This window comes from Barbus barbus (assembly GCF_936440315.1).
Source record: "Barbus barbus genome assembly, chromosome: 12".
NCBI lineage: Eukaryota > Metazoa > Chordata > Actinopteri > Cypriniformes > Cyprinidae > Barbus > Barbus barbus.
The window spans coordinates 27,583,023-27,655,111 of NC_136740.1; the positions used below are offsets into that span (position 1 = coordinate 27,583,023).

The window sequence follows — 72,089 nt, forward strand, 5'->3', positions numbered from 1 at the left end:
ATGCATTTACCTATTATCATTATTATTGATATCAGCTGTGTATCAACAATAAACAGTTGTATTTGCTTGATTAGTATGGTGTACGGACCTTTTATTGGCACCTACTCTAGCTGATTAGCACTAAACTTGTCTCACATCAGTTTTGAAAACATAAACCATACTAAAACAGTGATGTTATTTGCAATAAATGTGACAGGATTGCTGTAATATTGTGAGATATAGCGACGGGTTGTACTGTAGTTGTGGCAGGCCTATTTGGGAGAAAATCCGCTTTTCACTACCAGTCCATCTCTGGCCGGTACTGTAGGTAATAACTCAAATCATATCATATAATTTATTTGTTTATTAATTTATCCTCACATTAAATAGTTTGGGTGTTTCTTTCAAGATATTCAATCTTGAAGACACATTTCACTTGTACTGTATATATGGTTTGAACAATCCTCTCAGATTAACTGCCAGACTCACCAGTTCCTGCATTATAAATGTGGTGGTAATAAACAACAACAAAGATAGATAGACAGACAGATTTATTTACATATGTATATATATATATATATATATGTATGTATAAAAGTATAAAATTACCACAGCTGCACTCAAGATATTTAACATAAGCAAAACATCTGAACATTACAGAAGTAAAGAGAACATAAAACTGTGTGGTAGCTTTCATTGGTTTAATATGGATGATAATATCTAGTCCGAATCACAATCTGGACGATAATGATCACTACGATGAGAACGAGGCCAATACCAAGGCCGATGAGATTCAGGGTGCGTGCCATTTTGGATTTCTTCTCTGCTAATTCTCGCTGTCCTGAGTGGTTGGCATCTCGAGTCTGTGAAAACAATTGTGAAACATATGTCAACCATTTTTGTTCTCAGAAATTGCTAATAAATTTTGCAAGATAAAAGAATTGTGAGAAATAAACTTGTCAGAATTTTAAGATACAAACTTACACTTATTTATTTTATATATTATATTTTTTTATCACATGGCGGAAACAGGCTTCCATAAGTAACACATTGAATTAAATGTGAAATTTTTAACAAATTTATTTTGATGGTGGACTGTAATCCATAAAAAATTGTGTTTATTAAACAAGAGACTGAAATTACACTATATTCCAGTTTTAAATGTGCATCTGATTACAGATCGCCTGGGATTACACAAGATTTGTATTTTAAAGAGAACCCGTTCAAAGGAAGAATAATTAGCTTTTTTGATTAAAATAAATTCTTTATATGAAATTCGAATGGTATGACAATTAGAGATTAGACTGTACAGAAATTGAAATCTACATGTAACGCTAATACACACTACATACACACAATGCTGATGTTGTTAACATTCAATTTGAGAACAAAGTGTAACAGTAATAATAATTTGCACAGTTTTATGTGATATCAGCTAACCAATCTAAATCACCATTAGTAGCGCGATTTATTATGCTTTATTCCTCAGTTGGTCAGAACAAAATTGGCAGACTTTGTGGAAGATAATTTTTTTATTTGGGTCATACTTCCAAGATGTAGGCTAGAATCTGTGATTCTGAAGTACTGTGAATATCCACACCGTGCAGTGACTGACAGTCACACATACTCAAAACATTAGATGTGCTCTGTGCTGGTGTACAATCCACGTTAAGAAAATAATTCTGCAAATAACTGCAATTACAGGTTTCAAACAGAGATGGCGACAAAGCAGCAAAACTTACAGACCGTAGTTTTAAAAACTGCATTATGTTCAATTTACACGTTTACATACATTTTTCGGTTGAGTGTTGATTATATTTAAAAATAAATAGTAATTAAATTTAAGTTTGAGCTCTTTTGTTAATTGTAACCTTATAGTAATGTAAAAGAGCTCCCTATTGTTTAGAGCATAAGCTGAGGTAGATTTTTATCCCTAAGAAAATGTTCATTATAATTGAATTTGTTTAAAGAAAAAGCAATTTATTCAGTAAATCACCGTTTAATAAAGCAATTAGTTGTTTTGTCCCCGCTGTACAGAAAACATACCGAACAGTGACGTCAAAACCAAGGTACGTACCGAACTACATGTTTGTGTACCATTACACCCCTATACCTGTATGACTAAATACCTTCTCTATAATAATATTTCCCCAAGAAACAGGCAAGAATATAATCATGAATGGGCTGTTGTCACACACGATGGAGAGGCACATGAGGATGAGTAAGGTAAGAGCTTCTTTATTTCACAAACTGAAGGCAACGTCAAAAGGTTAGTGCAAAACTCAAAGTTCAATGAAGCTCAATAAACTGAGGAAATAAACAGTCCTTATCTTCCCCTTTTTGGAGGATCAACGGATGGAAGACATCTACGGAGTCACAGGGATTCAGCAGGTGAGTGATGAGACAGACAAAGAGCTTATAACCTCGAGACCAGACAATGAATGTATGGATTGAGTGTTTTATAGGGAGCTTGATTGGCAGCAATAGGTGAGGAGGGATGCAGGGAAATGCAGTGCAGTTCAACTGGTGACTGTGACAGCTGTACACTATAATTTCCGTTCTTTCCAACAACAAAGCACTGGAGTTACTGACAAAAAATGTGTAATTAATTTACAGGTACTTATGAAAAGTACACATCAGAAGGTTTTACATCTGAATCACACACACACACACACACACACACACACATTTAATTGACTTCCTTAATAAATTTGACTTCTTTCATAAATGTGTGTGTGTGTGTGTGCGCATAGAGCCAAGGCTTAGATGCCAGTGTTTCCTGTCATAGCTTTGCAAAGATTTGATTTCAAAAACAATATAGCTATTAAAACTATTTATTTTGATTTTAAATCAGTATTTAATCTCTGAATGATCTCAAAGTAAAAAGAGGTGCTAAAGTCTTATTTTGTGGTGGCTGTGCTTTAAATTAAATATTATAATCTTAATTCAAGTGATGAAGGCTTAAAGTCTGACATCAATCAGTGTTGAGTATTACCATAAGGTTAAGGCCTGGGGCACGTTCAGGCACACACGTTTTGATACGGTTTCCGGGTTGAACGACATGTTTCCTGGAAACGGTGTGCAACGGGGTTTGAGATATGTTTTCTCTTGTTTGGTGGGTGTGTCAAAAATGTCAGCCCAGTCAGCAGCAACGTGTATATAAACCACGCGATATTAAAGAGACAGATCACACAATGGATCCAAGTGAAGTCATTTAATATGTGTCCGCTGCAGCTCGGTATACGCAACAATTGAAGATATTAGAAGACATGTTTGTCGTAAGAGTTTTATAGTAACATAGCATATCAACATGATGATGATGAATTTTTAAGTAAATGTAATTAACATCAAAATAAATTCACAAGAACAAGTATATTGTATGCACATATTTATTTACATTAAAGGCAAAATAACTGAAATAATAAGAGCACAAGTATAGATCTGGAACTTCTTTAAGTCTGTCTAAATATCATGTAGTAATTGCAATGTCTTCTGGTCCATATCCTTTCCTTAGGAAGATGTGCTAGACGCTAATTAATGTAACATAAAATACTATACATATTTACAGTGGTGTGAAAAAGTGTTGGCCCCCTTCCTGATTTTTAATTTTTTTGCATGTTTGTCACACTTTAATGTTTCAGATCATCAAACAAATTTAAATATTAATCAAAGATAACACAAGTAAACACAACGTGCAGTTTTTAAATTAAGTTTTTTTTTATGAAGGGAAAACAAAATCCAAACCCACATGGCCCTGTGTGAAAAAGTGTTTGCCACCCCCCTGTTAAAACAACTGTGGTTTATCACACCTGAGTTCAGTTTCTCTAGCCACGCCCAGGCCTGATTACTGCCACACCTGTTCGCAATCAAGAAATCACTTAAATAGGACCTGCCTGACAAAGTGAAGTAGACCAAAAGATCCTCAAAAGCTACACATCATGTTGAGATCCAAAGAAATTCAGGAACAAATGAGAAAGAAAGTAATTGAGATCTATCAGTCTGGAAAAGGTTATAAAGCCATTTCTAAAGCTTTGGGACTCCAGCGAACCACAGTGAGAGCCATTATCCACAAATGACGAAAACATGGAACAGTGGTGAACCTTCCCAAGAGGGTCCAGCCAACCAAAATTACCCCAAGAGCGCAGCGACGACTCATCCAAGAGGTCACAAAAGACCCCACAACAACATATAAAGAACTGCAGGCCTCACTTGCCTCAGTTAAGGTCCACCATATGACTCCACCATAAGAAAGAGACTGGGCTAAAATGGCCTGCATGGCAGAGTTCCAAGACGAAAACTGCTGCTGAGCAAAAAACATAAAGGCTCGTCTCAGTTTTGCCAGAAAACATCTTGATGATCCCCAAGACTTTTGGGAAAATACTCTGTGGACTGACGAGACAAAAGTTGAACTTTTTGGAAGGTGTGTGTCCCATTACATCTGGCGTAAAAGTAACAGCATTTCAGAAAAAGAACATCATACCAACAGTAAAATATGGTGGTGGTAGTGTGATGGTCTGGGGCTGTTTTGCTGCTTCAGGACCTGGAAGACTTGCTGTGATAAATGGAACCATGAATTCAGCTGTCTACCAAAAAATCCTGAAGGAAAATGTCCGGCCATCTGTTCGTGACCTCAAGCTGAAGCAAACTTGGGTTCTGCAGCAGGACAATGATCCAAAACACACCAGCAAATCCACCTCTGTATGGCTGAAGAAAAACAAAATGAAGACTTTGGAGTGGCCTAGTCAAAGTCCTGACCTGAATCCTATTGAGATGCTGTGGCATGACCTTAAAAAGGCGGTTCATGCTCAAAAGCCCTCCAATGTGGCTGAATTACAACAATTCTGCCAAGATGAGATGAGCCAAAATTCCTCCACAGCGCTGTAAAAATAATAAGGTCATATAGATCATAACACAGTCTCGGAGGTAAGAAGTGGATTATCCTTCACCTGACATTTCTTTTCATCCTGAAATGCGAGACAAATGTTGGATCACAATAATTAGGAACCACAGTTTCCACAAATCCCTTCACTCAATAGGGATGTTCTCTTTTATTCTGGACGGCAAGGGCAGTGACTGTAACATCGAGCGTATTTTGCAGTATTAAAAATGTATTTATACCGATTTCATCAGGCTCTGAAAATTCTTCAAAAAGAACAAACAGAGTGGCCTTCTCAGCTGCCATAGTTGCAACACTTGCGTCATCAGAACAGGGTGTTCAACGCATCACCGTTTCTGTTTAAGAAACGTTTTGCACCATTTTTTTTGGGGGGGGGCTGAACGCAGCCCTGGTTTGAATGTTTGAAAATAATTAACATTTGAAAACATTTGTTAAAATTTAGAAAAGTGATCAAAAAGTAATCAAATGTAATCTGTTACATTAATTTAATAAAGCTTGTAATAAAACTTTAATAAAACTTGTAATCTGTAACCTATTACATTTCCAGATAATTATTTACACTTCCCAACACTGGCCCCAATCTACTGGCCTGACCAGTAATTCTTGTTAAAAAATGATATAATGACATTTTTCTGTTAGTCAAACAATAGTCTTCTGATTTTTTAACTGTAGCCTGCAGAAAGACTATCATATAATAAGATTAAGTATATATATTTAATTTTTGTATTGAATTGGTACCAATTTAATTGGTAGGCTACCTTTGACTTATTAGTAATACAGTGTTGCTGATTTACAAAGAGGCACCGCTTAGTCAATGGTTTTTCTAAATATTCTCACCGAGAGCTGAGGATGAAATACTATAACCTCCCCTGTGTGTAGCCTTGACTTGAAAATATGTTGTTAAATTTGCTAGCAAGTTTTGAGTAAAAATGGTTTTCCTAGTTTTTACTTTCAGTGAAATTATTTATACTGCTGTGCAACAGTAATAATAACAATAATAAGGTTTTTTTTTCCTTTAAAACTCAAAACTCTTGTTGATTGTCTCCAGTGCCACACTTTTATCTATACAACTGGCAGTCATTTTTACAGGAAACAGGAAAACTGCAACAATGCCTGCCGTACACATACTTGTTCAGTTCTTGGGAAGTTACAGGAAATATCTTGTTATTTTTATAATGCCTAAATATTTGTGTGACCACAAATACAGCTTAAGCTTTAACAAGCTTCTTACCTATTTGGCAGTCAATTGTATCTCCTTTTATCTACAGAAGTTATTACAATTATATTTTTTTTTAAGTACATGTTCACTACAATTATTTAGAATTATTTGTACACACACACGATACAATGAAATATATCAAATATCAAATAAAAGATTGTTCCCATCATAAAACGTATTTTGATGATATTTAGATTTTATGTTTGTTTTGTTTAAAACGACATATATTTCCATATAGAAATAAATGTAAAGAAGTGCAAAATTATCCATTTATTCATTCTCCAAACCACAATGCAAAATCTTTTTAATTTTTGACCAACCATTGATAGAGGCTCATAATAGAAATCTTTAAAAAACATACAATACTCAACACAAAAACTGTTGTGGCAAAAAACTGATTGATAAAAAAAATAAAGTAAAAAATAATAAGGAATCATTTTTTATGTTTTTTTTTTTTTTTTCTGTGCCCATTATATTAAAAAAACCATCTGGAATCATTAACTTTTGATGATTACCATATTAAATTCTACAAACATGTTATGAAATTTTATGTTTAATGCTTATATAAGTGTTAAAGAAATTAAATAAAATTGAATGAAACTAATATACTTACAGAGATGGAGAAAATCAGCGCAGCAATGCCCAGAGGTAAACAGCAGCACAGCATGATGAAGATCGAGTAGCCCAGGTAATCTGGCACTGGATTGGTCAGTGGAGCGGCGGCCACGAAAGCTGCAGGCTGCACAGTGACTATAGGCTGTCCTGGATACGGCCCCTGGATGTAGGGGCCCTGCGGGACTGGATGGATTGGAAAGGAAGGAGGATTCATTCTTCTGTTTATTGGATTTTGATTGTAATTTACTTTGCCTTGTGATCTGCAGCAACGTATGTAATACTGTACTCTGGTTCAGTCTTTTATGTGCTGATGAAAGTAGCCAGCAAATTGGGAGCTGAGTTGTAGGCTGTAGGGGAGGAGTGACAAGAACTTTACTACTGTTTCTATTATACAGTGTGACTGCAAGCACCAACTTGTACAGTAGATTTTCTCTGATGAAATACCTGAAACATCAGGTGGGTCAAGAGGATTATTTCACCACACCCGAGCATAGATTTGGAAATCTTCCTCTGGGAATCTTTTTTCTTATTCCTCCTACCACCATTGCATTTACTTATTACATGTTATAAACGTAACCTTCCTGTATTTTAGAGGAAAAAGTGCTTAATTAATTTAAAAACAACTGTTTAAAGAATGAATGGTTTTGGTGTTTTGAATTCATTATACATCAAATTACATCATATTCCTGCATGCATAATTACATGAAAACAGAGATGAGCCAGATTAAACAGCAAATCATTCCTCAGTAGGCTTACAGATATACTCATATTAATTGATCATTAAAATCATAACACTAAATGTGTTTGTTAAATTATATTTCATGCTGTATTAAAGAACACCTTAATATCGCTCACGATTGAATGAACAAGAATTAGAATCAGGGTTCAAGCACTTTAAGGCATTTAAGAATGAAAAGATATTACGTATTTTTTAGCAAGCCTGTAACCACCGAAATCAATGATTTAAAAAAGCATTTTTGAAAATGTAATACAGAAATATGATGATTTTTAACATTTATGACTGTTATAGCAGTGGCGGTGGCTTTGTCCGTTTGTACTTCTGACACTACATTACTCATGGTATATTTATGTTGTTAATAAGTGTTACGGTTATGGGTAAGTCCTGCCTCTCATTTATTTCCTTCCTCTTGAGGTCTTACCTACATTTTTGATATATTTGTCATGGTAGTAGTCCATTTTGACAGGTTTTTCTCTGCCTTACGCAATGTGCCATGTTGTATCTGACTATGAAGGTGATCCTGAGGAAGGTGCTATTTTCAGGACAGTGGCATTCCTCTAAGTTTTAATAAATAAAGTAAGTTGTTTTTTGAATTATAAAGAAAGAAAGTGGGTAAGGAGATTCTAGGTCTAATTCTAGTTCAGAAACATTTTCTGGCCCTTCTTCTAACCCTCTATCTTTAAAGGGTTAGTTCACTCAAAAAATGAAAATTAGCCCATGATTTACTCACCCTCAAGGCATCCTAGGTGTATATGACTTTCTTCTTTCAGACAAATTTATATTAAATATTTATATTAAAAAAATGTCCTCGCTCTTCCAAGCTTTATAATGGCACTGGGCAGGTGTTTTCGTTCAGCAGGCCAAAAGAAGTCCAATAAAGCACATTCATCCATAAACAGTGCTACACAATGCTCTGGTGGGTGAATAAAGGCTTCTATAGCGAATCAATGCGTCTTTTGTAAGAAAAATATCCATATTTAAAATGTTATTCTCTAACTTCCGTTAACTGTTGTATGATCAAGCAGTTCCGGGCGGATGACAGGATGTATGCTTGATAATATGCTACTCTCGAGAGAACCGTTTGTTTATGAAGCACAGCGTAAGATATCAGAGACTGAATCAGACAAAGTTAAGATTCCATCAGAACATCGAAACAGAGAAGCTGAGATTCCACAAAGAGAGGCTCCAAGAAACAGGATGTCTTAAATCTGTCCAGATCCTAGCACTAGCTAGTCTGAAGAAAGCCTAACCAGCAAGCCTCTTTCCCAAAACAGCTTGCGACATTGAGACAAAAGAACACTTATTGATAATTCCAATTCAGGAAAAGACTGTCAAATTTGTTGCAAGTAATCAAGACTGATGGTCACATGTAAACCTGTGATAGAAAATCACGAGCTACAGACTCTCTTGGGTGGGTCTCCACACACATAAGACAAAGAACCAGACTGAAAGTCCTTCGTTCATAGAGACAATCTGTTCACATGTACTAAAAAGCATCTTAAAATGACATACGAGTTATTTCTCTGCAAAGAAATAACCTATATTATGTTTGTAAACTACACATTAGATTATCATGCTTTAATCAAATATTATGTATGTTTTTTTAATCACTATTGAATAGCTGAAGGATTCAGATGCGTGTTTGGTATGTATGAGTGTGAAAAATCATGCTTTAAATGTTTCTTCCAATCAATTCTTTGTCAAATGTATCATAGTCTTGTTATAGAAATCATGTTCAAAAGTATATTTTGCAAGAGCCTGTAAAGTTCGGACCTCTGACTGAACAGATAACGTTGATTTATTGACCTGGTGGAGGAACAAAGCAATACCCCAAGCAAGGACAGTATCTAATTGGTCAAGACGTCCAGATAGGACGGTCTTAAAGTTGAGTTTAAAAACTCAGGACACCATCAAACTCTCTCTTACTCTTCTTCATAAAAATGCTCTCTTAGTCACTCTTACTCTCTTTGTCACCCTTCTTCTCTTTTGCCACCGCGTGCTGCTCTTTGAGTGTGCTCTGGCCCACGTGCCAGCTGCTACCGCGATGGAAAGAAAGCCACCTAGTCTCGTTACATCCTTTTATTTTTATTCTTTTACTTCAGTTTCTTTTCTTTCCGTGGAGTTTTGTGTTCTAATGTAAGTTTGCTACAAAGTCCAGCTCCGACTGCACTCGCTTCAAACTTCAACCAGACCAACTCCGCATCCTCAGCCAACGCCCAAGACGTCACTTCAAAGACTACTTAACTCACAACCAATCAGACACTTCGGGGAACCCCCTGTCTGCAAGGAGACACCAAGGAAACCTCTTAACACAGGCAAAGCAAGCAAGTACACCTCCAGGTTCTAACTGAATCAGGTGCATTTAATCTAAATGTTAGCCTCATTGAGAAACTCAAAGTGAGGGTTAAATAAGTGATTGATGGTTGTTCAGGTCTATGCAATTGAACATAATGCTGTAAACTTGGAATATCACATTTCCATTCTCTTAAACTCATCCTTTCCTCACTTTCTCTCTTTCTACAACGTGTGAATGTGTGAATGCTTGTGTTCATGTGTTAGATTAGTTTATGTCTTAGGTTTATATAAATAAAATCTGATTTATCTTGTGCTTTCTGCTCACAAGTTAATGCCTTAATCTGATGATTTCGTTACTGTGCTATTTAATAGTGTTTTCACTATATTTTGGATTTTAATATCCAGTGCAGAGTTTGTTATACGGCTCATTCAGTGAATCGCCTTAACACTGATTCTGTTCAAATCCCTATACAATCATAAATGATTCCCTTTGAGCTAAATTAAACTATTTCTTTAAATTTCATATGAATATTACTTTTATTACGTTACAACAGCAAGCAAATTTTCCTTACTTTAGCAAGGAATGTAATCCTCTTTATATCGAAAACCTCTGACATTTTTCTTTTCATATTCTCGTTTTGTACTTTTAATTTGTGACAAAAAAAAATTCTCAGATCTTTGTAAGGGTTGGATCCATATAACAGTGTGTTAGTCTAATAAAAATTGGGCTGATATTTATATTAAGTTTGAGTTTAATTATATTATATTGGGGATTAGTGGTACACAATGTCATATAATTAAATTGTTTGGCGGTGGCTTAGTCCGTTTGTACTTCTGACACTTCTGACACATTACTCATGGTATATTTATGTTGTTAATAAATGTTACGGTTATGGGTAAGCCCTGCCTCTCATTTATTTCCTTCCTCTAGAGGTCTTACCAACATTTTTTATATATTTGTCATGGTAGTAGTCCATTTTGACAGGTTTTTCTCTGCCTTACGCAATGTGCCATGTTGTATCTGACTATGAAGGTGATCCTGAGGAAGGTGCTATTTTCAGGACAGTGGCATTCCTCTAAGTTTTAATAAATAAAGTAAGTTGTTATTTGAATTATAAAGAAAGAAAGTGGATAAGGAGATTCTAGGTCTAATTCTAGTTGAGAAGCATTTTCTGGCGCTTCTATTTGTATGCCTAATATGTTGAAAACGTGTATTGTTTCTTCACATTCAGTTAGGAATTACATGAATCACGTAGATGATATCATATTTTCAATTCAAAATGGCAACATTTGAGAAAAAGTCATAGTTTGCCTCATTTTATATTACTGTAGTTCGTTTAACATTTATCTCCTAAAACAGTTAATAAACATTTTGCTGCTTCAATCTTAACCCTCTATCTTTAAAGGGTTAGTTCACTCAAAAATTAGCCCATGATTTACTCACCCTCAAGGCATCCTAGGTGTATATGACTTCCTTCTGGGGAAGTCATGGCCTAATGGTTAGAGAGTCAGACTCGTAATCCAAAGTTTGCGAGTTTGAGTCTCGGGCCGGCAGGAATTGTAGGTGGGGGGAGTGAATGTCCAGCGCTCTCTCCACCCTCAGTACCACGACTGAGGTGCCCTTGAGCAAGACACCGAACCCCCAACTGCTCCCCGGGTGCCGCAGCATAAATGGCTGCCCACTGCTCCGGGTGTGTGTTCACTGCTCCGGGTGTGTGTTCACGGTGTGTGTGTGTTCACTGCTGTGTGTGTGCACTTTGGATGGGTTAAATGCAGAGCATGAATTCCGAGTATGGGTCACCATACTTGGCTGTATGTCACTTCACTTCTTTCAGGCAAATTTATATTAAATATTTATATTAAAAAAATGTCCTCGCTCTTCCAAGCTTTATAATGGCACAAAAAACTCCAATAAAGCACATTCATCCATAAACAGTGCTACACAATGCTCTGGTGGGTGAATAAAGGCTTCTATAGCGAATCAATGTGTCTTTTGTAAGAAAAATATCCATATTTAAGATGTTATTCTCTAACTTCCGTTAACTGTTGTATGATCAAGCAGTTCCGGGCAGATGACAGGATGCATGTTTGATAATATGCTACTCTCGAGAGAACCGTTTGTTTATGAAGCAAAGGAAGCAAATTTTCCTTACTTTAGCAAGGAATGTAATCTTCTTTATATCGAAAACCTCTGACATTTTTCTTTTCATATTCTCGTTTTGTACTTCTAATTTGTGACTATTTTTTTTCTCTCTCTCTTCTGCATTTGTTACTTCTAATCGGCGCTTAACTGAAACCAACTGGCTATGATTTCCAAGCTGTGTTATTTTAGAATCACTGAGTGACTATTTTCATTTTAATTTTTGGCGGTTTTGTTTTTGTTTATTTATTTTAATATACAAAGTTAATAAAATTAAAATGAGAAATATTGCCTTAGAAACTACAGATGAAATTTAGTTTTTTAGATCTCATTTTATTTCAGTTAATGTTTATTTGATTTCAAATGAAAAAGTAATATCCATAATATTAAAAGCTATAATATCCCTGGTTCTGAGTGATCGGTAAATTAAATATTTTTACCAATGTGGCTAATATTTGTACACTTTGGTTTACAGTATTTCCTCTGTATCAGTGGGAGTTTGTTGAGAGATTTGGCAGCTGTGGGTTATTGTATGGAAGACCGGCATTGCCACTTAAAAATAAAAATGAAGAATCAATTTATTGATTTAATTTTAAACATCCATATCGGTCTACTCGGCTAGTTGATCTAAACAATATAAAAATGTATACTGTTGATAATCAATATAAAAACAGACTTCACATAGGGCTAAATGCGTAGCAGTTTAATAAACCTGCTAACGTTAAAGCAGTGGGGAATATAAACGTGCATGAGTTATTTTATTTAATCTGTGTTATTGTTTCATTTTTGACCTAAAACATAGAGACACTGACATTGATCTGTCTGCATTCAAGCATTTCAGTGTGCTTAAATGGAGCAGATTTAGTTCACAAACAACTGACAGTTTTAAACTAAATATGATTTAGTTAAAATAATCAATCCTAAAATTTGACATTAGTAAGTACTTTTCGCAGTTCTTGTGAGTTCAGTTCACTGGAGACTCGCTCTAAACGGATCGTTTGAATCAGTGAGTTGTCGACTAGAGAACAGCTGCAATCGGATCATTCCAATTCGTGAATGAATCGTTTGTTGTGATTTGCGAACCGATTTAACAGGTTCATTCAAAATAATCAGTTTGTTCATAAATCAGATACCGCTTCTGCATCTCGGAGCACATGATGTATTATAAAGAGTAACGATATGTTTTATGAAATGTAGTAAAGTAAAAAGTACGATCTTATTGGATCTTAGTGGAGGTTGGTAAAGACTTTTAAAGAATTGGTGTAAATAAAAAGGGTATATTTATTAACTGACTGGAGGATCTTATAGTGAGTGTTTGTACCCACATTACAGTACCATTGTGACTGGCTGCACAAGTGGTGTAATAATTTAGGAGGTGGATCGATATACTGTGAAATTACATAGTCTACATACATAGCCTACAGGTGCTGGTCATAAAATTAGAATATCATGAAAAAGTTTATATATTTCAGTAATACCATTCAAAAAATGAAACTTGTATATTAGATTCATTCATTACACACAGACTGATATATTTCAAATGTTTATTTCCTTTAATTTTGATGATTATAACTGACAACTAATGAAAGTCCCAAATTCAGTATTCCAGAAAATTTGAATATTGTGAAAATGTTCAATATTGAAGACCCCTGGTGCCACACTCTAATCAGCTAATTAACTCAAAACACCTGCAAAAGCCTTTAAATGGTCTCTCAGTCTAGTTCTGTAGGCTGTACAATCATGGGGAAGACTGCTGACTTGACAGTTGTCCAAAAGACGACCATTGACACCTTGCACAAGGAGGGCAAGACACAAAAGGTCATTGCTAAAGAGGCTGGCTGTTCACAGAGCTCTGTGTCCAAGCACATTAATAGAGAGGCGAAGGGAAGGACAAGATGTGGTTGAAAAAAGTGTACAAGCAATAGGGATAACCACACCCTGGAGAGGATTGTGAAACAAAACCCATTCAAAAATGTGGGGGAGATTCACAAAGAGTGGACTGCAGCTGGAGTCAGTGCTTCAAGAACCACCACGCACAGACGTATGCAAAACATGGGTTTCAGCTGTCGCATTCCTTGTGTCAAGCCACTCTTGAACAAGAGACAGCGTCAGAAACGTCTTGCCTGGGCTAAAGACAAAAAGGACTGGACTGCTGCTGAGTGGTCCAAAGTTATGTTCTCTGATGAAAGTAAATTTTGCATTTCCTTTAGAAATCAAGGTCCCAGAGTCTGGAGGAAGCGAGGAGAGGTACATAATCCACGTTGCTTGAGGTCCAGTGTAACGTTTCCACAGTCATTGATGGTTTGGTACCTGGTTTAAGGACCAAGTATGGGTCACCATACTTGGCTGAATGTCACTTCACTTCACACTTCATGGTATCCCTGTTCTTGATTGGCCAGAAAACTCGCCTGACCTTTACCCCATAGAAAACCTATAGGGTATTGTGAAAGTGACGTGACATACGACCAAGTATGGTGACCCATACTCAGAATTTGTGCTCTGCATTTAACCCATCCAACGTGCACACACACAGCAGTGAACACACACCCGGAGCAGTGGGCAGCCATTTATGCTGCGGCGCCCGGGGAGCAGTTGGGGATACGGTGCCTTGCTCAAGGGCACCTCAGTCGTGGTATTAAGGGTGGAGAGATCGCTGTACACTCACTCCCCCCACCTACAATTCCTGCCGGCCCGAGACTCGAACCCGCAACCTTTGGATTACGAGTCTGACTCTCTAACCATTAGGCCACGTCTTCCCTTGTGAAGAGGAAGATGCAATACGCCAGACCCAACAATTCAGAAGAGCTGAAGGCCACTATCAGAGCAACATGGGCTCTTATAACACCTGAGCAGTGCCACAGACTGATCGACTCCATGCCATGCCGCATTGCTGCAGTAATCCAGGCCAAAGGAGCCCCAACTAAATATTGAGTGCTGTACATGCTCATACTTTTCATGTTCATACTTTTCAGTTGGCCAACATTTCTAAAAATATTTTTTTTTTGCATTGGTCTTAATTGATATTCTTATTTTCTGAGATACTGAATTTGGGACTTTCATTAGTTGTCAGTTATAATCATCAAAATTAAAGGAAATAAACATTTGAAATATATCAGTCTGTGTGTAATGAATTAATCTAATATGCAAGTTTCACTTTTTGAATGGTATTACTGAAATAAATCAACTTTTTCATGATATTCTAATTTCATGACCAGCACCTGTATTTATGGAATCAAATTTCAGAGCATATCAACTGAAGGTCTGAAACATCAGTCAGTAAAGCATTTTTTTTTTTAAACAATGGAAATTTTTAACTAAAGTTATTGCAGCCATATTGCCTATGAATGAATGAAAATGCATATTTAATATTTTCTACACTTGATGAGGAGGATGAACTAATCCTTTGCCACCCAATTATGTTTATGACAAAGCTGAAGATGTCAAATGCTCAAATTATGATAGTATTAAATTATTTAACATTTCAAAGTCAGAGTATTTCTTATTCCTTCTTAAAGAGGCTGTTTGATTTAGTTTACCCATAAATGTTAATTAATGCATTAACTAGGCCTATCAAACGTACTAACATGTAAAGGCTGCCATATGACTTCATTCGTAGTTAAGGATAGCTCTTCGTTAGTTCATAATTAGTTAACTCCCTTAAAGTGATTAATTAAGTGCTAATTTAGACATTACATGATTATTCATGTAGGCCTACTCTTATTGTAAAGTGTTACCTATTTTATTATATGATATGATTAATATCATGTTTTTAAATATGATGGTTTCATTTTAAACACAGTGATTATCTCTATGGACACCCAACCCAGCCAGCAATGACATGTGGGGCCCAGATGAGGGCTTCATGGGCGGCAAATGTGGGCCCCATTATGGGCTTGCACCCGGGATCCACATTGGGGCCAGCCGTGGAAGCCCAGACGTACTAAAAGTGGGACCTGTAAGGGTACTGCATGGGTCTTAACTGGGTAATTCATGTCAGACCCATTTGGGCCCCACCTGCCTAAAGGGGTTTAACGTGGGCTTGCACCAGGATTCAACCGTGAATGCCCATATGGGCTTAAAGTGGGCTCTGTAAGGATCTTATGTTGGTCCTAACTGGGCAATTCATGCAAGGCCTATCTAAGCCCAACCATGCCAAATGGTTTAAGGAAACAATCTAAGAAAAATTAAAAACGAAGAATGAATACAAGTACAAGATAAATACAAGACACTTGATGCTTTGAACTGCAAGAAATATATTAAATTGAACAACAAAAATTATCTTTAAAAAACAATGTCACAACATACAGGTAAACTAAAAAATATATTTAAAAAAAAATCTCTGAAAAAAAAACCTCAAAAAAATTGAACAACAAACATAATCTTTAACTATTTAAATTTTACAACATACCGGTAAATAAATCAAAAATATATATTTTTTTAAAATCTCTGCGAAAAAAGAAAACAAAACATCTCTCCAAAAAATACATCCAAATACACTCATGGCGTTTGTGTTGTCGACGCTCTTGCTGCCCTCTCCCCGCCACGGTCACGTGCTCCTGTGAACCATTTCCCCACCAGGACCTGCAGATCGAGGTCCCTACACTTGTGTTCCTAGTTCAACCCAAACTTAGCGCATAAATATGCCATGCAGGACCCATATATGCATTCCCAGATCAAACCCATGCCCACTTGACCCATGCCTGTCCCTTATGGGGCCCATGTAATCAGCTCATATGGGCTTCCTATGTGGGACTCATACTACAAAACCTACATGGGACCCGCTGATTTCACCCAGCCAAAGTTCATGCCCACACAGTTCCCATGGAACCCGTAGTTAACCCATCTGGGCCCCACATGTCATTGCTGGCTGGGAACATAATAGGCTATATGATATTTACCATCTGAATCTAACCATGTCATGTCAACAAATGGAAAAGTCAGCCATCTATTAATTATCATGTTAATTAGGCCTACTGTGCGCCTTTAGCCCCAACAGCAGGAGCGATTTTTACCCCAAATACCATACTACTACATATGTTATTTAAAAACGGTTGCTTTATTTAATTTTAGCGATTCTCATTTGCTACTTAAACCTACAATATATATATTTTTAAAAACCCATAAAATGTTATATCAAGTAAGCACAGAATCAACTTTGCACTGCACCTGCATCTTGAAAAGCTAATGTTTTGGAAAGTGCTACGCCACGTTTTTGTTCCATCTAGTGGTTTAGATGAAAATAATATCAAAGGCGCCTTTAGCCCCGTTGTACCCTATATATATAATTTGCACAGCTGTACACAAGATATTTAACATAAGCAAAAGATCTGAACAACACATTTAAACCTATTTTATTTAAGTTTATTTAAACATGCAATAGTCAGCCTTAATGCATATAAGAATGATGATAAATTGAGCAAGTAACATTTAAAATACAGAAAAACATCTGTTTGTAATCTGCATCCAGCCTTGTCAGCTCTAACAGCTTTTATCTAGCAGTCAAAGCCACAACCTGGATGATAATGATTACTACAATGATAACGAGGCCAATACCAAGGCCGATGTGATTCAGGATGAGCGCCGTTTTGGAGTTCTTCTCTGCTAATTCTCGCCGTCCTGAGTAGTTGGCATCTCGAGTCTGTGAAAACAATTGTGAAACATAATGTCAACCATTTCTGTTCTCATTTCTTTGAGCCAGTGGCAGATGGGGAAGTTCTGAAATGAGGGGGTAAATTCCACTCTTTGTGAATGGATTTTCTTAGTTCTACATTTAATGCTCTATTTACATTTAATCGAAGTGGTACACTGAAGGAAAATCTGGTGTATAGAAACTTTTTTTTTTTTTTTTTTCAAAAATTGCGAGTAAATTTTACAACATAAAAGTAAGAATTGTGAAAAATAAACTTGAAAATGCCAGAAAAAAATTAAGATAAGTATTTTCTTTTATTTTACACACACTGTATTAAACATGAAATTTTGAAGTACAAAGACTGAAATTGTATTCACTTGTATAAATGTACTATACATATTCATTTATTAAGCCAATTATTTATGTTTGCAGTGAACTGCAAGTTAATTTAGCTTTGTGAAGATACTACTGGTTACTTGTTATCGTTCTCTTGAATGTAAACAAGTTTTTGGGTAAGTTTGCTGTAGTTCTGTTTTATTATGCACATTGATAACCAAGTTAACATGATACAAAGTTAAGCTATTATTTATTAGTATCAGCCTAGCAAATCCAGTCGACCAAATTCACAGTTGTTAGTGAACTACGTCTATGTTCAAAAATAACGGCTTGTATGTTTTCACATGTTAAAATATAGGCAGGCTTAACTCTCCAGTACTGTATGGCCCGGTTTCACAGACAGGGCTTAGCTTAAGTCAGGACTAGGCCATAGTTCAATTCAATTACAATTTTAAAGTAATTTTTATAGACATGCCTTAGAAAAAAAAAACATTACTGGTGTGCATCTTGAGACAAAACATTTTTTTACAATTTGATCTCTGTTGTAACAAGTTGGAAAAAATAATGGGCATGTCAGTCTTAATTTTAGGACTCTTACATTTTTGCTCAAGAATATTTCACAAAGCATTTTAGCTCTTAAACCAGCTCACAAATCTCGGAAAAGTTAGGGGTAGTAAAGAGGAATACAAGACCAAATCACAAACAATCCTAAAATAACTGTTTAAAAATACATGTTTAGAAACTTTTGCATTTATTGTATTTAACACATTGTATATTGTATGTATTTAACACAATGAAAATAGCATTTGACCTAAATTTAAGAATCATCAGCAGCTGAATATCTAGATAGCCCTGTGAATGTTTGTATCGTGGTTGTGGTTACCAATGAATGGGACATTGCAGTGCATTGCATGCACCTGTTGGATATTGACTAAATATCTACTTTATCTTTTGGCTTTAATAAGACTTCCCAAAGAAACAGGCAAGAATGAGCTCGTATGGGCCGTCCACAATGATTCCAGTTCTTTCCAACAACAAACCACTTGAATGTGACAAACTTGTAATTACAACTTCAGAAGTGGGAAGTAGGACGTTTCCAATATGTGAAGGCAGAATTAATGGTAAGAAAAAATTATTTGTGAATACAGCCCCGATCTACTGGTCTAATCAATAATACTTGTTCATATAATGACAGTTTTCAGTTAATCAAAGAGTAGCCTACATGTGTACTGATTTTTGTACCAATTTAAGTTGTAGGCTATTCTTTAGACGTACTATAGTAATGTTGGCGATTTACAGAGAGGCACCGCTTAGTCAGTGGTCTCTTGCTACACATTCTCACTGAGGGCTGAGGATGAAATCTTATAACCGCCCCTGTGTGTAGCCTTAACTTGAAAACATGCTGTTGAATGTTCAAGCAACTTTTAGTGAAATACTACAGTGCAGTACAACAGTAAAAATAACCTATAAAATAAGCCCCCCCCCCCCCCCCCAAAAAAAACTGTAGCTGTTCACACCTTTATTTATAAAACTGTCATTTACAGGAAGCAAAAAAAAAACAACAACCTGTAACTATGCCCTCATTACACATACTGGATCAGTTATAGGGAAGCTGCATGAAAGATCTAGTCATTTTTATTTGGCAATAAGTGCAAATAGCAATGGATTCTATTTACAGCAAGTGAAAATAGGAGTATTTTGTAATGATATGCTATTTACACTAAATGCAAATAGCTATAGATTCTGTTTACACTGTTAAAATAGCAAGATTTTCTGCTATTTATACTACTTGTTGCAAATAGTGGCAATCATCTGCAGTATTGTAGTACATTATAAAACAGTACGCAATTATACCGTATTGAGTGTAAATTATAATTTTAATTCAAATTATTAAATGGATGCCATCTTATTGGGACAATAAATCCCTCCCTACACCTACCCCTACCCCAATACTTTTATTTTCAACTTTTTGATTATTTCGTTCATTTTTATTGAAAATAAATGCCTTTCTGATGCGGCATGAGAGTTGAAAAGGGAGAGAAAAGTTTGGCAAAAGGCGGGGTCAAACTTGGGTCGATCACGTCAAGTCTTGATGACCAGTTCCGATTTTGTGACAATATCCGATTTTTTGGGACGACGTGCTTACATTTCTTTTAAAAGTGACCCGTATCCGATGTGTGCATTTTACACTGCACTTGGTGAAACAAGCCAAAAACAGCATATGATATGACAAATCAATTTGAATAGTACATTGAGTTTAATTTATTGGCATGGAATTCATATGGAAACGTTTTTAATGCAATATTTACATCTATACATCAAAATAGTTATATAGCCTAGAACAAATTCTTTAGAACAGTGATCTTCAGCTCCACTGAAAACTTGCGAGTGGAATAATACTCAGGTGGTAGCTATAAGCATGTCACATCGTCTGTGTTTTTTTAGTAATTAAAACCAAATGCGTTCATCAGTGATTGCATATCAAAGGCAGGGACATGTTTGTGTGACTGATATTAAAATAGCGTCTTTTTTTTAGTGTTGACTAACCCAATCACATGTTAGTGAGCGGAGTTAGTGTAAATATCCTTTGCCAACAAGGCGGGCTATTTGCACTTAGTATAAATAGACACTCCATTTTTGGCATGCCTACATATTTGCGTGACCACAAATACAACTTAAGCTTTAACAAGCCTCTCACCTATTTGGCAGTCAACTGAATCCCCTTTTATGTAGTTATGAAAGTTAAAATGTGTATAGTTCACTACTAAAGTACATGTTCACTAGAATTATATGACAGGTCCTTTACTACAAAAAGACAGTCACTGCGACACTCTATGTGCTTCTTAAAACCATTTTCATAAGTTTCACGTTATATTGTCAGCTTGGAAATTATGTAAATGCGCATGCCCAGTAGCTGCAGCTGAATCCCTTCTAGCCTTAACCACAAATCAGACAGGAGAGTAGATAACTTCGGTGAACTTAAACTTAAAATGGTGTGTTCCACGGTTGAAATAAAACACTTTCTGGTGTTTATTCATGTTCATTTCGTGCTTTAAGTAAATATGAAAAGACGATCGGTTCACATGTTTGTCACGACACATTGAAGAGCCGCAAAACGGTATTGATTGTTTGAATTTCTTTAAAAATGACACAATTTAAAAGCTGAGGGTCCTGAGACCTTGTTTCATATCCAGTGTTGGGAAGGTTACTTTGGAAATGTAATAGGCTACAGATTACAAGTTACTTTTCATCTACTTTATTAAAGTAATGTAACTGATTACATTTGATTACTTTTTTATTGCTTTTCTAAATTTATAATGTTTTCAACTGTTAAAAAATCAGATGTAACCCCCTTTTGTAATCATTAACATTTTCATAAGTAACTGTAATTTAATTACACATTTTTTCTTAGTAACTGTAACTGATTACAATGACTTTTATTTTGTAATTAAATTACATAATTCCGTTACATGTTACTAGTTACTCCCCAACATTGTTCATATCAGAAGTAACCTGCTCTGTCTTCTCTGTCGGGGTGTTGTCAGTTTCCGCTTTGCTCTGCGATGTATTTTTTACTGCACGAGAACGTGTGTAGTGTGAGAGCGGCATTGTTTGTCGGTCATGGCAACAGTAACTAAGGGTGGGCGGGTTTTGTGAACGGTTAATTGTATGCTTAATGCTTAGAAATGTTAAAGAAATTAGATAAAAGGAAAGCACTTGGCCTAATATACTTACAGAGATGGAGTAAATCAGCGCAGCAATGCCCAGAGGTAAACAACAGCACAGCATGATGAAGATGGAGTAGGCCAGGTAATCTGGCAGTGGATCAGCCAGTGGAGCGGCGGTCACAAAAACTGCAGGCTGCATAGTGACCACAGTTTGTCCTAGATACGGCCCCTGGGCGTAGGGGCCCTGGAGGACTGGCTGGCTTGGAAAGGAAGGAGGATATCCGGCAGGATTGTGCTGGTATGATGGTGGTGGTGCTGCAGGCATCCCTGATTTCTCAGATGAATTTGAGGCCCCTGGAGGCTGATCGAAAGAGTGGCTGGGATCCATTCATGTGATTATTTGATTTTCCTTTGCCTTGTGATCTGCAGCAACATATGTAATACTGCACTCTGGTTCAGTCTTTTATGTGCTGATGGAAGTAGTCAGTAAATGGGAGGTGAGTTGTGGGTTGCCGGGGAGGAGTGACAATAACTTTTCGGTCTCCATTACACTCTGTGACCGCAGGCACCACCTTTTTAGTTTCCATTTACACTGATGAACTACTTGAAATTTAAGAGGATTATTTCACCACACCCGACCATTGTTCTGGGATCTTGTGACAGTGAATCTTCCTCTTTTTTAAAATCTTTTTCCTCATCCTCCAGCACTCTCAAAAAAAAGGTACAAAAGCTGTCACTGAGCTGGTACTTATACAAAGGGGTTTAAAGGTACATATCAGTACGTAAAGTGTACATATTTATACCTAAAAAGTACAAAAATTTACTTTTTGAGAAGGTACTGCCCCTGTGAAAGATTTCGTACCTTTTTATTTTTTCTAAAAGTGTGTCAGCATTGCATTACATTTACTCATTGCAACATGGGTTATAAACTCACCCTTCCTGTATTTTAGAAAAAAAGCATTCTTAATTAAATGAGAAATAGCTTCTTAAAGAATGAAATGGTTTTTTTGGCCAAATCATTCCTCACTAGGCCTATGGTCAATAATTTGTCAATAATTATCCATTGATCCAAAATCTCCATTGATCATTACATTTAAAATCATAACACCAAATGTGTTTGTTAAATTATATTTGAGGCTGTTGTATTAAAGGACACCTTGTATACACTCTTAAAAATAAAGGTGCTTAAAAGGTTCTTCAGAGCAATGCTGTAGAATGCCATTCAGTCAAAGGTTCTTCAAAGAACCATCTCTTTCTTACCTTTTTATAATCTGAAGAACCTTCTTTCACCATAAAGAACCTTTTGTGAAACAGAAAGTTTCTTCAGATGTTAAAGATTCTTTATGGAACCATTTAGACAAAAAAGGTTCTTCTATGACATTGTGAAACACCTTTATTTTTACGGAGTGTCTATTTGCACTATAGTGCAAATAGCCCGCCTTGTTGGCAAAGACTATTTACACTATCTCCACCTACTAATGTGTGATTGAGATAGTTAAGACTAAAAAAGACACTTATTTTACATCAGTTTCAATGGCGTAGATGGAATGGCGCGTACTTTTTGACGCGATCGACCTGAGTTCGAGCCTGCGTTTTTTTTCTCCTTTTTCAAATCTCATATCGCATCAGAAAGGCATTTATTTTCAATGCAAATGAAGAAAATAATCAAAAAGTTGAAAATAAACGTATTGGGTAGGGTTAGGGTAGGAGTAGGGAGGGCTTTATTGTCCCAATAAGGTGGCATCCATTTAATAATTTGAATTAAAACTATAATTTACACTCAATACGTTAATATTACTGTTTTATAATGTACTACAATGCTGAGGTGCAGATAATTGCCACTATTTGCAACAAGTAGTATATAAATAGCAGAAAATCTTGCTATTTTACCATAGTATAAATATAATCTATAGCTATTTGCACAGTGTAAATAGCATATCGCTAAAAAATACTGCTATTTTCACTTGGTGTAAATAGTATCTATTGCTAAAAAATATGCTATTTCCACTTAGTGTAAACAGTATCTAATTGCTATTTACACTTAGTGCAAATAGACGCTGCCTTATTTTTAAGAGTGTAATATCTCTCACAATTTACAATATTCAGTGTAGATGATAATGACAAGTACTATAGATGATATCTGACCTCTAAACTCAAACCACAATCTGCAGACAGCAAAAGATTGAGTGATACTATAGTTTGTACTGGTAATAAATCTGGCGTGCCATATTCTTTCTCACTAATGTTTTTTTAATACTTTTTTTTATTTTACTATTTAAATGGTCAGTTAGGATACTGAGAAGCACTGTATATTCTTCCGCAGGAGGTCAAGCAAGAGCTAAGTGGATAATGTGAATGTAGAAGCACAGAGTCTCTCTCTCTCTCTATCCATCCATCCATCCATCAATAACGAATATCTTGAACTCTTTTAAATCACTCTACACCAGGGGTTAAATTAGGCCAGTGGAAAATCTGCCCTACTGCTCAGGATGACTTACTGGAGGAGAGGTTTTGACTTCCTAGCAAGTCTCATGTGTAGCTAGTTAGTCATGCGACCAAAAAAGCATAAAGGTAGTGGTGGCATATAATAGTGTTGTTGCCCAGATTTTACTTGTTGTCATTTCACCCTTTTCTCACAGATATGCACATTGATTTGTATAGGAGGGGTTGTGATTCAATGATGCAACTTCATTCTTATGTGATTTATTATCTACACTCGATTTTGGGGTGTATGGCAGATGAATATTTATTGCTGCTCTACATTTTATGGACAGTTGGCCATTTATGAGTGCTGAATGACTGGCAAAAGACATACTTATTTGAAAGCGACTGGCTATGAGTTCCAAGCAGTGATATTAGTATCACTGAGTTACTATTATAGTTTTTTTAATTATTACTTTTTGGAACTTTTTGGTAATTTATAGTAGTCTTTATACATTTTAATTTCAGTTTAAGTTTTTTTTTTTAGTTTAGTTTACCAAGTATATGAAGTATTTAGTATAAGTGAAGTGAGTAACATATTTTACAGGTAGCAGGTTAAGGCAGCATGAGCAGGCTCTGAATCTGGGGAGAGTGATTACTTTTATAGGTTTTATTAAAACACATGTTTATCATGTTTGCACAATGTCTGTACTTTCTTCTGCACTGGAAGCTCTTGTCACCAGGCCAACTTCCTTGTGTGTGTAAACATACTTGGTACACAGTAAATTTCCTGGTGTTAAATCAACACTGCATATGGAAACTGGTTCCCATATGTACACTGTGCAGTGCTGATTTAACACTGGGGAATCTACTGTGTAATAAAGCTCTTTCTGACTTCAGATTATTTTAATTGTTGTTTTAATATAACAGTGTCTGTATTAGTATAATAAAAAATTGTGCTGATGTTTCTATGAAGTCTGAGTGGAGGTGGCTTAGTCCTTTTGTGCTTCTGACACTACATTACTTATGGTATATTTATGTTGTTTTGTAGTCCTAACTCCCATTTATTTCCTTCCTCTGGAAATGTTACCTACATTAACAAATTTGTCATGGTAAAAGTACATTTCGACAGGTTTTTAATGTGCCATGTTGTATCTGACAGTTTTAACTATGCAGGTCATCCTGAGACCATGTCTAACTTACACAGGACGTGAGCAGCGAGGTGAAAGTGACGAAATGCTTGCATGAAATGAAATAAACTAAAATTCTTGTAAACTGATGCCATTCTATTTATGACATTCTGACACAAAGTTCAAATCTTTTTGGTAACAGCATAACATAACAGCAGATAACAGACCTTTAGCCTAATTGTTTTTGCTAGGGACAATTTAGTGGTTTCTGGAAATTGGTAGGGACATGTCATAGCTGTCACGGTTTGGTGAGGGAGAAACACATGAAGAGGATAAGGATAAGCAGTGTTTAATAATCCACATAAGAGTAGTCCATATTAGAGAGGCAGCATACAAACACATACCAGGGAATTACAGACGAGACCGGACGAAGAAACACTGAACTGAATGCAACTTATATGGGGAACGATAATGAGGATAAACGAGACACACCTGAACATAACGACAGAATCAAACATAAGGGAAAACTAGGTCACACAGAGCACATGGGGAATGAAAACACAACAAAACGTCCATGGGTGTGACAGATCACCCCTACCCCTCTCTCTCTCCTCTCCTGGAACAACAAAGGGAGGGACGGAGGGGGACTTAGGTGGAGTGAATGTGGGATGGAAAAAGGTGATTGGAGGAGGTTCAGATGAATTAACTCCTGGGAGTAGGACGATAAATAGGAGTCCAGGGTGGTGATGGAAGAAGGAGCCAGGGAAGAAACTGTAGGAGCCAGGGCGGATCAGATGGAGGGAGGAGTCAGGACGGAGACAGGAGGGACTTGAAGCAGGAGGAGCCAGACAGGACCCAGGCCACAGCCATGATGGCGGCCCATGGTGGAGACGACGGAGGGAGGAGCAATGGTGGAGGAAGGGCTGACAACCCCAGGGGACCGACTGACACCGGCGGAGCAGGTGGTGGTGGACCCCGAGAAGGAGAGTCAATGAGCCAGGGCGACACAGAGGATCCGGAGGGCCAAGGCGGAGCAGATGGCGCCAGTGACTGAGGCAGAGCCAGAGCGACTGAGGATCAAGGTGGAGCCGGAGGGACAAGGGAGCCCGGTGGAGCTGGTGGACTGACAGGCCACGGCAGAGAGGAGCAGGCTAGCAGCCATGGTGGAGCCGCTGGGTCGATGGGCCGAGGCGGAGTCCGGGACTCAGAGGCTGGAGGAGGAGACAAGGGCTCCTCCAGTCACGACACCGATGGAGACTGGCAGACCCGTGGTGAATCCAGCGCACAGATGATGGGCTGAAGGTGAGCAGAGGGGCTGACAGGAGACAGTGGTGGCGATGGTGAAGCAGGGATGACAGGAGGAGGAGGCAGGGTGGGTGGTAAATCTAGACAGGTAGAGGGTTCAGGGATGGTGTGTGCCACACACACTTACTTAACTTACTTTTCTCATTTAGCAGACGCTTTTGTCCAAAGTGACTTACAAATAAGAAAAAGTAAAAGTCAGCCTTTTATGTTCTTTTTGGTCTAGAGTGGCAATTTGGCGAGCTGTCCCGACATGAAGGCCATATTGTTTAGTGTTCTTTTCATGCTCTGGATTAGCATATTGTATACATAACATGATCATCACTTAATATGCTAAACTGCTATAGGGTAAAACTCTGATCTCTGAAAAACACCTGTTTAAATGCATAGAAATATTTTTGTGGAAATTCTGTGTTTTGAATTCATTTTCTGTTAACGTCATATTAAGGTTATTTTATGTAGGCAATTCTGTCAATGCACTAAAACCACCAAAACTCTTCATACATATCTCAGATCAATTCATTCTTCTACGACACTAGCAAAAATTGTCACCCAACAATCACACACTGTTATAAAACGGGTATTATGCAGTGTTTTCTTTTGTAAAATGTCTTTATAAAACAAGAATTTCAACTCGGTTGCATTGGGGTCTTGAAAACAAACACACATCTATTTGGGTTGAACAATCAGATAGATAGATCTAAAAATGAAATGTGTAATGAAATAAAAGCAATATAATGAGATGTATTATTATATATATTTTTATGTGTAAAAACATAATAGCCTACAAAAGTAGCCCTATGTAAAATAATTAGCTACACACAGGATATTGAAGATAAGCAAAAGGTCTAAAAACATAATAGATGTAAAGTGAACAAAAACAGATAGGTCTACATTTGTCTAAAAGAAGATGACAAGCAATTTTTGGCAAGTCTATAATAAACAAGAATAAGTACTGTTTTTTCATGTTAAATTAAATTACTCGGTTAACGCTTTTATTGTTTAAAACTTGTTTTACTGGGTAAATATTGAAACACTAAACTAATAATGTTTACAATATAAAAGAATCAAATTTGTAGCCTATAATCTGCATCCGACAGGTTTAACACCTTTAACAGTTATGGATAGGCTATTTGCCTATATTTTTTTTCAACACAAACATGTAGACTTTCTTTTTGCATTTGAACGAACTCTCGAGGACGGGAGGACGAACTGAATTCTGGGTTATGGCCCGTATCAAGTCCGCACAAGTCACCTCTCGATGCATCCTCGGTAAAAGGGGCGGATCAAGAACACATCCGGGGATTTGAACTGGACTTGGCTAGATGTGAACTTTGAATTGGAACAGTACTTGGGCAGCGACTGATGACAAGTACGCATATTGAGAAACGGCCCTAGTTTCTCCCTCATGTTGCCTTGTTAATTTGATTTCAGGTGTGTCTTGTTCCTCCCTGATTGTCCTGTGTATTTAAGGTCTTGTCCGTTCAGTTAGTGTTTGTCGGTTCTGAATGTTATTCCTTGTGTTTCCCGTGTCTCCTACGCTCCCCGTTGGATTATTAAAGACTCTTGTTTGGGAATTCCTCGTCTCATCGTTCTGTGCTTCCTTGCTCCCTGAGAAGTGTGACAATATGCATTTTCTGTTGACATAACATTGGTTATTTTTACTTACACTTTCACTTCTGTTTAAACACTAAGAAGAATGTGTTGGAAACTCAGAAGCGAAGACCAGGAGACTCTTGGGTATCTAAAGAGTTCTTTATTGAGAACGTGCTGCGTGGCACTGCAGTCATCAAAAGCCTAAGGCAGTATTACATTGTAGTTTATATACATTTAGGGGCAGTGTTTAGGAATTGAGACAAAGCACCTGGGTGATGACAAAGCATGCAAATGAAGTATTCAGGTATAGCAACCTGCCCCATTTAACCACTCCTAATCCAATCAGCATAACTACCCAAAGACTGGGGCAGGGGCACCAAGAGCCATTACAAACAAAAGGTGAGAGTCTCCGTTATCTGGCTCATTTGACTTACAATAAGAGAACAGGAACTGGCAGGAACCTCTTGCTACAAACTTTGTTTAACAGAATCATTCATCTGATGTCATCATATTTACCTTAAATGCTAAATACAACGTATTTCACTTTAGTTTTTTCAGGTGATTGTATGTAAGGACATAGGATCAGTAGATCTAAGACAGAACCTGTTAGCCTGCACCAGAGCGACCTCGCACTGAACGCTCTTTGTTTGCATGTGTCATTGTTTTCTAATAGAATAAATGAAACGGGACAAAGTTAATCTTGTCAAACTATATATCATTCTGAGGGTCTAAGCCTCAAGCATCGACGACAGATCGCTGTTTTTCGATGGAAAGCTTATAAGGAATGAGTGGCACAAATTTGCTACATTTGTGTAAGCAGTACACATCCAAACACGCAGAGTAAAAAAGCCGTACGTACCTTTATCATTGTAATAACGAGCCACAAACGCGTCCACTGCTGAAATCCCAGTTTAGTTAGAGAGGTAAGGGTCCACAGAAAAACATCCCAGCGAGCACTTTTAGTCCAGCGAAACAATAACGTTGTAATAAGGATGAATATTCCTTTGTTTACGTTTCATTTCTTCAGAGAGTTATTGTTCGCGTCCGTTATGGAATAAATTACGCTCAAAAACAGCGTCTTGGTGGTAAAAAAACAAAACGATTTTGTAGAATACGGTCTTACAAACATAATGAGACCGTCTACGGAAAAAAAAGTCTCAGAAAAGCGGAATATAGATTATTTGAATTTGGCGCTCCCTCCTGCCGGCAGTGACGCTTCTGTGACGCACGCTGTCATCTGAGCGGGGCATAACTTAGCGATCTGCTTTATCCATAAAAAACTGTTTTTTTTTTCTTCTACATTTTTTATATGTGTGTGTGTGTATTGTGTGGGGAATGTGGCCGTGTCTGCATGATTATAATCTGTATGGACGCACATCAGCGTGTTTATTAGCGACTCTATGACGGCTATCATTGTGATTCATTGATCAGCTATTATTGATTATATGGCCCATCTGTTTGATTATAATCTGAATGGAAGCACATCAGCGTGTGTTTACTGACTCTATGACCATGTCTGGCAATATCACTTCACGTCTGGCAGTGATATTTATCATTGTAATAACGAATAACGAAGAATACTTCAGTATACATACTATATACAAAGCATTTTTTTCTATTTTTTTTCCTTTTTTATTACTCAAATAATTATTTTTGTATTTTTTAGTGCTCAAATAAATCTGTCTATTATTTTATAATTGAAAAACTATGCAGGAACATGTATAATGACTAAAATAGCTTGTATAATTCTGCAATCCATTTAGTGGTTATTTTTCCTCAAACAGGGGGGTGGGGGGACTATAAATAGTTTCAGAAAAAATATTGCAGGAATCTCATTTTTCATGGTATCTTCTTCAAATTTGAAATATGAACTGATGAGACACATGGCTTTCGATCCATTACTTTTCTGGATTGCTCCAGGACTTATTTCATGTATTTGTATATGAAATAAAAAAACATTCAGTGTGGAAAAATATTTTTCAAGGCACGTCAGTGTCTATAACTTTTTATCTTTTTGAGCATTATCAACTCTGGATGATAGATAGTAAAGCCCAGAGTCTCTTCTTTCCAAAGATACCTAATTTGTTTGTGTAAGCACACTTTGTCACAAACTGTTACCATTTTAATTCAGGTAGGTTATTTTCACCTGCGAGGCCCTAAATGGGGTTGAAGGTTAAAGTGTTAAATTTGTAATCCCACAAATGAAACCCATATTTTTTATTAACAAAATATTTTAAACATTTGAACATTCATAAACATAATTTGTATGTTCTCATGTTTAAATTTATTAATTTAGTAGATGTCTTCTGTTTTTTAAGGGTAGGAGAGCCAAACTTTTTAGCATAGATACTGCAACATCCCTAACTTGACTGAAGGCGCCTCCTGGTGAAATCAACATGTAGCATGATGAAAATAAAATCTTAGGAAGCAGATGGGGATGATTTCATGATACCCGATAATGTTTTTGGTGGTATCTTTCTCCCCTTCCATTAAAGTTATTTACATTCTCTGGGACACACTTCTCATATAGGTCACTTTTTCAAAATGCTTTTTAGAGTACTCCTAACCAACTTTCAGTTAATTAATCTTACATTCAATGTGCACCAAATGCCAAAACACTTTGTACACATCTCAAATCAAATCATTCTTTTATGACACTAGCAAAGGATATCACTCAACAAGCACACATTGTCACAAAACCATGACCTAAGAAAAAACAACGCAGTATTATACAATATATTTTTAATGAAAAATGTCTATAGTATATATCTAAGGTCCACACGTTTCAGATCAAAATTATTCCTAAGGCTTATTTTGAGATAAAATTATTATTGAGCATTTATCGACCTGTTATTGAGCAATACAAACACTTATGATGAAATTATTTGATCACTGGGAAACAACTCTCTTTGTAGTAATTCTGGTTGTCATGCTTTTTGAAAATCATTTTGTGTAAGGTTGCAGGTAGTTGTTAACTGTCAGACACACCATTTTGTGTGGGAAAAACCTGGGTCTATGTCTTACAGTTTGCTAAAATGATGCTCATTCAATAGGAATATATTTCTGTTAGTTATTATTTAAAATGCAATTCTATAATAATCAAAAACTACTGATTGTTAGTTGATCAAGCTTTTTTGTTTTAAACATTCAATAATCAGGCTTTACAGCATGTTTTAACCCCATGAATATTGACACATTAAGCAAATAACATGTAAAATTAAGATTTGCATCCAACCATGACAGCTCTAACAGTTAAGGATATGATTCATATTTTTAATCAACACAACCTCATAGATAATAAACAATACAGTAAAAATGAGGCCTAGAGCAACAGCGACATGATAGGGTGCATGCTGTTTTGGAGTTCTTCTTTGCTAATTCTCGCCGTCCTGAGTAGTTGGCATCTTGAGTCTGTGAAAACAATTGTAAAAACACAATGTCAGCCGCTGTTCTCTGTAGATCCCACCTTCTCTCATGGCATGATTTGTGTCACGGTTCACGAATTCACTGGTTTCTTCATGTCTCGTGTATTGTTGTTCTCTGTGTGTGTCTGTGTGTATGAGTGGGCGTGACCGCTCACTCCAGTCATCAGCGCGCCAGCTGATCTCTATTCCACCACCAGCTGCTGCCAATCTACTCACCTTTAAAGTCTCACCGCACTTTCCTCTCCTTGTCAGATCGTTGGTTGATGTCCTCCGTTCATCGTGTGCCGTCTGCTACAGTGTTCCTGGTCCTCGTCTGTCTGGAGTCTTCGTGGTTTTCGTCTCGTCTGGATGTTCACCTGCACTGGATTCACCATCACCACTCGTCACCAGCACGCTGTCCATCTAGTCCCTGCGTCACCAACCCACCCGAGAGACCATGCTCAATTTGTGTCCTCTGACCAAATAAAGACTAATTCTCACTTGCATCTTTGCTTCCTCCTCTTTTGTCGTGACAATTTGTTGATTGTGTACAATGCCTGCGTTTTATTGGTCAAACTATTTTTAGATCATTACCTTCAGCAAGTATGAAAACAGGAAAACAAAGCCAAAACCCAGATATTTTAGGCAATATAAAAATCCTGACCAGAACGTGTCCTCGGAAAGTGGCACGTCTGGTCACCTTAGCATAGACAGGAATGCAACTACCACGTTCAAGGCTCAGAAACGTAGTAAGGACATTGTTAAAATAGTCCATGTGACATCAGTGTTTCAACCTTAATTTTATGAACCTTCAAGAATACTTTTTGTGCGCAAAGAAAACAAAAATAGCTTTTTTGTTAACAATTTCTTATTCATTCTCTGTCGCATAACACTCGCACATGTGGAATAAAACAGACAGTGCTAATAGAAATTATGCTCTGAAGAAAGACCATGTGAGAATTAATCTGCTCTCAGATACCAATGATAACAAGGACTCAGTATCCTCTCTTCTCTCTTTCGCGATACTCTTCTTTGGTGTTTGTTTACACTGGTTTTCGAAACAGCGCCACCACTCTTGCCCCTTTGTGCAACAGCAGCTGCTCCGGGCACGTGATCTAAGCTCAAATGTAATACTGCATTAATGCCATGTCGTAACAAAGTCCCTTTCAAGAAAAGTCCATTCGGCCTCCATATGACAAAATCTCAAATGAACTGCCCCATGAATGTTGTTTCTTATTCTCAAATAGCATTTAAAAAGCTTATTTTTCAGGCTAGACCAACCGATGCGTAGTTCCAACGCGCTTATGACTGTGCATGCCCATCGGCTGGTCCAGCCTCAGGTTTCTATGGGAATTGAAGCTTCTAATGGCTCCTGCAGTGACGCAAAGACTTTACCTATCAACGATTGGCTCTTTCATTTAGAAGGTGGGAATATCCCGCCATATTACGCATTGCATTGCAGTATATGAGTGAACCATCGTTGTATTTCTATAGTCTTTGGTCATAATCACAATAATTCGGAGATGACAACACGTGACAACACGATGACAACACGGAGATGACAACACTTCCCCCTGGGGAAGTCGTGGCCTAATGGTTAGAGAGTCGGACTCGTAATCGAAAGGTTGCGAGTTCGAGTCCCCGGCCGGCAGGGATTGTAGGTGGGGGGAGGGAATGTCCAGCGCTCTCTCCACCCTCAATACCACGACTGAGGTGCCCTTGAGCAAGGCACCGAACCCCCAATTGCTCCCCGGGCGCTGCAGCATGGCTGCCCACTGCTCCGTGTGTGTGTGTGTGTGTGTGTGCATTTGTTCACTACTCACTGCTGTGTGTGTGTGCACTTGGATGGGTTAAACGCAGAGCACCAATTTCGAGTATGGGTCACCATACTTGACAATACGTCACGACTTTACTTTACTTTACTTTACTTCAACTCGGTGCTGTTCCAAAGCCATTAGAAGGCAAGCCTGCAACCTTTAGCCAACAAAGTGCAACGGCTAATGCTAACGCTTCCGCTTTGGCGGTACGTGAAAAAGGAGACCAGGCCATTTTTTTTAAATGGATGTCAACGGAGGAGAGGCTTCACTACACTGAATAAACAGCTTTTTAGAGGACACAGCTTATCATTTAATGAATCGACAGCCTATCTGCTAATCTTCAACATGTTTTACCCTACACAATACTTTTGGATTTAACTATTTTTAGAGTTTACCATGAAAAAAAAAAGTTACTTTTTGGAACAGGTGGGATTCAGCTCACTGCACTTCTCATTCATTCCTATGGCCCTGTCCCAAATGGAACGCTTTATGTGCACTTGCGGTCTTATGGACTTACAATGGCTGCCGTCTGCGTGTGTCCATTAAGTCCATGAGACCGTAGGGTGTCCCATTCGTCATTTTAGCATTCAGAAGGGTGCTCGCTAGTGCCCCCTTTTGCGGCCGCTATCTGCCCTTGATCCGCACTTCTGCCGGGCCAGCACTGGGTTGAGCTCCGCAGCAGACTTTTTACCCGACAGTCAAGGCAGCATTATGTCACGAAAGTGCAGACTCAGAGGAAGACCGCAAGGGTTTATTAGGGTGCCATTTGGGACAGGACCTATGGTATCCGTAAATGGCAACTGTATGTGGTACAACTCTGACTAAAATTAAATGACGTCAAGATTGTAATGTGATTAGTTATTAAGACACATGTGATCCAAGTTAGTCGTTACGCTTTCTTCAATAGTAAATAATAAAGACCTGGTGGAGAGAACAAGCCTTGAGAGAGTTGTGAGTGAGGTCCAGCTATTTTAATTGTCTTTAGAGTTGTCTTTTGTGCTTAATTGACTGTTCGTAAAACCCCGCCCTCTTTAGTTACTGCTGCAGTGTCTGACACACAGTAAGAAATACATTGCGGAGCAAAGAGGAAACTCATAACTCACTAACAGACAAGACAGAGCAGGTTTTGGAATGAAACAAGGTTTCAGCTTTCAAATTTTTAAATTTTTCAAGGAATTCAAACATAAAATAAATACCATTTTGTTGCTCTTAATGTGTCGTGACAGATCGTTGTATTGCATCAGTTCTAGTGGCGCATGAATATTTACTTAAAGCACGAAATAAACACGAATGAACATCAGAGCATATTTTATTTCAACTGCGGAAAGACGTCAACACCATTTTTCAAGTTTACGTCCACCGAAGTTAATCTACTCCCCTGTCTGATTTGTTTGTCGGGCAAGATGGTGGATTCACTGTTATGATTGGTCAGATTGCCTGTCAATCAAGCTCTTTGCGAACGGTCAATTTGACACGTTATTTGACAATTGACAAAATTAATGAAGTGGGAAGTTGCAGTTTAGGCTTAGCAATATCTTTGTCTTATCTTATTTGCAAAAGATTTGAACTAATTTCGGTTTATTATTTATTTATTCATTTTGTTTTTATTGGTTTTCATAGCAATATCTGGCAACACTGCATCGCTGGAACTTAAAATGACAGTAATCAAAAAAGCCCACGGAGAGGTTATTGTTGACAGGATACCATTTTCATTCAGTAAGGCAAATGCAAAAAACCCCAAAAACATCATGATATTATCTGTCAGAAACCTCAACATCAAAAACTGTAGCATATAGCAATGGTTATTAATGAATCTAATTAGTCATAAATAACTATTCATAAATATATTCATGAATATATATAATTTCAAAAAGTCATTATTGTATGTTTTATTTGATGTCACTCATCATAATTCAACACAAGAAATATTCTGTCTGGATCACATCTGGCTCATTAAAAGGATACTCCACCCAAAAATTTGTATTCTCTCATTTACTCACCCTCATGCCATCCCAGATGTATATGTATATGGCTTTCTTCAGATTAACACAAAGATGTTTAGTGCATATAATGCACATGTATGGAACCACTTCAAAAAGCACACCAAGTAGATATTATGGTAAAGTAAAAAAAAAAAAAGTATTTGTATGTTTCTTTCACATGCCTATTATTCCACTTAAGAATACATCAACTGAGGTTATACAGGTTAATTTTGTCTTATCGTTGTGCAGTCTTTTAAGCATCATCTTTGTAAAGCTGTACACTTGCATTATATGCAGAAAGATTGATTATTTTTTCTAAAACTCTGAGTTTGTGTTCATCTGAAGAAAGTCGTATGTTGTTGCACTAGATAAATGTGTTTGATCCATGCCATAGCATTTTGTTTTCTCCCTTTAATAACACTTCTGTATATCATTTGACGAAACATTTTATGCAGTTTATTTTTAAGCAATTTCACTTTGCATTGAGATGGCTTTCTTTCTTTCTATCACGAGTCCGGGTCCTGCGGTTCTCCCTCTCACCACCAGAGATCGCCAAATGCAGGAAAGACTACTTTTTAATAAACAAAAAGGCCAACAAGGCAAAACAAGAACAGGAACTGGATACAGCAGATGGTAACACAGTGCATGTATCAACAACAATAAACAGCAACTACAATTAATCAGCCAGGCAGAGTGGTGAGTTATAGGAGAATATATAGTCTGTCACAATGGGGAACAGCTGAGGGTGTAATGAGTGACAGGTGAATGAAATCTGGAGAATTGAGTCTGGGAGGATGGGAAGGTACCCGCTGGGATTATCACTTTTAATATTCCACTGTTATAAATGAAAATAGTAATAAAAATAGAGAAGAAACTCAGGATCTCTGAGAAGCAACTGCTTAAATTAATTATTTTTATTTTGTATTTTATTTTTTGGGCAGAAATTCTGTGTATTTTGTATTCATTTTCTGTTTTTTTTGTTTTTTTACAATTTACACTTTCACTTCTGTTTAAACACTACGGAGCCCTTTGAGGGACATGGTGGTGGGAAAAATTCAGTGTGGGAGGAAAAATATTTTTAAAGTGTTTTGCGTTCGCTCGCAAAACCAGTTGAGTTCGGACAGCTTGTAGTGGTTACAGCTCATATGTTCACAATGGAGCGGTTCATAATATGGTTCATTTGAACTTGGACTCAAGTATAAAGAAATACAGTCAGTGCTTAGTTCAAGGCACGGTTTGGGACATTCTAAAATGCTTAATGTTTTAAAACGGTGACATTTGGAGGACCAAATTCGATAATAAAAGCTGATAAAATTATTAGGCTAAAGTTTTACTTTGTCTTAGTGCTGCGTTTAACACGACAGACCATGACATACTCCTAGATCGATTACAAAACTATACTGGTATTCAAGGGCAGGCTTTAAGATGGTTTAGATCCTACCTGTCCGATCGCTACCACTTTGTTCATTTAAATGGGGAGTCATCTCAATTATCACCAGTAAAGTATGGAGTACCACAAGGATCTGTCCTAGGTCCTCAGCTATTTCAATATACATGCTGCCCCTTGGTAATATTATTAGAAAATACGGGATTAGTTTTCATCGTTATGCTGATGATACTCAACTATCTCGACCAGATGAAACTTCTAAACTATCTAAGCTAATAGATTGTGTAAAAATGGTAAAAGATTGGATGACCAATCATTTCCTCCTATTAAGTTCAGATAAGACAGAGTACCCACAATCTCTTGGATTACAATTTACAACTAGACGGATACACTGTTACGTCCTCTAAAGTAAAAAATCTGGGTGTTATATTAGACAGCAACTTGTCCTTTGAAAATCATATTTCCCATGTTACAAAAACAGCATTCTTCCATCTTAGAAAATTGCCAAGCTTTGAAACATGCTACCTGTTTCTGATGCAGAAAAGCTAGTTCATGCATTCATGACCTCTAGACTGGACTATTGTAATGCACTGCTAGCTGGTTGTCCTGCATCTTCAATAAACAAGCTACAGATAGTCCAAAATGCAGCGGCTAGAGTCCTTACCAGGTCAAGAAAATATGATCATATTACCCCAATTTTACAGTCTCTGCACTGGCTACCTATTAAGTTCCGTATGAGTTACAAAATATTATTACTTGCCTATAAGGCCATAAATGGTTTAGCTCCTGCGTATACCTAACTTGTCTTCTACCACGCTACAATCCAACCCGCTCCCTAAGGACACAAAACTCTGGACTTTTGGTAGTACCTAGGATAGCAAAGTCCACTAAAGGAGGTAGAGCTTTTTCACATTTGGCTCCCAAACTCTGGAATAGCCTTCCTGATAACGTTCGGGGTTCAGACACACTCTATCTGTTTAAATCTAGATTAAAGACACATCTCTTTAGCCAAGCATTCACATAATGCATTTTATAATCTGCAGTTATATCTGATCAAATGTACATTTATTATTATTCTTTAGCTTGGGTTGAACAAATAATTTTTTCTTAGATGGAACAGCAGCTACGCTAATTATGTCTCTATTTTTTTCTCTGTTTCTGCCACGGGATTACAGAAGCTTCAGTCTGGATCCAACACTTAAATGATCTGATATGACCGAACACCTGAGAAAAGATAATGCCAACCCCTCAGAGGATGCCAAAGCTCAGACAACATACAGAATTACCAAATTTTGCCATAAGTTAGATATATTAAGTTTCTGCAATATATAAATATATTGCGGAAACTTAATTTCCTGTAGAGCTGCTTTGCAACAATTTGTATTGTAAAACGCGCTATACAAATAAACTTTAAACTTGAATATTAATAAGCTTATTAATAAAATTACAAAGCAGAATAGCCCAGAATATGAAAGCAACGTCCTGCGTGTAAGCTTAAGGTAGGCTAATGAATGAAAACGGTGATTTTAAAAATACCTAATACGTTGCATTTATATTCTGGGCTGTATTCTGGGCTGAATATGGGCATATTCTGCTTTATTAATAGTAATATTTTTAATAAGGTTATTAATATTAGCCTAATAATTTTATTAGTATTTATCGAATTTGGTCCTCCACTGTCAATGTTTTAATACATTAAGCCAGTGCTTGAAGTGGAAAAAAAAAGAAGTGCCAGTACTCACCCGACCCCCCCCCCCCCCCCCCCCTTATTTATTTATATTAAATAAGTACTTTTTAATAATTCACAATGTATGTATAGTGCCACAATCAATCAATAATTAAATAAAAGTTTGCAATACAAATTAGCACAAGTCAAGCTGCAATACCAAATAGGACCAAAGGGAGATGCCAAAGACCACTAAATCGCCTGCCTTTAATATACGGATCCATTCAGAATCGCTAAATCTCTGACCAACGCATTATCAGCGTTCATTATAAAACACTCTTTCTTTTAAGCCAAATACACGCTGAAAATAATAATTTTACTGACATCTGGACGTAAGTCACTATTCTCTCCGTAATCGCTGATAAAATCGCCCGTGTTTTGTATAGTGCCACAAACTTTCCAGGAGTTTACGGTTTAAAATTATGTGATTGCTAAATCCTGCTTTTCATTTTAAGATATGATTTTCGTTATAAAGTACTGATTCAAATTAGTAATCAATGAATGAATGAATGAATGATGCATTTATATAGCGCCTTATTGTGTATTGCTGTACACCCAAAGCGCTTTAAAATCATGTGGGGGGTCTCTCCTCAACCACCACCAATGTGCAGCATCCACTTGGATGATGCGACGGCAGCCACAGCACAACGGCGCCAGTGGGCTCACCACACACCAGCTACAGGTGGAGAGGAGAGAGTGATAGAGCCAATCAAGTGTATATGGGGATTATTAGGAGGCCATGATAGACAAGGGCCAGTAGAGGGAATTTGGCCAGGACACCGGGGTTACACCCCTACTCTTTACGAGAAGTGCCATGGGATTTTTAATGACCACAGAGAGTCAGGACCTCGGTTTAACGTCTCATCCGAAAGACAGTGCTTTTTGACAGTATAGTGTCCCCGTCACTATACCGGGGCGTTAGGACCCACACAGACCACAGGGTGAGCACCCCCTGCTGGCCTCACTAACACCTCTTCCAACAGCAACCTAGTTTTTCCAGAAAGTCTCCCATCCAGGTACTGACCAGGCTCAACCCTGCTTAGCTTCAGTGGGCAACCGGTCTTGGGCTGCAGGTTGATATGGCTGTGGCCATAATAATGATTCATTATTATTCTACTACTCCGCGCGCCTCCCCTGACATGCTCTCGCGCACCACACAATGAAGTAGACCGACTCTGCTTGCGTTCATTCACGTGATTGGACGAGATGAGAGGTCATCCCGCCTGGGTAGTGTGATTTACATAGTTTCTATATAATTTCTAATCATATATGCGATCATATAGCCTAATCACCCAGACCCTGACGATTTTACTCTGAGTACTGGCAACATGTCAGAAGTGCCAGAACGCACAAAAAAGTGCAGGTACTCTAAAGACTAAAATATAGAAGTGCCGTAAATTTTATCAGCTTTTATTATTGTCGAATTTGGTCCTCCAGTGTCACTGTTTTAAATCATTAAGCCACATTAAGCGTTTTAGAAATTCCTAAAACCGTGCTTTGAACTACGCACTGACGTATTTCTTTATTTGAGTCCAAGTTTAAAATAAAACTCTATGAACCGCTCCATTGTGAACATACGGAGCTATATGAACCACTGCAAGCTGTAAAGTAAACAGGAAGAGTTTGTACGAACTCAACTGGTTTTGCAAGGGAACGCAAATGTCTTTGCGAGAGAATGCTAAAGTTTATCGAGAGAACGCAAAACATTTGAAAAAAAAATTCTTCCCACCCTGAATTTTTCCAACCCAGTCTCTTACTACTGCGTATCTATACAACGAGTTTGCATTTTCATTCGGCGTAGTATTTACACGCCAAAGTCACATTTTTCGTTCACACTGCACGCAAAGCCCTCCCGTTACGCTTCCATTAATGGAAAACGCGTAAGCATTGTACGCAGTGAATGTATTATTGTCAACGTCATCACCATCGTCCCGCCCCTTCAATCATACTCAAGATTTATGTTTTTGTTTGTGATTGTATTTGGAATAGTACAAGTATTAACTAGTAATAATGATGATGATGATGAATATATAAAGTGGTTTTTAGCCCTTCGCTGATTCAGGACCCACCCACTCCAGCTCGGAACCAATCAAATCGTTTAGCATCTCATCATTATCCCGCGAGTATTCTCCAGTTCATCTCGTGCGACCTCGTGCATCGTCGAAGCTGTCAATCAGCACAACACAAGCAAGTATTTAGACAAAAATATGAACAAATAAATAAATATTGTAAATGCAAGTGCTAATAGGATTTCTAATGCGTGTCAATGCTGTCAGCATCAAACGTTATTATTCTCTTAAGTGAGCGTGCACTTGTAGGCCCACAGTGTTGCCACGCGGTGTCTGTTTAAAATCATTTTCATTAAATGTATTAGAATACAATTAGTGTAAGGGTCATCTGTGCGCAAAGATTACATTTTATTGATTCATCATATGCATTTGGTTACATTATGATGAGATCACATTACTTTATGTGCATGCCAGGCATTACGTGTCAATCACAGATATGTAGATTAATCTCATTGTAACCCTGGCTTAGAACAACTTGTTTTTTAATTATTATTATTGTTTTAAATAATTTTTTTCCTCCCTATTTTACATTTGTTCAAGCAGAATGTCCAGAGGCTCTTTAGAAGCAGCACATCTTCTTGGAGATGTGTTTCTTGATCATATGCCGGTAATTTTAGAAATTGTATCTTAAATAATAATTTACTTTGACTTATTTTTCTCTGTCAAATAATTTAAAGAAAGCTACAGATGATTAATTATATAGGCTAATATATTATTCATGTAAGTGTAAACTACTTTAAAAACCTGTAAAATATATTTGCAATTTAGAAAGAGGAAAATAATCAAGCCAAAAGGTCTAAGCCACATCCCACGACTGTAAAGTGGAGGAGAAGGGACAAAAATGGGAATGTGGTAAGGCCACTTCGAAGAAAAACTGCAATAAAACCAAATCTGAAAAGAGCGGCCCCTAATCATGGTGAGACAGTTGTGAATTTACAGTTATCATTTAAATGTATTGTTATTTTCAGTTGTGATTTTGTCTTTTCTCCCTATTTGATAAATGTTTAGCTATGTGCTAAATCTTCAAGTGCACTTATTTACTTACAGAACTAGATATAAAGAACCTTAAAGCATTATTTATATATTCACATTTTATTTTGTTTAAAGCTCCTACCAGTGAACCTATCCAAGAGGAATTTGTTTATCGAGCAGGAACTGGTAACTGTTTTAAAATTGTTTATTCTGCCAGCTGTAACATAAATAATTGCATGATCATTGTACAATATCTGGACGGTACAATCTCACTCTTCCATCTCTGGAGTGCTCATGCTGTGGGAAAACATGGACAGTGGAACTCCGTAATCTCCTCAAGTCTGGGTACTGGCCAGCCTCTATACATTTTGAGACTGTATATGAGGCTGAACTTTTTAGGTCTTTTCTGGACTTAAAACTATTTGCTCCAGGTCTTTCACGTCAAGCATTTCTTGGAATGCTTGACCGAAGAACAGAGTACAATGGCAGGGTAAATATTCTTATTCAATGTACTGTTTACATGCAATTTATTCCTTAAAGTGATTGATTGATTGGTTTGATTATTTCAACCGAATGGTAAAATATGTGGAGACACATTCCAGAAAGCCTTTCTGGAATGGACCTTTGCCCAGCATGAGGTTGAGAGGCTTTGTGGTGCCCAACTATTTAAATGTCCTGTTTGCAGTCCATCCATGCATGCAGTCTCAGTGGATGGTAACAGGAAGCTATACAGGTTCCATAATGCACATGGGTATGTATTTTTTATTTTTTTGTACATTTTATTGTATTTTATTTTATTTATACTTAACTGTCTATATCATGTTTTTCTTTCTCTATAAAATCAAGGACAGAGAAGGGCTACTTCGATGGCATATTTATAATGAAAGCTGATGATGTTTCCTCCTTTGTGGAATATGTTCATGAAAAGACCAAGCATGTAATAACCCTTAACTTATTTTATAATTTTATGTTTTTATTTATATTTTATAATATTGCATATTCAAGTCCACCTGCCATTATTGAAATATTAATACTAATTTTAATGTAATATCATAGGGCACAGGTAAAGGGGTTTGTGGCTCCTCTCAATGGACAGCAGCAAAGGAGTCAGCCTCAAAGATTGATGAGGAAGGCCTTGAGGTGGCTGTTTGCCGATATGGAGGACTGTTAAAAGCCCTAAATATGTTTAGAGGGGAAATTTTTGCTTATCTTGTTCCTTCAAAACACCCTCTCGAAGGAAAATGTGGCATTTTTCTGTTCAGATGTTGCCTGCAAGTACTGGCCATACTTAAAGAGAGTGGTGGGACACTGTCCGGAGCTAAGCCCTTTATTAAATATGCGCCCACTATTATCAGTTATGCATGCCAAAGCACATGAGTGGAGCTGTGAGGTAAGATTCTGTTATTACATATTTTTGGGGTATGGACATTCGCTTTTATTTCAACAGCCATTTTTTTTTTTTTTGGTAGATAAAATGGTCCGGAAGAAATCAAGAGGGAGCTGGTCTTACAATTGGAGAAGAGGTGGAGCAGGTCAACTCCTTCTTGTCGAGAGCAGCAGTCTGCACTAAATATATGTCCAAAGCTGGTGAAGATCTTTCTTTACTACTTATACTACTTTTAACATGTTATTTCTAAGTATAATTTAATCATGACTAACAATATTTTTACTTTGACCACTTGTCTAATAATAGCACGCTCAGACATGCTCACAGTTCTTGCTTCTGCATGGAACAAACGCAAATCTGAAAATCTGGCTAAAAGTTTGTCGCAAAGATACGTTAAGGTATTTTACTGATGCAAATGTGATTTTTTTTTTTTTTATTATATAAAAAGTATATTTACAATTATTTAGCAATTATTACTGTTGCATACTTATGCTATAAACATTTATCAACTTAATTTATAGTGTTTTGATATGTATTTAGACAACCGAAAGGCTGAAAGTGGAAAGAGACAGATTTGCAAGTCTGCAGGCTGAGCTTAATGTCAGCGACGATAACATTCAGCAGTGGGTCAGTGATGTCCAGCAGTGGGCCGCAGGTAACACATGTTGAAGGGCCTGTTTTAACTTTTAATGTAATCATTTATTTTCCATTATATATGTTTTGCACAGAAGATATCTAATTTGCAAAGTCTAATTTCATGTAGTATCAAGAGCGAAGGATGACGCTGGACTTGAGGGCAGAATTCGAGGCCTTTATATCAGCATAAAGCTGAGAAAAAGCAATCTGTACCATCGGACAGGTCAGTTAATACGATGATAAAAATGTAATTCACATAGCTAAGGAATGAACTTGAGTGCTGTAATAATAATGTATGTTGTTGATTTATTAGATAGCAACAAAAGAAGGCATCGAATAAGAAGAAGAATTAATGAAGATAAGTCGATCTTGGCAGCTGCCATTAAAGAATTTAATGAACAGTCAGTCCACCAGCTTCCTTCTGTGGACGAACTCCTCGCAGCGGATCATTTCCAATGGCCACGGGAATGCCCTGACACTAGTAATTAACCTACAAAATACACAGTGTATTTGATAAACATTGTTTGATGTTAATACAGTTCTCAGTGTTAACCTCTTAACTGTCACCCGTCCCCCCAGTGAAGTTATAGTGAAGTTTAAATCCTAATCTATCATGACTTACTATATATCATTGGAGAGGTCTAAGACTCCTTAATAGATGTTTTACACGTTACAAATTATGTAGGAAAAGTAATAGATTATTTTATGGCTAGAGTGGACCTTAAAAATCTACATAATAACAGGAGTTCTGACCTTTGTCACAAAAAGTCGTTCTTTGTTGCCTTTTTCCCTGTCATGCTTTAGAAATCATCATAAATTGCATATCAATTGAAAGCTTAAAATCTCAAAATTCATCCTTTTCAAATCAGACATCGTAATACCATGGAACTGGTGCATTAAAATCATATTACAAAATTTTTTCATTCATTAATTTTATAAAAATTTAAGTTTGGATTGTGCACTTCCACGTCTGTTCAAAAATGGGAGTGACAGTTAAAGGCTTAAAGGTGGTAATTTTAAACCTTAATTAATTGCAGGTAACAGCAGCCTCTCAACTAAGAAGATTTTCTTTGCTTCATGTTGCTTTCCCGACTGAAGGAGGAGGAGCAGATCATTGTGATGGAGGTCAAGCAACACTGGCAAACACTGAAGCAAGCTGAATGTTCCCTGAGGGATCTCTCTGTTAAAATACAAAATTACAGTGAGTAGCCATAACAAAATTCAATAACCAATGCACTGATGGAATTAATTTAGGAATAATTTTATTTATGTTTTCCTTTCTTTTTTATGTAGACAGTGACTTCGAGCTATCAGAGGGGAGCTCCAATGGACTACTGTGCCTTCTCAAGAGAAAATTGTAAGATCTTCAGTTTCTACAAAATAAGGCTAGGATGTTGTACAGACAATGTGTTCTGGGACAGGCATCAGACAGCATTCTATTTGAAAACATGTCCGATGAAGAAACTGAGGATGCAAACTATAGTTCTGATGAAACACAAAGTGATGAAGACTAAACCTGACCATGTAGACTACTGAAGAACAATCATACAACCTCGGTCCCTGTTATCTCTTTTCTGTTATTTAAGTCTTTCTTAGCTCTCATGGGACCATGCAGTGTGTAGTAGTGGATATGATGGTGGAGGGGGAGGGGATAATGTTTTGCCGTGTGTACCTATATCTTACATTGATGGAAAGTGTATGAGGATGCGTTTACATATACTGTTGATAAAGTTTCTACATAATACATGTTTTTCCCTACTGTAAGAAAAATAAAATGCTTGTATAGTGATCTACAAAAACAGTCTTGTCTTTTTATCTCCTTGATTTAATCTGTTCAGGCAGGTCTTGCATGATAATTCTCAGCAGATAATTCTGCAGTATATTATAAGAAAATGTATTCCATTCTTTAACAACATTAAGTGCATTAAATGTTACATTATGTCAGGTTTTCCCAGATGGGGTCAAAAAGCTATAAATTAAATTAAAATTAAATGATTTAAAAGACGACATTAAAAAGTATTTCAAAAATATGATTTGTTTATCTTTGTCATGTGACCATTTAATAGACATTAGAGTATAAAACTTAATTTTATCATTGATATAATTTATTAACTAAAAATCTTAGAGCGTACTTCAAGCTAATTTGTTAGGTCAAAGAGCTTCAACTGTCAAACATTTTAGAGAATCCCTGCATTACATGTAAATATTAAATCGCATGAATTTGTACATTTTAATGTTTAAAAGACAAAAAGCTTTCCAAAGAGAGTTATACATGGTTAAATAACCCACTGAATGATATTCATATAATAATGTTTCTACCAGGAGTTAATTAGATATGCAATGTTGAGAAAACACTTGTTAAAAGTAAAATGTTTTCTGTAAATTCAGTGACCAAATACTGTGTTTTGCTTAGTTTTCAGTGATAGACACATGACTAATGGCTAGTCTAGTGTCTAATGTAGTCGAGTGCTATTCCACAAAGAGTAGGCATCAGAATGTAAATAACCGGTAGGCTTTTTCAGAAAAAATAAATAAATATATATATATATATATATATATATATATATATATATATATATATATTTCAAATACAAAAAGTATGGAGAATTGAAAAACTATGCTTTTAAAAAGTCATTTTAAAATGTAATATAATCTAATTACAAGTAGGCCTGCATAATTTCTGGAAATCTGATTACATATATTATAAAATTATGTACAACAATTGCATTTTAGGTAATAGTACACATCTCTACATATATAGTTTACATATACATCTTGTGCCACAATCAAGAATCTTGAATTAGCATTTCATTAAATGTCTTGGGTTAGGGTTAGAGCTGTCCTAATGTAAGTAAAAATTTACCCGGAAAGTGGCCTATTTCATCAATGTTTATAAATACATAAACCTAATCAGTTCAAGTAAGCATATCAGTAAGCAAATAATGTTGTATGCTATAAATTACTCAATCAATGCTCCATTAAAATTAGTACTAAATTAGTACAAAATCAGCCTGTAAAGACCAGTTGTGTTTATTTGAATCATTACTTATTTATATTGTGGTGATTATTAAATTATAAAATACAATGACACTTGTTCCTTTTGACCTGAAGAATGAGAAAACATGAGTTGAGGACAAGCAGGGCCCCACACTGGATAAAGATTGATCCTCTTTTATCAAAGCCATTCTCTTCCATTGCTGAGTTATCTTGAATCCTCTAGAAATTATTAATAAATTTGACTTTTGAGTTTTAGAGTCTTCTCCTTAGATTTTCCTACAAACTTTGGAATGGTTTTCATGATACTCTGAAGGATCTAGAGTGTCTTTCATATAAACTGAGACTGAAGACTCGTCGTTTTAGACTGGTAAACAAATAAATCATTACAGTAACATTGTTTTTGAGTTCCCTTCATTTTTCTTAAATGTTATGATCTTCCTAATCAGAGGTGTCAAAAGTATTCACATTCATTACTCAAGTAGAAGTATAGATACTAGGGTTTAAAAAGACTTCTGTAGAAGTTGAAGTATCAACTCAAGTTTTTTACTCAAGTAAAAGTGTAAAAGTACTGGTTTCAAAACTACTTAAAGTATAAAAGTAAAAGTAATGGAAGGAAAAAAAATGCCATTAAGGACAAAAGCTTAGGCCGCGGCACAGGGGCCTATTGTGCACTACCCCACCTCCTCAAAAAAACATTTTTCTAAAGGCCATAATGACTATAATGTTATATTAAAATGTTAATGTTGAAAAATGTGGGATGCACTAGGCTACCTGTTTCAGCCGGATATGTGCCCACTGAAAATGAACGCATTTTAGTACAATGCAAATACATTAAAAAACCATATATGTGTACTACTGAGCATTAACGTGTTTCATGGAGCGGAAGATATGATGACTAGTTGCCTGTAAGTATTGTAACGGTGCAAAAAGTCAAACTTCAGAGGCATGCCAAATAACCTTTATTGTCAAATAACCTTTATTGGAATGTAAATGTACATCCAAGCTTAGCGTGTCAATGCTGTCAGCATCAAACGTTATTATTCTCTTAAGTGAGAGTGCACTTGTAGGCCCACAGTGTTGCCACGCGGTGTCTGTTTAAAATCATTTTCATTAAATGTATTAGAATAAAATTAGTGTAAGGGTCATCTGTGCGCAAAGATTACTTTTTATTGATTCATCATATGCATTTTGTTACATTATGATGAGATCACATTACTTTATGTGCATGTCAGGCATTATGTGTCGATCACAGATATGTAGATTTTACAGGTCTGCACAGTCATCAAGTATTGTTAGAGCGTTTATTTTGGCCAGCTCTTGATGATAATGAAGATAAATTAGTCTTTAATAAGTATGTCGTTTTTGAGAGGTAACCACCTCTGAAAAACTATACTTATTAATTATTAATTTATCTTTAATTTGCCTAAACCTTTACATGTGATGTCTGTCTTGCCTAATTTATTCATTTTGTGTTGTTTTTGTATAGTCAAAATCTCAGGTTCAACTGTTTGCCAATGCCCCCACTGCCAGAACAAGATGAATTGCCGAAACCGGTGCTGTGTTAAGGTGATTGTGATTGTGTGTAACTAACACTGGTTCTTTATATGGTATTGCATTTATTTTAATACTCAATGTATTTCTGTTTCTCTTTTTGTAGTGTGGAAAATTGCTTGATTTTAAACATAGACAATCAGTACGATTGGCAAAGTTTCGTGCCCAAGCCCAACAGTGGGCAAAAACAACTATTAAGTCTCGGAATCAATCAAAAGTTCTTGACAATTTAAATGTCATGGTAAGCAAAATCCAGCATCCTAATCCCTCACACTTTGTTCTTTACAATAATTAAATTAATTAATTAAGAGGCAATACAATATAAAGATGTTTTACATGTAAATACATAAACATAATACATTACTTAAACATGCGAAAATTGTAATTCTTGTAAACTGACCGTTCAAATAAAAAGTAAATTGATGTGCCAGATTTAAATGGGCAGAACTTTTCTAAATAAAAGAGCTAATTAGCATTTGGTAAAGTGACACATAACTGCAACCAACTGCAAAAAAACAAAAACATGTTGGTTTGGATTGACATGAGGTTAAACAGATTTTTTTAATTGTTTTTTTTTTTCAGAATTATTACAAACCATTTTAAAAATCTGTAACGTTTGTCATTCTTATATTTTAGATGGAAAAGCTTAAAGCTCTTGGATATGTCCCTCTTCTTTTCCTGGGGAAATGTACCAAGGCCCAAAAGTGGACAGCAGAGGTCCAATGCCCCCTTGAGTTCCCACCTGAGGGACATGGTGTGATGGAAAAAATGCTCATAATTTTTGAGCATATTTTACAGGGTAAGACATATTGGCAAGCACCAATAATTAAATTTGTGAAAATATTTTAATGTGTAAAATAAGTTCTGTAGCTATAAAGTTTCTATATTAAACTGCACTTTCTTTTAGAGTTTTTTTATTTAATGTATTTTAACATGACTTTTTTTAAGGTTTAAGTCCAGAAAAAGAACAAGAGGTCACAGAAGGTAATGAGGCAGAAAGTCAGGACATGACAGAAACTGTTGAAGAAGAAGAGGACATTATCTTAGAGAACAATGTAGAAGTGGAAAGACTGGAGGATGAAGAGCAGATAAAAGAACAACAGATAGAAAGTAGAAAGGAAGAACCAGAGAGACCTGTTCAGGAAGAGAGAGACAAAAGTCCAGAAAAAGAACAAGAGTTCATCAAAAGTGATGAGAAAGTAAGTCAGGACTTGAAAGAGACTGTAGAAGATGAAGAGAACATTGTAGTGGAGGACAATGTAGAAGTGAGAAGACTGGAAAATGAAGAGCAGATCGAAGAACAACAGATAGAAAGTAGGGAGGAAGAACCAGAGAGGCCTGTTGAGGAAGAGAGAGACAAAGTGACAAAAAAGACTGAACAGGCAAAGAGGGTGAAGAAACAGGCAGAGAAAAGAAAGTTTAATGCACTTGAGATGGAGGAAATGGAAGAGAGAAGAGAGATGGAGGGAGTCGTATTAAAGGCAGATTGGTGAGTAGAAGAAATTGAGGTGAAGCAAAGACTCTAGATATAGGAAAATGCTGCACTCCTATTACTTATGAATGGGAGAAAGTGTAACGCTCAACATGGAGAATTAACCCCAGCTGCCATTAGAAGCTCCGTTTCTATAGAAATAGACAGTATTCTGAGACGTGCATGTATGACTGTGCATGCACATTGGCTGGTTTAGTCTGAAAAGTAAGCTTTTTTTAAATTCTATTTGAATGTTATAAGACAGATGTAAGAGAGATGTCATTGGTGATTTCAAACATGAAATTTAATCGTAAGCTTAGTGAACAGTTTCCCCATTCAAAGAGATAGGATCTGCACTTACTGGAGATGCCCAAGAGGCGTATCAAAGATGACAGCTGAGTGAAATGACTTGTCTTAAAGGGAATTTGGGTAAAGCCAGTGCAATGAACAAGAAACAATGTGCAGGCTCAATGAAAACTGTTCTTTGACATGCACTTGAACTAATGCTAATTTTTTTTTTCTTCACAGCAAATCACCTGTCAACATGGCAGCAAAAAGAAAGCGTCAAAAAAAGATAGACACGGGCATAAAAGGTTATACAATACAGTTTTGCTCTGTGGTCTCAAACTCCACAGCCCTGCACAGTTTAGCTCCAACCAACTCCAGCTAACTCCTGCTTGGAAGCTTCTAGGGGTGCTTCTCATAATACTCAAATTCATGCTTCCTCATTTCCTTGCTTTCCTGTCCTCAATCCTGTGACCCGGAAACTGATCAAACTCAGCCACCTCGAAGGACATCTGAATTCTCTAATTCAGGGGTCACCATACTTGGTCCTGGAGGGCTGGTGTCCTGCAGAGTTTAGCTCCAATCCTAAGTAAACACACCTGAAGTAGCTAATCAAGATCTTGCTAGGTATACTTGAAAATTACAGGCAGGTGTGTTGAGGCAAGTTGAGTTAAACTCTGCAGGACACCGGCCCTCAAGGATCAAGTTTGTTGACCCCTGCTCTAATTGCACATGAGGAGGCAAGGAACGAGGAATGAGGAAGCTTTCAGAGGAGCTATGAGCAAGAAAACACAGGTGTATATTATTTCATTGTGTATATTATACTGTACACATACACAATGGTTTATAGTGTTAACAAATGACAATGTAATACAACAAATCACTTTTTTTATTTCCTTGAGCCCTTCTTGATTGTTTTCCTAGTGTTGCTGCGGGGTTCCTCTGTGTGCACCAGTGTTTTCCACACTTCAAGAATAGGCAGCTATGGTTAATCAGGAACTATTGGCTATATTGTGGGTGTCATCTTTGTAAAAGCATGTAAAGGTTTAAAATTTATAGCATACAACATTATTTGCTTACTGATATGCTTACTTGAACTGATTAGGTTTATGTATTTATAAACATTGATGAAATAGGCCACTTTCTGGGTAAATTTTTACATTTTCCTGGTTACTTACATTAGGACAGCTCTAACCCTAACCCAAGACATTTAATGAAATGCTAATTCAAGATTCTTGATTGTGGCACAAGATGTATATGTAAACTATATATGTAGAGATGTGTACTATTACCTAAAATGCAATTGTTGTACATAATTTTATGGATTATGTAATCAGATTTCCAGAAATTATGCAGGCCTACTTGTAATTAGATTATATTACATTTTAAAATGACTTTTTAAAAGCATAGTTTTTCAATTCTCCATACTTTTTGTATTTGAAATATATATATATATATATATATATATATATTTTATTTTATTTTTTTCTGAAAAAGCCTACCGGTTATTTACATTCTGAGGCCTACTCTTTGTGGAATAGCACTCACAGACTAGCCATTAGTCATGTGTCTATCACTGAAAACTAAGCAAAACACAGTATTTGGTCACTGAATTTACAGAAAACATTTTACTTTTAACAAGTGTTTTCTCAACATTGCATATCTAATGAACTCCTGATAGAAACATTATTATATGAATATCATTCAGTGGGTTATTTAACCATGTATAACTCTCTTTGGAAAGCTTTTTGTCTTTTAAACACATTAAAATGTACAAATTCATGCGATTTAATATTTACATGTAATGCAGGGATTCTCTAAAATGTTTGACAGTTGAAGCTCTTTGACCTAACAAATTAGCTTGAAGTACGCTCTAAGATTTTTAGTTAATAAATTATATCAATGATAAAATTAAGTTTTATACTCTAATGTCTATTAAATGGTCACATGACAAAGATAAACACATCATATTTTTGAAATACTTTTTAATGTCGTCTTTTAAATCATTTAATTTTAATTTAATTTATAGCTTTTTGACCCCATCTGGGAAAACCTGACATAATGTAACATTTAATGCACTTAATGTTGTTAAAGAATGGAATACATTTTCTTATAATATACTGCAGAATTATCTGCAGAGAATTATCATGCAAGACCTGCCTGAACAGAGATTAAATCAAGGAGATAAAAAGACAAGACTGTTTTTGTAGATCACTATACAAGCATTTTATTTTTCTTACAGTAGGGAAAAACATGTATTATGTAGAAACTTTATCAACAGTATATGTAAACGCATCCTCATACACTTTCCATCAATGTAAGATATAGGTACACACGGCAAAACATTATCCCCTCCCCCTCCACCATCATATACACTACTACACACTGCATGGTCCCATGAGAGCTAAGAAAGACTGAAATAACAGAAAAGAGATAATAGGGACCGAGGTTGTATGATTGTTCTTCAGTAGTCTACATGGTCAGGTTTAGTCTTCATCACTTTGTGTTTCATCAGAACTATAGTTTGCATCCTCAGTTTCTTCATCGGACATGTTTTCAAATAGAATGCTGTCTGATGCCTGTCCCAGAACACATTGTCTGTACAACATCCTAGCCTTATTTTGTAGAAACTGAAGATCTTACAATTTTCTCTTGAGAAGGCACAGTAGTCCATTGGAGCTCCCCTCTGATAGCTCGAAGTCACTGTCTACATAAAAAAGAAAGGAAAACATAAATAAAATTATTCCTAAATTAATTCCATCAGTGCATTGGTTATTGAATTTTGTTATGGCTACTCACTGTAATTTTGTATTTTAACAGAGAGATCCCTCAGGGAACATTCAGCTTGCTTCAGTGATTGCCAGTGTTGCTTGACCTCCATCACAATGATCTGCTCCTCCTTCAGTCGGGAAAGCAACATGAACCGGTCAAAGAAAATCTTGTTAGTTGAGAGGCTGCTGTTACCTGCAATTAATTAAGGTTTAAAATTACCACCTTTAAGCCTTTAACTGTCACTCCCATTTTTGAACAGACGTGGAAGTGCACAATCCAAACTTAAATTTTTATAAAATTAATGAATGAAAACATTTTGTAATATGATTTTAATGCACCAGTTCCATGGTATTACGATGTCTGATTTGAAAAGGATGAATTTTGAGATTTTAAGCTTTCAATTGATATGCAATTTATGATGATTTCTAAAGCATGACAGGGAAAAAGGCAACAAAGAACGACTTTTTGTGACAAAGGTCAGAACTCCTGTTATTATGTAGATTTTTAAGGTCCACTCTAGCTATAAAATAATCTATTACTTTTCCTACATAATTTGTAACGTGTAAAACATCTATTAAGGAGTCTTTGACCTTTCCAATGATATATAGTAAGTCATGATAGATTAGGATTTAAACTTCACTATAACTTCACTGGGGGGACGGGTGACAGTTAAGAGGTTAACACTGAGAACTGTATTAACATCAAACAATGTTTATCAAATACACTGTGTATTTTGTAGGTTAATTACTAGTGTCAGGGCATTCCCGTGGCCATTGGAAATGATCCTCTGCGAGGAGTTCGTCCACAGAAGGAAGCTGGTGGACTGACTGTTCATTAAATTCTTTAATGGCAGCTGCCAAGATCGACTTATCTTCATTAATTCTTCTTCTTATTCGGTGCCTTCTTTTGTTGCTATCTAATAAATCAACAACATACATTATTATTACAGCACTCAAGTTCATTCCTTAGCTATGTGAATTACATTTTTATCATCGTATTAACTGACCTGTCCGATGGTACAGATTGCTTTTTCTCAGCTTTATGCTGATATAAAGGCCTCGAATTCTGCCCTCAAGTCCAGCGTCATCCTTCGCTCTTGATACTACATGAAATTAGACTTTGCAAATTAGATATCTTCTGTGCAAAACATATATAATGGAAAATAAATGATTACATTAAAAGTTAAAACAGGCCCTTCAACATGTGTTACCTGCGGCCCACTGCTGGACATCACTGACCCACTGCTGAATGTTATCGTCGCTGACATTAAGCTCAGCCTGCAGACTTGCAAATCTGTCTCTTTCCGCTTTCAGCCTTTCGGTTGTCTAAATACATATCAAAACACTATAAATTAAGTTGATAAATGTTTATAGCATAAGTATGCAACAGTAATAATTGCTAAATAATTGTAAATATACTTTTTATATAATAAAAAAAAAAAAATCACATTTGCATCAGTAAAATACCTTAACGTATCTTTGCGACAAACTTTTAGCCAGATTTTCAGATTTGCGTTTGTTCCATGCAGAAGCAAGAACTGTGAGCATGTCTGAGCGTGCTATTATTAGACAAGTGGTCAAAGTAAAAATATTGTTAGTCATGATTAAATTATACTTAGAAATAACATGTTAAAAGTAGTATAAGTAGTAAAGAAAGATCTTCACCAGCTTTGGACATATATTTAGTGCAGACTGCTGCTCTCGACAAGAAGGAGTTGACCTGCTCCACCTCTTCTCCAATTGTAAGACCAGCTCCCTCTTGATTTCTTCCGGACCATTTTATCTACCAAAAAAAAAAAATGGCTGTTGAAATAAAAGCGAATGTCCATACCCCAAAAATATGTAATAACAGAATCTTACCTCACAACTCCACTCATGTGCTTTGGCATGCATAACTGATAATAGTGGGCGCATATTTAATAAAGGGCTTAGCTCCGGACAGTGTCCCACCACTCTCTTTAAGTATGGCCAGTACTTGCAGGCAACATCTGAACAGAAAAATGCCACATTTTCCTTCGAGAGGGTGTTTTGAAGGAACAAGGGATAAGCAAAAATTTCCCCTCTAAACATGTTTAGGGCTTTTAACAGTCCTCCATGTCGGCAAACAGCCACCTCAAGGCCTTCCTCATCAATCTTTGAGGCTGACTTTTTCGCTGACTCCTTTGCTGCTGTCCATTGAGAGGAGCCACAAACCCCTTTACCTGTGCCCTATGATATTACATTAAAATTAGTATTAATATTTCAATAATGGCAGGTGGACTTGAATATGCAATATTATAAAATATAAATAAAAACATAAAATTATAAAATAAGTTAAGGGTTATTACATGCTTGGTCTTTTCATGAACATATTCCACAAAGGAGGAAACATCATCAGCTTTCATTATAAATATGCCATCGAAGTAGCCCTTCTCTGTCCTTGATTTTATAGAGAAAGAAAAACATGATATAGACAGTTAAGTATAAATAAAATAAAATACAATAAAATGTACAAAAAAATAAAAAATACATACCCATGTGCATTATGGAACCAGTATAGCTTCCTGTTACCATCCACTGAGACTGCATGCATGGATGGACTGCAAGCAGGACATTTAAATAGTTGGGCACCACAAAGCCTCTCAACCTCATGCTGGGCAAAGGTCCATTCCAGAAAGGCTTTCTGGAATGTGTCTCCACATATTTTACCATTCGATTGAAATAACCAATCAATCAATCACTTTAAGGAATAAATTGCATGTAAACAGTACATTGAATAAGAATATTTACCCTGCCATTGTACTCTGTTCTTCGGTCAAGCATTCCAAGAAATGCTTGACGTGAAAGACCTGGAGCAAATAGTTTTAAGTCCAGAAAAGACCTAAAAAGTTCAGCCTCATATACAGTCTCAAAATGTATAGAGGCTGGCAGGAGATTACTGAGTTCCACTGTCCATGTTTTCCCACAGCATGAGCACTCCAGAGATGGAAGAGTGAGATTGTACCGTCCTAATATTGTACCGTCCAGATATTGTACAATGATCATGCAATTATTTATGTTACAGCTGGCAGAATAAACTATTTTAAAACAGTTACCAGTTCCTGCTCGATAAACAAATTCCTCTTGGATAGGTTCACTGGTAGGAGCTTTAAACAAAATAAAATGTGAATATATAAATAATGCTTTAAGGTTCTGTATATCTAGTTCTGTAAGTAAATAAGTGCACTTGAAGATTTAGCACATAGCTAAACATTTATCAAATAGGGAGAAAAGACAAAATCACAACTGAAAATAACAATACATTTAAATGATAACTGTAAATTCACAACTGTCTCACCATGATTAGGGGCCGCTCTTTTCAGATTTGGTTTTATTGCAGTTTTTCTTCGAAGTGGCCTTACCACATTCCCATTTTTGTCCCTTCTCCTCCACTTTACAGTCGTGGGATGTGGCTTAGACCTTTTGGCTTGATTATTTTCCTCTTTCTAAATTGCAAATATATTTTACAGGTTTTTAAAGTAGTTTACACTTACATGAATAATATATTAGCCTATATAATTAATCATCTGTAGCTTTCTTTAAATTATTTGACAGAGAAAAATAAGTCAAAGTAAATTATTATTTAAGATACAATTTCTAAAATTACCGGCATATGATCAAGAAACACATCTCCAAGAAGATGTGCTGCTTCTAAAGAGCCTCTGGACATTCTGCTTTAACAAATGTAAAATAGGGAGGAAAAAAATAATTTAAAACAATAATAATAATTAAAAAACAAGTTGTTCTAAGCCAGGGTTACAATGAGATTAATCTACATATCTGTGATCGACACGTAATGCCTGGCATGCACATAAAGTAATGTGATCTCATCATAATGTAACCAAATGCATATGATGAATCAATAAAAAGTAATCTTTGCGCACAGATGACCCTTACACTAATTTTATTCTAATACATTTAATGAAAATGATTTTAAACAGACACCGCGTGGCAACACTGTGGGCCTACAAGTGCACGCTCACTTAAGAGAATAATAACGTTTGATGCTGACAGCATTGACACGCATTAGAAATCCTATTAGCACTTGCATTTACAATATTTATTTATTTGTTCATATTTTTGTCTAAATACTTGCTTGTGTTGTGCTGATTGACAGCTTCGACGATGCACGAGGTCGCACGAGATGAACTGGAGAATACTCGCGGGATAATGATGAGACGCTAAACGATTTGATTGGTTCCGAGCTGGAGTGGGTGGGTCCTGAATCAGCGAAGGGCTAAAAACCACTTTATATATTCATCATCATCATCATTATTACTAGTTAATACTTGTACTATTCCAAATACAATCACAAACAAAAACATAAATCTTGAGTATGATTGAAGGGGCGGGACGATGGTGATGACGTTGACAATAATACATTCACTGCGTACAATGCTTACGCGTTTTCCATCAATGGAAGCGTAACGGGAGGGCTTTGCGTGCAGTGTGAACGAAAAATGTGACTTTGGCGTGTAAATACTACGCCGAATGAAAATGCAAACTCGTTGTATAGATACGCAGTGACTGGGTTGAATTTTTCCCACCACCATATCCCTTAAAGGGCTCCGTAAAACACTGAGAAGAATGAAACCCCATATTTTTTGAGACCAAAACAATGTTTTAAACATTTGAACATTCATAAACATCATTTGTGTGTTCTCACATTTACATTTCTGAATTTAACAGATGCTTTCTGTTTTTTTAAGGGGAGGTTTTTCCTATTCCTAAACCTTATTTTGAGATTATTGAGCAATTATTGTCCTATTATAGAGGAATAAAAACTCTTTCACTTCATCTTAAGTTATTTATTACCTGGGAACCAACTGTCATTGTGGTAATTTTGGTTGTTGTGCTTTTCTCACTAAGTACATTTCTTGTAAAGTAGCAGGTAGTTGTTAACTTTCGGGAAAAAACGTTTCATGTGGTTTTAACTTGGGTCTATGGGTTAGTCTTACAGTTTGCTAAAATGAAGCTCATGCACAAGGAATATCTCTCTGTTCATAATTACTGCAATTCTATAATAAACAAAAACAAAGTACTGTTTTTTGGGGGGGTTTTTTGTTCGTCAAGCATTTATTATTTTAAACATCCATTAATCAGCTTTTACAGCATGTTTTAACTGTGTTAAATGTGACACATTCAACAAATAACATTTAAAATTAAGAGAATTCAATTTGTTTGTATAATCTGCATCCAGCCATGACAGCTTTAACAGTTAAGGATGCTGATTCATATTGTTAGTAAGCACAAAGTAATAGATAATATACAGTACAATGAAAAGGAGGCCAAGAGCAACAGCGACATGATTCAGGGTGCGTGCTGTTTTGGATTTCTTCTCTGCTAATTCTCGCTGTCCGGCGTAGTTGGCATCTTGAGTCTGTGAAAACAATTGTGAAACATATAATGTTTAACAACTTCTGTTCTCATTCTGAGCTTCTTTGTATCAATGGCAGATGGGGAAGTTCTCAAAGGAGGGGGGGGGGGGGGGGGGGGGGGGGGTCTCGAAGGAGGGGGCAAACTCCACTATGTAGGGTTTGTATGGGTTTCATTTGATGGAGGGCTTCCAGGTTAAAAGTGGAAGAAACACTAAAAAACATTACCTTGTGTCAGTGGTTCCCAAACCTGTCCTGCAAGCACCCCTGCCCTGCACATTTTGTATGTCTCCCTTATGAGACACACCCAGATTCAGGTCTTGCAGTCTCTACTAACCAGCTGATGAGTTGAATCAGGTGTGTCTGATAAGGGAGACATTCAAAATGTGCAGGGCAGGGGTGCTTGCAGGACAGGTTTGAAAACCACTGCCTTACGCTATGCAAACATGATATGTTTATTTGTTAAAACAAAGTCACACCAACATAGGGGTAGGTGATATACCAACGCTATCTCACGACCAATTCATACGTATTTTACGAGGTGGCTGATTCATACGAATTCGTTCGACCTCACTCGTACGATTTGTCTACACCCCAGTGACGGGTAGGTTTAGGGCCAGGATTACGCCTCAACCCGGTCATTTTACAAATTCATACGAATTGTGCAACTCGTAAAATAAATACGATTTAGCAAAAATCGTTTGAATTTGTATGAGTGAGGTCGTACGAATTTGTACAAATTAGCCACCTTGTAAAATATGTACAAATTGCCGTGAGAGTAGACACGATAAACCAGTACAAATTTGTTAACCAGTAGAGATTGAACTATTGACTTTATCGAGGTTATGCTCATATGACGTTTAAGTAACATTTCTTTTCTTATTTTATATTGCTTGAAGTTTTTCCACATATTGCTTGAAATTTGTTTATTGTTCTATTATATCAAAATTTTTATATAATAAAAACCTCACTTAAAGCAAAATGTAATTATATTGTGATATATTGTTATCATGAAATAAAATTACTAATTTTGTGATATAAGCTTTTGATCATGTCGCCCGCACCACAACATATAATCAAGTTTATATATACGTTTTTAACATTTAATTTAATTTATTTATTGGCCAGTATAGCTGATTACTGTTAATGTGGTTAATCTTCTAATCAAACATTGGCCATCAAATCCTGAGGACCAAACCTTTCATTTAGCTGATCTGAGTGCTCTCACACACACACACACACACACACACACACAATTATAAAGTTGTTGGCTTTGCAAGTAGTCCGTTCATTTCTATCAGTTCGATCTGTTAAGGCTGCATTATTGTATTAACATAAAACAGTTTGCTATTAGTTTTAACGCAGTTATAACACACCTGAACCATCAAGCTCATCTTCAAATGTCAAGTTTAACCCATTGTGTTACTTGCCGTTTCTTTGTTGTGTGAAATTAGGAGATTTCCATTAAGGAAGGAAATTAAACTATGGTAAGTGGTACACTGAAAAAAAAAAAAAAAATGATGTAGAAACAATTTCCAGAATTAGGCTACAAAAAAGTTGCAAGTAACATGTTGAATTAAACTTGATTTTTTTTTTTAAAGACTGAAATAGTCAAATAAAATCTTTTTTTTAAAGTTCTAGTCTGTTGCTGTTGAGGGGATCTCCAGACCACACATTTCTTTACATTTGACAGTCATTTATGGGAAACCAAAAAACTGAATCAATGCATTTATCGGAAGAGCATGGAAGTTACGTGAAAGTTACATGAATGAACTTGTCTTTTTTTCACATTTTTTTTCTTTGTTTGGCTGTTAAAGGGTCAAAATAAATAAATAATCTTTAACTTATAGTTCATAAATAAAAGGAAAGCACATGGACTAATATACTTACAGAGCAGGAGAAAACCAGTGCAGCAATGCCCAGAGGAAGACAGCAGCACAACATGCTAAAGATGGAGTAACACATGTAATCTGGTGCTGGATTGGCCAGTGGAGCGGCGGTCACAAAAACTGTAGGCTGCGTAGCAACCACAGTTTGTCCTGAATATGGCCCCTGAGCATAGCGGCCCTGGCGGACCGGCTGGCTTGGAAAGGAAGGAGGATATCCAGCAGGATTGTGCTGGTATGCTGGTGGTGCTGCTGCCGGCTGCAACATCACAGATTTCTCCGATGAATTGTAGGCCCCTGGAGGCTGATTGTAGGGGCCCTGGGGGACCGGCTGGCTTGGAAAGGAAGGAGGATATCCAGCAGGATTGTTCTGATATGCTGATGGTGCTGCTGCCGGCTGCAACATCACCGATTTCTCAGATGAATTGTAGGCCCCTGGAGGCTGATTGTAAGACTGGCTAGGGTTCATTCTTCTGATTACTGGATTTTGGTTGTAACTGCCTGTGTACTGCAGATATGTGTGTTTGTATTACTGTCCTCTGGTGTCATATACCTTGTCAGTTAATGTAGTCAGCAAATGGGAAGTGAGTTGGGGGTTGTATGGGAGGAGTAGTTTCTGTATAATATACTATATGACTGCAGGCACCACATTGTGGTCCCATATTTACTCTGATGAGATGCATGAAATATCAAGAGGAGTATTTAATCACACTGAAGCATATTTTGGGACCTTGTGAAAGCTTTGTTCGTCTTTGGAACACAATTTGATATATTTTGGATGAGAAGCGGGAGGCTTGTGACTGTCCCATTGACTGCCAAGTAAATAACACTGTCAAGGCCCAGAAAAATATGAAAGACATCAGAACGTCAGAATAGTCCATCATCCATCAGTGGTTCAACCGTAACGTTATGAAGCTAGGAGAATACTTTTTGTACGCAAAGAAAAACAAAACAAAAACTTTATTCAACAATTTATTCACCACACGGATACGCTATTTTCGTTCAAATCAAAGCGTAAACAAATGTAGCGGTGCGGTGTGGTGTGGCTGACACAGAACAGCTTACACAGTTTGCGTCCAGCGGATATTCTCCGAAATGGCATTACGCTAATGCAGAGACGAATTGTTGAATAAAGTCTTTTTTAGTATTCTCGTAGCTTCATAACGTTATGGTTGAACCATTATGTGAAGCATTCGTATAGTTTGTATTTTTTATCTTCTATTTGTAGTTTGTATAGGGTAAATACTTATATATAGTATACTTATAGTTAAATCTGTCAGTAGGTTAGTTGTGTATAGGTTTAGTGTGTTTTTTTACTTCATTGTTGTATGTCTGTATTTATGTAGCACCGTGGTCCTGCAAGGCACGACATTTCGTTCCACATGTCCCCACATGTAGCGGAATGACAATAAAGCTCAACTTGAACTTGAACTTGAACTTGAACCACTGATGGCAGATGTCTTTCATACTTGTCTGAGCCTTAACAGTGTTAACTGTTTGGCAGTCAATAGGAAAGTCACAAGCCTCCCGGTTCTCATCCAAAATATCTTAAATTGTGTTTCGAAGATGAACGAAGCTTTTACAGGTTTGGAACGACATGGAGGTAAGTGATTAATAACACAATTTTCATTTTGGGGAGAAGTAACCCTTTAAGTGCTCTGCATTATTGCGCATTGTTCAAATTTATCAGTGGAAAATGTCAGTTATGGGGAAGTTACATGAATAAGCTTATCTTTTTTATTATGCTTACATATTTGTGTGACCACAGATGCAGCTCAAGCTTTAGCCTCTCATCTGTTTGGTAGTCAACTGTATGACTTTTATAGTTACTAAGTTGGTAAAGTGATGGAGAATCTTTACTTTAAGTGCTATATGTCAAGGAGTAGAAATTTTTATTTTTATTTTCACTTTTACTTCAGTTTAAACACCGGAAAGAATGGAACCAATTTTTTTAAGTGGTCATGAACTGCGTTTTTTATTATTATTATTATATGATAATGTTTCCTGACGTGCACCTCTTATGTTTATGATTATAGCATTATATCCCGTCGCATGAAAGATTGCATCGATGAGCACTGTAGCTGAAGTCATTGCAACTTTCATCATAACTAACAGTGCAAACACGATGTAAATAAACGATTCATTGTGCAGTGTAGACTACATGACTGAATATAAAGTGGTGCTTTATAAAGCCATTATAAAGGGAGCATTCTTTGATTGCTTTCTGTATATAATTTTATCACAATTTAAATCACTGATTATTTTCATGCTACTAACAAAAACAATGTGTAGATGACTGTTAAGGCATTGGCTTGATTTACTGACGAATAAACAGCAATAAATGATTTTGAGAGAACACCTCCTGACTGTAGGCCTACACAAATCATTACATATCAGAAAAAACTGATTGCAGATTTGCCATAAGCATGAACATGGTAACTTACATGTTGTGGTTACTGCCAGGTTCAAATCTTAAAAGTCTGTTTGCAAAGCCTGCGCCAAAACTGCAACTGATTTACCAAAGAATGCACAGTGAAATGTACCGAACATACAAATAATCCTTTGCTGAGACATCCACAGCTCTATTCGGACGGTAATTGTTTTTCAGGAGGGCGTAAGTGATTTCCCAAGTTTGTAGGATCACAGAACTTGCTTCTCTGCTGTGAATATATCGGCATCCGAATCCATTTTTATCAATGAGGTGATATGTCAATTTATTTTTACAGACGTCCATATGAGAAACAATTACCGTCCGAATCGGGCTACTTCAGTTTTATTAAGCAACACGAGATTGAAAAAAAATTATAATTTACCACTTTATGAAAATATTAATCCCTGACAAGCATACACAAGAACATGATGACAGATGAGTGTTTTGTTTGAAATTAAAGCAGACATTTTTTGAATGCATGCATAAAATTAAGGTTAAACCAGTGGAGTCACATGGATTACTTTAATGATGTCATTACTACCTTTCTGGACCTTGAATGTGGTAGTTGTGTGGACTCTCAATGTAAGGACAGAAATCTCTCAGATTTAATTAAAATATCTTAATTGGTGTTTTGAAGATGAACGAAAGTCTTACAGGTTTGGAACGACATGAGAGTGAGTAAATGATGACAGTTTTCATTTTTGGGTAAATTAAACAGTTTGTCAAAGGCATCAAGAGAAGAGATTGACTTGCATGGAATGGCATGCTGATCAAAACTGAAGTACTGGTGAACTGAATAATCCTTCCCTGAGCCAGGAGACAGGGCTGAGCACTTCCAGCGATGTCTTGAATATGCTCCTCAATGCTTGTTCCACTCTGAAAAAAACAAGCAAATTGCAGAGGACTATCACTGATATGTTAAATTAAAAAAACTACAAAAAATAATAATGAAAAACAAACCTTCTAGAAGATATCCCTACTTGAGACGTACACACCTTTCCTGATCTCTTCTGGCCTTGACAAGACACAAACAGCAAAGCATTTTAAGATCATCAACAATGCTATATGAAGTTAATCCTTAGCGTATCCTTAGTCACAGTTAAAAACTGCTGTGAAAAGTGGCACAATGAGATTTCTCTTTTCAAATGATATTCCTCGTTCTTTAGAAATGCCTCTCTGTCTAGTTATGATTCCGGTGCTTCTTAGAAAGACAAAAATACAGAAAAAGGAGGAGAAAGTGTTTTAAAATCCAAGAGAAAAATACACCACCTGTATTATGTGCATGTGATCAAAACATTTAAAAGTTGTCAACAATGCATTAAAACTAAAACTAAAACAGTGTGATACTTACGTAGCCATTTTTGAAGAAGGTACAGGAACAAATGCACAATTCCTCTGGCACAGTTTTCGTTCACCTTCCTTGGTGGTGATATACTGCAAAAATTATTATTATTTTTTTAATATAAAAATTATATATCATATCGTTATCATATATATAGTTATTTATATGAAATATTACCTATTCTTTTCTTTAATGTCAGCTGTCAGAATATTGACAGTTTTTATTTTTTCATCGAGAATCGATCAGACCAGCTTAATAATAATAAAAAAAAATTAAAAAGCAAAGCAAAAACTTAAATATGGTATATAAACAATAAAAATACTACTTCAAACAATACTTAATTTTAAACACTTTTAACTTATAAAGATCAAATTAATGTTGTGTTTTTAAGTAGATTTATGAGTTTAACAGTCCCCCAAATACATAAGTAATAAAAATGTATTGCCATCAATGTGGCTTCAGTAAAGATGCGATGGCGGTGTTCGACTAATTTGTCTTCACAGAACTTAATTAATGACGTCGGACACATTTAGTCTTTCGTGAGCTGAACAGCAGCAAATATAGAGTTTATATAACATTCCAGCGGTTTACATAACATCATATAATTTATTCAGAGTTACGTATCTAACGTCGAAGGACATGCTATAAGACATTTCATTCAACAACACCATAACGTGCTATTCATTATACTTACATTCTGACATAAAAGCTAAATACAGCTGAAAATCTAATTAAGTAAGATTACTGACATCATTTAAACTTTATCATTAACCACATTGAGATGAAAAAGCACATTTCTCCAACATACTGACTTGCCTATTCAATACCTATTCGATATTTCCGAGTTTAAACCAAAGTTAAAAAATAACTACAACTTGTGCGTTAATAGTAACACAATTATTAACCTCAAATATTAAACTTATGTTTTAACAAATTAATTAAAAGAGCTTACCTTTTGGCGCATGGCAAAAGAAAATGGCGACGAGACAACTTTTGCTGTGGTCTTCGGGGGTCTTAACAGAGTAAAGTTAACAATGCAGAATTCAACTCTGATCATTTTCACCAACACTAGAGGGCATTTTTCACTATTTGTTGTTAAGTTAACTCCTTAAGAGCAAACGGAGAGTAACACTGCTTAATTAACACTGACGATTTTACTGTGTATAGTTGAAAATAAATAAGCATTTTCCTAGGATTAGGATCCTTTGGAATGTAATGTTATTTTTAGTCCAGAGGTCCTGTATTGTTCTTCTCTCTTTCTCATCTCACTAACACTCCAGTGGGCGGGGCCAAAGACATGAGGATGTAGAAGTAGGCCTTGATGTGATTCTGCAGAGGCGGGCTTTTGTTGCACTATATGACATCATAATGTGACAAAGGAAACAAGTTGTTTTCCTTATTTTCATTTATGCATTTAGCAGATGGTTTCAAAGTGACTTAATCACAACTGAACAATTAAAATCATAACACCAAATAAGATATCCAATGTAGATGACTATAACAAAGAAGTAGCCCGCTGTAGATGAAGAACGGCATTCTGTCTTTGCTTGGCACTGGAAGTAAATGTGAAACATACTGTCTACCACTAGTTTTTCAGAACTACTCATTCTGAGGCTACAGTCTCTACCCACCTCATGCAAAAACATGTCTGGTACATCAGACTTTTAACCTCAAATCAAAATTTCAAAGGTTGAGAATTACTATTAATTTTGCGTCGGCAGTAAAAACTCCCTAACACAATGTCACCTGTAAAAGAATAATTGCAGTTTTTTCCAGTTTAAAAAAAATTGTATTGCAAAACATAAAATTTGAATTTATATAACTGACAATTTCACATACAATATTATACATTTGTACTGTTTTATTGCCTAGCAACACACTGAAGTGTTTTGTTCTTAACTGATTCAGCATTTTTGAATGAATTGGGTTGAGACACTTGGTTCATGAATGAATCAGCCATTGAACAAATTAATTTAATTCCATTTCTATATTAAAATTGTTGTATTTAAAACTGTGGCAAGGGGGGTGTGGTTCAGCGAGGAGAGAGAGTTGGGAGACGAGCGGTGAGTAAGTGGGTCAAGTGCAAATGACAAACACCTGGGTCTTGTCTCAGTAATTGGCATGGAGAGACCGGGGAAGGAGAAGCGGGGAGAAAGGGACGACTGCTGACTGGTGGATGTGTGGGCATGGATGGAAACCGTTTGCTCTGGAGAGCCCCAAGTTTATACTGCTTATGCACTGTGTTATATTGAGCGCTGGTAGCGCTACTTTCTGTTTGTTTACTGGAAATTAAATAAAACCGCCCTTAGCAGTCATGCCGACCCCATCCTCTTCCTTCCTGATCTATGATTTTGTTAAAAAACATTAATCTCAGAACATCATTTATACAGTTATAACTGGTGTAAATGCATTCATTATGAGCTGCATCAACAGTCTGTGTAAACACACTTCAATGCCACTTCATATGCAGCTTCTGTGCTGCCTCTTCAGTGCAAAGATGGATTTTGATGATACTGCTTTCATTTGATTGGTAACAGTGCTATGATGCTAATTGGTGTAAAGAATTATAAGACATTCTATAGTATGTAACGTGCCTGCCATACTCTGCAGTGCTTTATCTTTATCACTAAAGCTCTTATCATTTTTATGGGAACAGAAACGGTTTAAATTGCCAGTTAGTATACTACATTGTTCCTCAGGAAGTCAATAAATGTTTTAACAGATGCTAAAGGTGCTATTTCAAAATGATACACCAGCTTTTATGATCCCATTGTGACCTATTATGCAACAATGGAAACACAGGGCAAGTTTCAAGCATCAAAACTTATTTACACGCATGTTACATCCCGAAATGGTTTTATTTCCTTTATCTGAACCATAATGTATTGCATTTCCTTTTTCTGAACTCATTTAGTGTCTTTAATTTGTATACCGTGAACTATAGCATATTGCAGACCAACAAAAATATGCTTCAGTAACTTCACAAAGTTCATAGATGTGCACAACGCAAAGGTTAAATTGGGACATTCTGTACTGCCATAACTCTTTCTCAATAACAAAAAGTCACACCACTTACAGGAACAAAAGATGTTTGTTAAAATGGAGGCATGCATCTGTTTAGAAAATTAGGTAAATTTAGAAACTCGAATCATCTTCATCCAAGCGTGTTCGTTATGAGGAAGTTACACGCGTGAACTTTTGTTTTGAAAGCTCACAGTCATGTGATCAGAACTGAACTCTTATGCTTTGCTCCCTTTTGTTTCAAATATTTGTTACATATTTAAACCAAATATAAACATGTTATTTTGAATGTGATCATTTACTCGCCTACATGCTGGACAAAAATAAAGAATTTTTTTTATCTTCTTTTATGGTCCACAGAAGAAAGAAAGTCATACAGGTTTGGAGGGTGAGTAGCCTAAATGATGATGACATTATCATTTTAGGGTGAACTTTGTCTTGAAATTAAAGTGATTTTAGGGGGAAAGATCAATAAGCATTTACAAAACAAAAACTGTTAGGATTTAATGAATCAAGGTTTAACTATAGAGATTTCATTTTATGATTGAACAAGGTTAGTGTATCTTATTTGTAGGACACAAATAAACTATTTGAAATTGGTTAAGAAATTAACCAATGCTTACACTGACAGAGAAAATCAGTGCAGTGATGCCCAGAGGTAAGCAGCAGCACAGCATGGTAAAGATGGAGTAGCCCAGGTAATCTGGCAGTGGATACACCAGTGGAATGCAGGGGTTATTCCAGAAAGCAAGGTTAATTTACCATCTGCTAAACCCTGAACTCTCGGTTGATTAACCCAAACCTTGCTTACTCAAGGTATGCTGGTTCCAAAAACGCTGTCACGAATCTGGTCTATGAACTTCCGTTAACTCACCACCAGAGGTCACTCACTCGCCACATGGACTCTTGCACTACACTAACTGTTTCACGTCACCTCAGACTACAATTCCCATCATTCATTGCACTGACGACAAACACAGCTGATTGCACTGATCACACACCCTACATAAACCATGGACTTCCTCTTCCTCTCTGCCGAGTATTGTTTAGCATATATCCTAGTGATAGCTACTCTACAGAGCCCTCTCATTTGTTATAGTCTTGCCTTGTTAGTTTTCTCGTGTTTGATACAGTGAGTACGGAAAGTATTCAGACCCCCTTAAATTTTTCACTCTTTGTTATATTGCAGCCATTTGCTAAAATCATTTAAGTTCATTTTTTTTCCTCATTAATGTACACGCAGCACCCCATATTGACAGAAAAACACAGAATTGTTGACATTTTTGGAGATTTATTAAAAAAGAAAAACTGAAATATCACATGGTCCTAAGTATTCAGACCCTTTGCTGTGACACTCATATATTTAACTCAGGTGCTGTCCATTTCTTCGGATCATCCTTGAGATGGTTCTACACCAGGGTCTGAATACTCAGGCGAGCGGCAACTTCCACAGAAGGCTGTACAGTCTGGATGGCTGTGCCCAGAGGCAAACAAACACTGAATCAAACCTGGCTCAGTAAAGCGAAACACTTTAAAGTGAAATATTAATAATCCCAAGGCAGGATTAACCAGGGCAGGCAAGGCGGGGTTTAAACTCAAGGGCCTGAGCAATGAGGGGGCCTGTGATTGGTTGTGGAGGGCAAGAAAAGTAGGCCCAGATTTATCGGCCAGTGGAAGCACCAGTGTCCAGTGTCTGCACTGTGTCTCTCAAAAAGTTATGAGCAATGCAATGTCTTTGTACTTTGTACTGTTTTTAACCTAGAGGTACAGCCAGGTATATTTTAATCACCTTGGCTTTACTGGAGCACATGGGAAACAATCACCAAATCCATGTGATGAAACGGCACCACTTGATTAAACCACACAATGTGACAGAACAATCTGGACCAGATCTATGATTCTGGCACAGCGCTTGCGAACTAGATTGATGCTCTTGCTGCTCAGTTGAAGTGATAACCAGTGCTTGATCCATTTTTATTCAAGACGACACATACACCATTATATGTGAACAAAGACTCTGTGGGAAAACTTGATGAAGCCAGATTTAATGGTTTAATGTAAACTGAAGTCTTGAGGTAAATTGTACCCAAAGCATTTATATCCACACAACACCAACCTTATTTACCCTACAGTTATTAAAGCTGTAGAAATATGGAATTATGAAGCTATAATATTAAATATTGCATAATATATAAGGGCATGATTCATATATTTAAGAAAATATCAGAAATAACTATTTATTTCTGTCCTTTATTTATTAAAGAATACATTTATTACAATTTATAGGCCCGAACCCCAGCAAAAATAATCGGGAAAGTTGGGCCAGATGGACTGCATTTTACATTATGCAAAAAAAGTTTTGCTTTGACCTCAAATATATGGTGTTAATGAATTTATGCTTTTAATATGTTTGTGTGTTGGAGATTTAAGGGCTTGAAAAGAAAAGAAAAGAAAAGAAAAGAAAAGAAAAGAAAAGAAAAGAAAAGAAAAGAAGATAAAAGAAGATAAAAAAAGAAAAGAAAAGAAAAAAAAAATAGGCTACTCTAAAGGGGACCCTTGGGTTTGCTTTGGCCCTGAGGCCCTGTGTTTTTAAGATGGGTTTGCATCTTCCAAAAGGGAAGTCAGATGTTCTAAAAACCATGTGAAACCAGCATCATTTCCAAAGTTATCAATCAAACAAATCCAGACTCCTTGATTTCCTCAGACAAAACCTTCCAGGTTCAGCTTATAACCAAGGCTGGATTAAAATAGCATTATTCTAAATGACCTTCAGTCCATTCTATTAATGAACAATTTGTTTGTTCCAGCACTTTGTAAAGGTCAAAAACAAAGTCTCTTTCTGTTAATGCATTTTTATTGTTATTCACAAAATCTCTGGCCAGATATAGATTTTTGATCCTTCAGAGAAAATTTGAATTAATTTAGCCTTTATTTAAACATGTAATTTCATAGAAAGTTTCAACTGACAAATTAAATATACTAATTACTAAAAAAAAATAAGATTTTGCATATATTAACAGTACAATTTTTATGAAATGATGCAAATCTGCAAACAGAACAAAAAACAGTGTTAGCTAAAGCTGTTTCTGCTGTGTTCCATGTTCGTGGAGTAAATATGTTTACATGGCTTTTTAAATATGCTGGGTAGCCAGTGTTTCGTACACATGTGGCCAATCAGCATACACTTATCACTGGTAGTTCCTATAGAACTGTTTTAGACCGTACTCTGAAGTAGGAGCGAATTACAGTAGTTCCCCAAAACAGTAATCTTATAATCAAATACTTCCTAGTTCCTTCGGTGTGAACACACTAAAAAGTGGGTACTTCCATTCTAGGAACATAGTTCATAGGAACTATGAAAAGGTTCCTCTGGTGTGGAAAGATAATTATGGATAAACTGTTGGCTCTGATAGGTAAAATTCATTGAGGAGGTATGCTCCAAACACGATGATTCCCACTACAATGGTGAGATGGTTCAGGATGAGTGCAATCTGAGAATTTCTCGCTGCTTCTCTTCTCTGTCCAGTAGCATTAGCTGTGCAAGTCTGTAACAGTAAAGATAAAATCCTAAATGTCAACCACTATATGAGCATACATGTGGAAAAGCACGTTATCGGAAAATCAGACCTTGAACCACAAACCACAATGTGCTGTGAGTAAGAGTGCTTATACAGACACACTTTTTACCATCACCCAAGATTATTTACATAGGTTTTATCATATTTAAGATTGAGAAATGGTCGTGGGTTGCTGCTGTTGTTGTTGTTGGTTTTTTTATAGCAACTACATCACTGACCTCACAAAAATACTGTGGTTTTACAACATAAGCATGGAAATCTACTTCTGAAGTGAACAATGCAGCGACTTGTATATCTGACCTAATGATGAGCTGATGACAAAGAAAATTCAATTTCTCTGACTCTAGAGCTTAGTATGGCTGTTTATGGCTCAGTATGTGCCAGTAAGAGACCAGCATTGCCCAACTAACTGAGACTATTTTTTTTTTCTTAGACAAGCTATTAGCTGAATACTATTTATAATCTACTGAATAGATTTGCTGACAGTTGTCAGATAAGAAAATCAGTTTCTCTACATTAGAGTAACCATACGTCTTCTTTTTCCCCCAGGACATGTCCTGGTTGGTATTTTTAACTGCCTAAAATGTCAAACTTTTTGCTTTGTTTTCATATTGACTTGTTTCTACAGTCCCCGTGCATCGGATATAGGTGTATTTGCATTTATTAGACTATTCTCTCTAGATCCCACCTTCTTGCACACCGTGATTGGTCGATTATGTACAGTGCCTGTATGCTAGTGCTCAAACTTTTCAGTCCTTACATTCAGAAAGTATGAAACATTATGAAAACAAAGCCAATTTATAAATCCCTGCCAGGACATGTCCAGGAAAAAGAGGACATAGCACTCTAAATGACTCTTCGTAATGTCAAGCAAAAATGTGTGCATTACAAAACTTAATTAAAGCTACAAGCAGCGATGACGGGCCCAAGCCGTCAGTGCAACCGCCACCCCCGTGGCATCAGGAAAACGGTGCACAGCGAGCACACGCATTACAGTAACCCTCTGGTAATTTGGATTTGAGGGATTCGGCAATGAAAGGGTTAATCCAAACCATCAAGACTGTGAAATATACATACACACACACACACACAACAATACATAAAATTTCTGTAACACTTTCAATAAAGTTTCAGTTACTAACATTAACTAAATTAATTAACAAGAACAATACTTATATAGCGTTTACTAATGTTAGTTAATATTCAAAACATATAAACATTATTAAAATTTAAAGTTTTATCTGTTAACATTAGTTAATGCACTGTGAATTAACAAACATTTTGATTAACATCAACAAACATTAATAAATGCTGTGAAAATATATATTTCATTGGTAGTTCATGTTAGTTAATGCATTTACTAATGCTAACAAGTGAGACATTATTATAGTTACCAAAGCTTTTAATGATTTATAAGCATTTTTAATGATTTATTTTTCTGTGAAGTAACATGAATAATTTTTACTAACACAAATAAATAAAGTAAAAATATATTGTTAATACTTAATGTTATTTGTGAATTAACTGTTGTTAGTTAACATCATTAATAATTATATACCATTTAATGTTGATCAATATTAGTTCCAAAATGTGTTAATATATTATTAAAATTTAAAGTTTTATCTTTTGAACATGACTATTTTTCTAACATTACAAATGTTGTTCATTGTTAGTTCATTGTAAGTTCATACCATCAATGAAGAATTAATATGCTGTAAAAAAATATATTTTTCATTATTAGTTCATGTTAATTAATGCATTCCCTAATGTTAACAAATGAGACCTAATTATAAAGTGTTATCAAAACCTTTAATGATTTATAAGCATTTTTTAACGATTTTATTGAAAAGTTTAAACAGACCCTCTCTCTCTCTCTTTCTCTCTCTCTCACCCAGCTCCTCAACCCACACTCAACTCACACAGTCACTCACCCCCCACCCCCACCCCACACACAGAAGCAGAGTGAAATAAGCTGTCTGATAGTTTTTAAATTTTCTGCTCTCCATAGTGTATTGTA

At 36.4% G+C, this 72,089-nt stretch overlaps 3 protein-coding genes across 21 annotated transcripts; 1 reads left to right on the forward strand and 2 right to left on the reverse strand.

Moving 5' to 3' along the window:
* Nucleotides 1-16,118: 16,118 nt before the first annotated feature.
* On the reverse strand, nt 16,119-21,974 carry LOC306877820 (uncharacterized protein). The gene is made up of 2 exons (XM_079429798.1): nt 21,585-21,974; nt 16,119-17,522 (listed from the first exon to the last, which is right to left on the reverse strand). Exons 1-2 carry the CDS (start codon nt 21,903-21,905, stop codon nt 17,373-17,375), a joined length of 471 nt encoding a protein of 156 aa, XP_079285924.1. The 5' UTR covers nt 21,906-21,974; the 3' UTR covers nt 16,119-17,372.
* Nucleotides 21,975-35,792: 13,818 nt separating this feature from the next.
* LOC306878204 (uncharacterized protein) lies at nt 35,793-45,140 on the forward strand. 11 transcript variants are annotated; one of them, XR_013784932.1, is made up of 15 exons: nt 40,228-40,469; nt 40,895-40,958; nt 41,120-41,267; nt 41,459-41,813; nt 42,009-42,074; nt 42,170-42,260; nt 42,380-42,463; nt 42,586-42,713; nt 42,793-42,910; nt 43,017-43,108; nt 43,251-43,365; nt 43,474-43,569; nt 43,660-43,827; nt 44,384-44,547; nt 44,640-45,140. XR_013784932.1 is itself a non-coding variant. In XM_079430399.1 (13 exons), the coding sequence occupies exons 6-12, from the start codon at nt 42,660-42,662 to the stop codon at nt 44,504-44,506; spliced, it is 705 nt and encodes a 234-aa protein (XP_079286525.1). In that variant the 5' UTR covers nt 40,404-40,469; nt 40,895-40,958; nt 41,120-41,813; nt 41,926-42,074; nt 42,170-42,260; nt 42,380-42,659; the 3' UTR covers nt 44,507-44,547; nt 44,640-45,140. The 11 variants fall into 11 exon arrangements, 3 of the variants coding, with proteins under 3 accessions (XP_079286526.1, XP_079286525.1, XP_079286527.1); XR_013784928.1 differs by lacking the exon at nt 40,228-40,469 and adding an exon at nt 35,793-35,865 and having other exon boundaries at nt 42,380-42,713; XR_013784930.1 differs by having other exon boundaries at nt 41,120-41,813.
* A 6,715-nt stretch (nt 45,141-51,855) lies between these two features.
* LOC306878624 (uncharacterized protein) lies at nt 51,856-56,777 on the reverse strand. 9 transcript variants are annotated; one of them, XM_079431062.1, is made up of 13 exons: nt 56,536-56,777; nt 56,047-56,110; nt 55,191-55,885; nt 54,935-55,083; nt 54,749-54,839; nt 54,282-54,629; nt 54,087-54,204; nt 53,889-53,980; nt 53,633-53,747; nt 53,429-53,524; nt 53,171-53,338; nt 52,450-52,614; nt 51,856-52,357 (listed from the first exon to the last, which is right to left on the reverse strand). In XM_079431062.1, the coding sequence occupies exons 3-13, from the start codon at nt 55,443-55,445 to the stop codon at nt 52,290-52,292; spliced, it is 1,665 nt and encodes a 554-aa protein (XP_079287188.1). In that variant the 5' UTR covers nt 55,446-55,885; nt 56,047-56,110; nt 56,536-56,777; the 3' UTR covers nt 51,856-52,289. The 9 variants fall into 9 exon arrangements, with proteins under 9 accessions (XP_079287188.1, XP_079287189.1, XP_079287196.1 ...); XM_079431070.1 differs by having other exon boundaries at nt 51,857-52,357; nt 52,450-52,549; nt 54,935-55,000; nt 55,738-55,885; XM_079431067.1 differs by having other exon boundaries at nt 51,857-52,357; nt 52,450-52,549.
* Nucleotides 56,778-72,089: the final 15,312 nt, after the last annotated feature.

What these genes read in the sequence shown, in the direction of transcription:
- LOC306877820 (XM_079429798.1), bottom strand. Translation starts at nt 21,905, where the DNA reads ATGGATCCCAGCCACTCTTTCGATCAGCCTCCAGGGGCCTCAAATTCA. An exon ending in CGCTGATTTACTCCATCTCT is followed by an intron (nt 17,523 to 21,584) that starts GTAAGTATATTA and finishes TTGTTTTCACAG; the next exon opens with ACTCGAGATGCCAACTACTC.
- LOC306878624 (XM_079431062.1), bottom strand. Translation starts at nt 55,445, where the DNA reads ATGATCATTGTACAATATCTGGACGGTACAATATTAGGACGGTACAAT. An exon ending in TTCATGAAAAGACCAAGCAT is followed by an intron (nt 54,630 to 54,748) that starts GTAATAACCCTT and finishes GTAATATCATAG; the next exon opens with GGCACAGGTAAAGGGGTTTG. An exon ending in TGTCGCAAAGATACGTTAAG is followed by an intron (nt 53,748 to 53,888) that starts GTATTTTACTGA and finishes ATATGTATTTAG; the next exon opens with ACAACCGAAAGGCTGAAAGC.
- LOC306878204 (XM_079430400.1), top strand. Translation starts at nt 42,660, where the DNA reads ATGCGCCCACTATTATCAGTTATGCATGCCAAAGCACATGAGTGGAGC. An exon ending in CACATGAGTGGAGCTGTGAG is followed by an intron (nt 42,714 to 42,792) that starts GTAAGATTCTGT and finishes TTTTTTTGGTAG; the next exon opens with ATAAAATGGTCCGGAAGAAA. An exon ending in TAAATATATGTCCAAAGCTG is followed by an intron (nt 42,911 to 43,016) that starts GTGAAGATCTTT and finishes GTCTAATAATAG; the next exon opens with CACGCTCAGACATGCTCACA.